Below are 72,089 nucleotides of genomic sequence, written 5' to 3' on the forward strand. Positions count from 1 at the left end.
TTCCTTTCCAGTAAAGAATTGGCTTGGTAGTTTGGTCTGCCCTGTTCCCATGATGCACTGGGCCAGGGACAGACTAATTTGCATGTAGCCAGGTTCTGAACTGGGATGGTGCAGTGAGGTAAAATACGGTGATGGATCAAGCCCTGATCTTTTGACTGGGTAGGAGTGTTCTGCCTAATTCAGATACTCTGTCCATCACCACCCCCCTTTTTGAATCGTTTTGGCCACCACAAGTGTGGAAGGGTATGCTCAGATGTGAGTCCCTTGCTCACTGCACCATCAGGATTCAAGCAAGCCGGGCCGAAGACGGCTGTGATGCCAGAAACCGGTCCCCGGAAGCTTGTTTCCTTTCCAGTAAAGAATTGGCTTGGTAGTTTGGTCTGCCCTGTTCCCATGATGCACTGGGCCAGGGACAGACTAATTTGCATGTAGCCAGGTTCTGAACTGGGATGGTGCAGTGAGCTAAAAAATCGGTGATGGATCAAGCCCTGATATTTTGACTGGGTACGAGTGTTCTGCTTAATTCAGATACTCTGTCCATCACCACCCCCCTTTTTGAATCGTTTTGGCCACCACAAGTGTGGAAGGGTATGCTCAGATGTGAGTCACTTGCTCACTGCACCATCAGGATTCAAGCAAGCCGGGCCGAAGACGGCTGTAATGCCAGAAACCGGTCCCCAGAAGCTTGTTTCCTTTCCAGTAAAGAATTGGCTTGGTAGTTTGGTCTGCCCTGTTCCCATGATGCACTGGGCCAGGGACAGACTAATTTGCATGTAGCCAGGTTCTGAACTGGGATGGTGCAGTGAGCTAAAATACGGTGATGGATCAAGCCCTGATCTTTTGACTGGGTAGGAGTGTTCTGCTTAATTCAGATACTCTGTCCATCACCACCCCCCTTTTTGAATCGTTTTGGCCACCACAAGTGTGGAAGGGTATGCTCAGATGTGAGTCCCTTGCTCACTGCACCATCAGGATTCAAGCAAGCCGGGCCGAAGACGGCTGTAATGCCAGAAACCGGTCCCCGGAAGCTTGTTTCCTTTCCAGTAAAGAATTGGCTTGGTAGTTTGGTCTGCCCTGTTCCCATGATGCACTGGGCCAGGGACAGACTAATTTGCATGTAGCCAGGTTCTGAACTGGGATGGTGCAGTGAACTAAAAAACGGTGATGGATCAAGCCCTGATCTTTTGTCTGGGTAGGAGTGTTCTGCTCAATTCAGATACTCTGTCCATCACCACCCCCCTTTTTGAATCGTGTATGTATGTAGGGCTATTCTGTTCTTCCCCAGGCAGCGGTGATGCCAGTGGTACTTCATGAAGGGCGCACGGTAGTGTGTCAATTATTCTGGCATCTGCTAAAGATGGTGAATTTGGATCCTGGAAGCTAAGTACAAACATATCCCATTCGCACACCTGTGGCAAAGGAGATGGGTCCTGTCCATGGGCTAGGTTGTAGAGTGCTGCATATAGGGCAGTGTTCTCGGAGGCTTGTCTCCATTAAACCTGCTGGTGCCAGATCCAGTACTGCATCTCGGTGTGGTCTATCATGCTTTCCTGCCAGTTGATCTACTTGTAACTTGTCCCCTACTAGGTCATTTAGTAGTGCAGTGCATTTCAATCTGTAACTCTTTAAAACAAAAATGTTTTTAAGATAGTTGACATTCTATCCCTCCGGGCCCCTAATGGTCTTGTTGGCTGTCACATGTGTCTTCTAGGGCTGATGTATCATGTACTGCATGTATCTTGTATGTGGCAATATCCCATATGAGGGTACACAGTCCCCCACAGCCCTGTGTATGTTCTAAAGATCCATCGTGAAACACTTGCTGCTGGACTGGTTTAATTAGGTTTGACAGTACCATGTTCTTCCCTTCGTAAGCTAGCAGTAGGCGTTCACCCCATACCGGTGCAAGGGAAAGGAAGTTTGAAATATTATCTAGACTTTCTGTTTTTAGTTCCCCTTTTATCAGTTGTTGTGGCAGAACACAGCTCTCGGCCTTTTATGCTGCAGTTAGCTGTGTAGGTTCCGCACCCGAGGAGGACTCCTACTGCACATGTTCTTTATTGGTAGGAGTGGCCCTGATTTTCTCTCCTCCATCACTTGTTCTGCTTCTTTAATTTTGGCCCCAGGCTGTGCACTTGCCACAGGAATAGAGGGGAAGACCCCAGTTGCACCCAATTATTTTTTTCTGCATGTTTTTCCAATTGTTTGATCTGCCACCTGTGTCCATTCCCTTGCACGTATTTTCATTACTCTCAATATTCACATCGTCCTCAACTACGAAGATCTGGCCATAATATAGGTGTCATGCAACATGAACCGCAAATCATTGTGTCAGTGTGTGCCATTTGTCTGATAATAAGCATGCACTAAGGCCGTGGCATTTAAACACTTAATTGGCGAGGGAGCCTTTAGGCAGCATAGGCTTACTGCAATGCAGGTCATCTTTACTCATTGTATGGAACTGGAGTAGCAGCTAACAACAAACACAACATTGAAAAAAACATAGATAGACACGCATGAAAAACACATCTCGGCTTCCATGTTCTGAGACCTAAGAAAAACATGGGAGGAAACAGAAACTTATGAACCAAAAATATTATTTAAAATATCATTATATATTTATCCATCCCTGCATCCAGGATCTAAGAACATCATACAACTAGAAATGCTAAGATCAATCCAAATATTTTACACATTCACATTAGCGTGTACGTTCCTTTCCCTTCTCCACTATGAAGAATACATGCTAAATCGACTCCACTATCCTGCATTCCTCTGTCCATGTCTGCTGTCACAGGATGTTATTACACAATGAGGCTTTGCTCATGGCACACAGCCCAGAGTTTTGTGGTAAGCTAGAGGCACCAAAGCAAAACCAGGCTAAAAGGGGAAGTTGAATTCCACTGACACGTCCCACTATAAAAGCATATGCAGCGCACTTTGTAGAAGGCTACTCAGTGGGTTCTACTCCTGTTCTACTCTCACTGCTCCTTTCAGCAAAACCTTAAATTCTTCATCTAGATACCCATCATTTCTCTCTGTCTTGTTTATCACACAGGCTCTGCAGCTGTGTTATCTCCAGTTCCTCGCTTGTCCTGTCTAATAATGTATCAAGAGCGCTTGTCTGGAGAACACTCTAATGCTGTTTGTTCGCCTTATGTTTTCCCCATCCCAATATACCAGGAGATATTAATTCTTGTATTTGCAAATGAAGTACTTGGACATTGAGGCATGTAATACATTTCCTAAACATTCATATTTAGACTATAACCTGCGTGAGGTGAAATATTATTTTATCCGAACCCCAAGAGTACACTTTGCTGAAATTAAAATGAAACAATTCAGAAGGCACATTATACATATTATGCATATTCTTATCTCTTATGCTACCCTTTACCAACACAACTGATCTTCTAGTGTATTGCTCATAGAGGCCATAGAGGAGATACAAACCCTCCTCTGCCCGGTCACATGTAAGGCTCAATCTTGAACCCAGAACCCACGTATGGGGACAATTCCAAAATCTCAAGTTGTACATCAGTTAATTTATCTAAAAGTTCTGCACATTCATTTGCCTCTGTGCTGTCAAGTATTTCTTTAGAACTAGGTTTTTCAATCTCATTCTCTTCCTCTTTATTACTTATAACCTCTACCAATAATACTTTTAACAAATTATACTTACGCCATTCCTTTATTTTACCGACCATCTAAAAAATGATGCTATGCAGTTCAGGGGCCGATATTGTTGGTAGGAGAGAAGTATCAGTTAATCTATAAGGCCACTGGAGGCTATGTGTCACACAGGAGGTAACTCCCACACCTTCTTGTGAACACCAGATATTGATATTGTATAGGGCTTGATGTGCATTTGTCAAGTCATAATGAGCAGTCTTAAACAATTTGTACAATGCAAATACATGCATTAAAAGCTGAAAGTAGCATGTTGAGAGCTCCTTAGCTATTAATAGAGAAATTACATTTACTCCATTCAGTTCTGGCACCTTTACATCTGATTGACGTCTCTTTAATTCCACCAATGTGGTTCCCCTTATGTCTCCCAAATTGTGTGCACTTAAACCAGGAGACAAGAACACATTGGTATTGTTTTTCCTTTTGTTCTCTAAACTATTAGCAGCTAGGGTAATATGTTGGTGGAGCACATTCGCAGATGTCCCTGCCCTTTGTACTCATGTGGCAGCCCACTGTATTTAGTAGCATAATAACTATCCCTGTTGCATTACAAACTGTTCATGCTCTCTAAACACAAGCAGACAATAGGGTGTGGGTAAAACTAGTAGGGAAAACTAGTTCTCCTACTCATATCCCAGGAAATGCGATGGGGAAAAAACAGCACATTCAGGAGTACCTCAGATATTCAATCAGCCAGCGGTATGTTTGTTCTGTTGCAGCAGGGTGTGAGCGCAAACAGTTCAGCATTCAAAAGGGCAATTCATATGCTACTCGATCACCATAAAAGCGTCCAGTAGTGAGAAGTTAGAAAAGAAGCTGGTAGGTGCTAGGTGACCGAGGTCCTTTCAACTGTAAAGGAGAGGACAGGAAAGTATAAATGAGTACAATGTTGTGATCTCCTTCTGATCTTCTCCCAGATCGACAAAAAACTGAGACAAGTCCATACCAGGAAACTACTACCGCTTGGTGGTGTTGATTGACACTGAGGCAAATAGTTTTTCAAATGCTTTGGTAGTGAAACTCACATCTTGGACAGTTACCAAGTGGGATTCTCTCAAACATCAGGTAAAACAACAAAACATCTTGGCAATTTCACTTCTCATAGATGTGGCTAAGGCCTCTAATATTCTATTACACCTATCTTTTATTGACTTTAACACACCCTTGGGCAACTTAGACAGGGCAAGACTAGGGGGGACGCAGACCCAATGAGAAATTACTCACAATCTAGTCAAAATTCTGATACTTCTCCACACAGACACACCACGTATCTAGCACAAAAACTTGAATTATCCTGTGGGGTGAGGGCATCGAGAAGCACCTCTACTCTCCTCCTGAAACCGATCATCCTTAGCAAAAAGATAACTTGTCACTGAGCCTTCTCTGGTGCTGCCCCTAAAATATGGAACTCTCTTCCTCCGGATGTACGCAGACTCTCCCCGATGACGGCTTTCAAACTGGAAGCCAAAAGATTCTTAATGAGCAAATTCTTACCATAAGGGGTGGAGGCACACATAAGGCGACTGTCTCTTGGTTTCTAGCTCCATGGCACAACTAACAGTCACGGATCGTCTCTTCGGCATACTATTATACCTTATATGTGTACCACTGTTTACTGTTTTAGCATTTTTTTCCCAAAATTTCTGTGTATATTTCATTTTGTCCCCTCTTCCAACTTATTGTAAAGCACTCTGATATCCTTCGGGATCTTGTTCGCGCTATATAAAACTTTATAAATAAATAAATCTGTACAGATGAAACTCGGAGCAGTCACACACCTCTCCAGATGAGTACTAACAACCAAAGGCCTGAAGCAGGGGTGCGTGCTTGCTCCAACAGTATTTAATTTATTCTTGGCTCGCTTTCCGCAGGAACTCAACACCAGTAACCCCCATCCCCTTAGGCTGGGAGGAAAACCTTATTGAGCCACCTAAGAGCGGGCGATGGAGTCTTGGTCACCCACACTCCTTAACAAAATGCAGGACTATGCCATGGTGAATAACCTGAAGGCCAAATATGGGATGGCTTGAAAAATGACCATCAACAACATGGAGTCCCTGGCGGTTACTAGACTGTCCCTTCTTTGGAAAGTACACATCCATCACTCAGCTTTTAAGAAATTGGCATGGAAATCGATAAAACAGCTCTCACTTGTGGAGGATAAGGATACCTTTTCAGCTAGAGCCCACACTGACCTTAAACAACTATGGTTCGCTTGCACCTCAAAAATATTTCAATATAAAGACTCATCATCTCATATGAAGAAAGAGATATTTATTATACGTGACACAGGGACAGCTGGCAAAGAACCAAGTGTCCAAAGTGCAGAAGTTCAGTAAATCTTTTATTCAGGCAAACTGCAATTAGGCGTTTCGATAAATGTCCAATAAAATCACAAGTACAAGAGAATTTATTTACAACTTTGAACCAATACATAACATGCCCATTATCAGACTGCACAGGTTACACCATTATTAGATACAGAGCCAATCAAAACATGCTAATAGTGTGTGCCACCTGAATGAAGCAGGCTGGTGGTGTTTGTCATCCCACGTGCCAAAGATTGGAACAGTAGGGTTTTCCAAGTCTAGGCACTGCAGTAACAAATCAGAGGTAGACGTTTTGTCTCATTCTAACCATACTTTGTTGCTGGGCTAGAATACAGTTGCAAGTCACAGGAGATGTCTTTGAGTAAGCCTTGCATCGTGTTACAAAATATTCACTATAGTGTAGTGAAGGCAGGGCCCTGTATGCACACATTGCTATGTTAGCATAAGCTTATTAGACGTTTAAACGCCATTTTGCTGTTTTGCAGCTTTTGCACACGACACTAAGCCCCTTTCAGAATAGTTATTTCTCCTAAGATCCTCTTGAGATGCCAGTCTCACAAAAATAAGGAAAAGGGAAACTTTGATTTTTTGTGTACTTGGACATTAAGGCATGTAATACATTTCCTAAACATTCATATTTAGACTATAACCTGCGTGAGGTGAAATATTATTTTATCCGAACCCCAAGAGTACACCTTGCTGAAATTAAAATGAAACAATTCAGAAGGCACATTATACATATTATGCATATTCTTATCTCTTATGCTACCCTTTACCAACACAACTGATCTTCTAGTGTATTGCTCATAGAGGCCATAGAAGAGATACAAACCCTCCTCTGCCCGGTCACATGTAATGCTCAATCTTGAACCCAGAACCCACGTATGGGGCGATTCCAAAATCTCAAGTTGTACATCAGTTAATTTATCTAAAAATTCTGCACATTCATTTGCTTCTGTGCTGACAAGCATTTCTTTAGAACTAGGTTTTTCAATCTCATTCTCTTCCTCTTTATAACCTATATCCTCTACCAATAATACTTTTAACAAATTATACTTGTACTTACGCCATTCCCTTATTTTACCTACCATCTCAAAAAGGGTGCTATGCAGTTCAGGGGCCGTTATTGTTGGTAGGAGAGAAGTATCAGTTAATCTATAAGGCCACTGGAGGCTATGTGTCACACAGGAGGTAACCTGAAGGCCAACTATGGGATAGCTTGAAAAATGACCATCAACAACATGGAGTCCCTGGCGGTTACTAGACTGTCCCTTCTTTGGAAAGTACACATCCATCACTCAGCTTTTAAGAAATTGGCATGGAAATCGATAAAACAGCTCTCACTTGTGGAGGATAAGGATACCTTTTCAGCTAGAGCCCACACTGACTTTAAACAACTATGGTTCGCTTGCACCTCAAAAATATTTCAATATAAAGACTCATCATCTCATATGAAGAAAGAGATATTTATTATACGTGACACAGAGACAGCTGGCAAAGAACCAAGTGTCCAAAGTGCAGAAGTTCAGTAAATCTTTTATTCCGGCAAACTGCAATTAGGCGTTTCGATAAATGTCCAATAAAATCACAAGTACAAGAGAATTAATTTACAACTTTGGACCAATACATAACATGCCCATTATCAGACTGCACAGGTTACACCATTATTAGATACAGAGCCAATCAAAACATGTGCCACCTGAATGAAACAGGCTGGTTGGTGTTTGTCATACCACGTGTCAAAGATTGGAACAGTAGGGTTTTCCAAGTCTAGGCACTGCAGTAACAAATCAGAGGTAGACGTTTTGTCTCATTCTAACCATACTTTGTTGCTGGGCTAGAATACAGTTGCAAGTCACAGGTAATGTCTTTGAGTAAGCCTTGCATCGTGTTACAAAATATTCACTATAGTGTAGTGAAGGCAGGGCCCTGTGTGCACACATTGCTATGTTAGCATAAGCTTATTAGAAGTTTAAACGCCATTTTGCTGTTTTGCAGCTTTTGCACACGACACTGCATGTAAATGTTGTTGCAAGTTAGACTGCCTGAAAATCTTCACATGAGAAAGGCTTGTTTTCAACATCCCTAGACTTACCTCGTGACCTCAGACTGCACAGTGTGTGTAGAAGCCTCCAAGGTTATCATAACAATGTAAGGTGTTATTCGGGCTGATCGGCCCACGCCGATCAGCCCTGGAAAATACTTTTCCAGAGAGAGAGAGCTTTTGCTGATCCTGATGTGATTCACTTCTGCTGATCTTGGAGGTATGGGGTTCCCTATTCAAGCCTAAGAGACCTTTTATTATTATACAATCAAGTTCCTAGCTGGGGAGGGTGGTACACAAGGCACTATTGGACCTGTTTCCACTATCATTATAATATTATTTCTCCCTTTGTGTTTTATGGAATTGTAACAATGCTGATCGTATTATTTTTAATCATATGCCTGCTTATGTTAGCAACAATACTGCATCTTAGAGCACGTTGTTAAAATAAACATTTTAAACTTTTCTGTTTCTCTATTTTCTCACGTTGTGGACTGGTATGAGAATAACAAACGAAAGAGTGTTCTTGATTGCCACCATTCCTGAGAGTAACCTTAGTTGCATGTTCTGGGTTGTCTAATTGTTGGTAGCTTTGCTACAGGACGGAGATCTAATGAGACACTGATGCTAGTCGGTTAGGGGTTCTAGGTACTGAGGTGAGTTTTTTGGCACACCACTATTCACTGAGGTCCTGGGTCTCTGTGCACAGTTCTGTGTATGAGCAGAATCCTCGCAACAACAGCAGAGTACATTAGTTCACCAAGGGTCAAACATTTTGCTTTGCACGCTTTGTAGGCCTTATCATCATTGAATATCATATAATGATCAAGCGGCAGAGAAATGGATAGGCAAATCTCTCTAGAGAGAATTTTTAGCTGCCAATGCAGTGTTTTCTCACAGAGTATTATGCAAGCAGATTATCTATGCAAGAAATGGCTATAAACAAGATTCCTTAATTCTGCATTGTTAGGGGAAAAAAAATCTTTGTAATAATAATTAAAATAAATAACATAATAAAACCAGTACTACATTTGAACACTTAAAAAATACTTTCCAAAAAAAAGGAAAGTAGAGGCTATACATCTTACAATATTGTCAGAGATTAAAATTACCTAAATAAATTAGTTATATGGAGTGTCTCTCCTCTCAAGGACCTCTCTCAAGACTTACATGAGACGTTCGCAAGATCCTAAATATGTAGAAAAGGTTATTGTTAGTTTTCAATACTCTTTTATACTTTGTTTCAGTCTCTTTCATATAAACAGTAAGGTAAAGTTCCTTCAGTGTTTGTATTACACACAATTAAAAACTCATTAGAAAAGTACGATCTTGCGAGATCCTAGAACCTAGAACTTCTGCCCTCTCGAACGGCAAGTGGAGGATTGTGTGCCTGACTACTGTGAGCCTCTCACGAGAGCTGGCGATTTTGATGAAATAGAAATAAAAGCAATACAGATAGCCCATTCACACCCTTATTCACTATCACATAAAACTAATTAATAACTTTCATATAAAACAATTTGAAATTGATTAAATGAATAAACAATCCTATGAGCGTCTCGCAAGCGTACTGCCTGAGTTGAGACACACCTAGCACGCAAGATTTCATTGGTTGAAAGTAATGCTGTGAATTACTGAAGGGAGTGGTCAGTCTTATATCCTCAATTACAAGCAGCTCTTTGATTTGCAAACAACTAAAGATGCCTCGGACGATCATCTGTTACAACTCTGCGGACTTTCGGCGAAAAGAAAACTTGTCTTTATCTGATAGCAATGAACAACAACCAGCTGAACTAACTGTACCTCCTTAGCCGCAAAATGAATTTATTGCATGGGAATTCTTTGAGATGACACCAGGAGGGAAGAAAGTAGGCCTGGGCGGAGCTCGTGGAGTTTCACTCTGCAGAATTCTGTGGAGGTGCCATAAAATCTGTACCAAAGAAGGCTGAGTATTGTACAGCCACCCCAATTAAGTTCCCTTGGCTGCTGAGGGTCGTTGGGAGCCAATAACCCCTATTGTTGCCACAAGTAAATTTCCTACAGCGGGATTGCTGAGACGTCATCAGACGCCCCTTCCCCTTTGTCAATCACTCTGCAAAGGGGCCTCTTGGCGCACTAGTGGTTGGAAATGAACTTCCTTTGGCTGCTGAGGGTGGTTGTGGGCCAAGAACCCATATTGCTGCCACAAGAAAATCCCCAACAGCGGGAATGATGATATCTTTTGAGGGACTGGCCCCTTTCTCAACCACTCTGCAAAGGGGCTTCCTGGTGCACTTCTGATTTGAGATGAAGTCCCTTTGCCTGTTGAGGGGCATCGGGGGGCAAGAACCCCCAATGGCCACAATTAAGTCCTCCACAGCTGGATTGCTGAGACCTTATCAGAGGCCCACCCCCTTTATCAACAACTCTGTGAAGGGGGTTCCTGGGGCACTACTGGTTGAGGATGTAGTCCCCTTGGCTGCTTAGGGTTGTTGAGGGCCAAGAACCCTTATTATTTCCAGAAGAAAGTCCCCTACCGTGGGATTGCTGAGACATCACCAAAGGCCTGCCCGCCTTTTTTCAACCACTTTGCAAAGGGGCCTTCTGGAACACCACTGCTTAGGTGATGAAGTCCCCTTGGCTGCTGAGGTGCGCGTGGCCAGGAACCCCTATTGTTGCCACAAGTAAGTCCCCCACAGCGGGATTGTTGAGACGTCATGGGAGGCCCCGCACCCTTTCTCAACCACTCTGCAAAGGAGTTTCCTGGCGCACTACTGGTTGAGGGTTGAAATCCCCTTGTCTGCTGAGGTTTGTTTGGGGTCAAATACCCTCATTGTTGACACAAGTAAGTCCCCCACAGCGGGATTGCTGAGACTTTGACGGAGGCCCGCCCTCTTCCTCAACCACTCTGTAAAAGGGCCTGCTGGTGAATTACTGGTTGAGGGATAAAGTCCCCTTGGCTGCTGATGGTCATTGGGGGCCAAGAGCCCCTATTGTTGCCACAGTATGTCGCCTACAACTGGGTTGCTTAGATTGGGGGTGACCGTGCTAGTAAACTACGCTACACATGTGGGTTATGGAGTTTCGATCGAACTCTGCTTTCCAAGGAAAGCGGGAAGTGGCACTTAAGAGCAATGCATCCTCAAGATCGAGCTTGACCAGAGATGCAGAGATATATTGAGCTAGATGTGTTTTCAGGTGTGTCTACATCTGTCCAAGTAGACCAACCAGCACCATCACAAGTTCTGGCAAGTCAGGCTACAATCAACCCAGCCTACTTGAATAAAGCACTTTTTTGTTTTCTTTTCAGGACACTTCATATCCAAGTGTAAAAACCATTGCTTTTGTGAAATCTCCTCACTTCTATTTTCTACAATAAAAGTTGCAAAAAACACACCAAAAAAACAAAACTGTTTCAAAAACTGAAAAAAGGATTGTTTGAGAGCCACTTGTTGTGGAAAAGAAAAAGACAAAAAATTAAGTACAATATGTGTGTAGGGATCATTGGCATTTTTGGGTCTGGCAAGACTCTTTCAAGAGTTTTTTCTTTACAAAAAAGGGAAACATGACACTAATAACTTAGATAATGAAATTATAGTGTAACTCCAAATTGAGTCTTTTTATAATATTTTTCAAAAATGTTAAATTTGTTAGTGTTTTTTTTACTTTTGTACATGTTTTTATGGCTAAAACATGAAATATGGGAAAAAAGTAAAAAACACAACTTTAAACCAAACCGGAAAAATAATGTAGAAAGATAACTGCACTAGGCTGTTCATCAGATTCTGAGGAAGACATTTTTCTATCTAAAAAAAGGGAAACAGAGCAAGCCAAGAAGTTCTACACATGCCAAAATCCTATAGGCAAATAAAGCAAAACGAATGAAAATAAAGACCTCCACATGAACAAATCAAAACCCTTCCTTGGGGTGTGGTTCCTCTCCCATGCCCCTCTTTAGTGTCAGAGAGCCTCCCACAAGAGTATAAAAAATTCTTGCTTTGCATGTTGAAAGGAACATTACATAATCAATGTTTGTTAGTTAATCAACATCTCTAAAGGCTTACTGTGTTCAGAATTACAAGAAAACACTGTGATTTAGTTAAATCCAAATATACGAGTGCACAAGGTTTTCAAAATAGCCAAACAGAAAGTACAGCCAATTCAGACTCCAGGCAGGGAATTGTATTTTTGTGTTAAAAAAATGAATGATGTCAGTGACAAATTCACTTAGCTATAACATTACTTTAGCCTTTATGTAGTGAATATATATAACCCAGTGGGTAGTTATAGTTAGGTAAGTGTTCATTAGGTAATGCAGATTTTGTTTTGCTAATAACTTTGCCCCATTTCTTCATGAGACTTTCCAAAAAGGTGCTACTTTTCGACTAGTTTGCGCATAGGAAATTTCTTGGTGATCCATCAATGGTGGTCGAGAAAAAAGGAGGGTCTCAAAACACAAAACCCCATGCATTTACCATAAATGTGTTTAGGCAGGGCTACAGCACAAACTGCTGAATGGAATTACACCAAGTTTGGCAGGAAGCTAGATCTTGTTCCACAGATTGTGCTTTTTGTGATTTGGTGTAAATCCATTCAGTATTTTGGTTGGGTCTGTGAGTGGCTCGGGAGACCCTTGTGGGAGCTCCAATTTAAAAGTGGAGCATTCTGATTGGCCCAGGGAGCTTTTTTACTTTGGGCCAATGTGCTCCCGTGGTAGTCAGACTCTCATAGGAGCAAACGCTCTCATTGGCTGCCAGCAACATTCGGAAATTGTTACGGATAGCCATCACACAATTCAGGGACTTACTCCCTTGTCCTGAAGTTTTAAATGAAAAAAATATAGAGGACAGGTAGGGATACCCCCCTATCTTTGCTCCAGGTGGGTGACCGAAAGGGACTCACCCAGGGGCCAATAAAAAAATAAAAGTTTTGCCTCAATCCTGTTATTCTCCCAAAAAGGGGAGGTCTTTAAAAGAGCCTGGGGACTCAATCCTGCTGGCCTCCCACTTTTTTAAAAAAAAGTAAGGGGGCATGCAGCCCCTTCCCTGAGTCTTTATTAGCCACAGGGATCCCATCCACTGGGGACAGCTCACGTTCTGTTTCCTGGGGAGTCCTCACCTGGGACACAGCGATTTCCCTTCCCAAACTGGAACAGGCAGGGAAACCTCTGTTTTCTCACACATGGTGGGAGCATTTTTAAATTTCCTCCCAAACACAAACAAACACTAAGGCCCTGATTCACAAAGGTAAAATGGGACAAAAGTCTAGCTTTACGACTTTTAGTACTTACAAAGGGCATTTACTACTAGTAAAGGCCCTTTGTGAATATCAAAAGTCATAAAGTGCAACTCCTGGTATTCACAAAGGGCATTTACAAGTAGTAATGCCTTTTGTGAATGCCAAAAGTTGTAAAGTTAGACTTTTGCCTCAGTTTACCTTTGGGAATCAGGCCCTAAGGTAGCTCCCAGCAGATGGGAGATTTAAAAAATGCTCTAGCCAGCTGGACGCAGACTTGTATTCTGTTTCTCTGCCCACACTGATGCGGGCAGGGAAACAGAACACATATTGCTCCTGCCTGCACGGAGCAGCCATTTTTGCTGCTCCCTTTAGGCGGGAGCAATATCTTGATCTGTTTGAGATGTCATTAGTGATGTCATGAATTATATCATAGAACATGTCATAAGTAATGTAATTTGTGAGGTCATGAGCAGTGCATGGCAGAGGTGCAAGTTATAGTTAGTCTTGTCTCTTAAGTGGATTAAAAACTGGCCTTGTCATATATACTGGTACCTACACAAATATATGCTCATGCTTATTTTTTTTAATTATTAGGACCTGTCTTGTTATCCCATCCATCACCTGCCATAGTAGGGGCTTTTCCTCCTATTAGTGCTCTCAGCTCAGGATTGACACCACAGAGCATGAGGATGGTAGACACTGGGACGTTCTATATTAGCTTGTTTTCCCAGGACACTAAAATCTTTATTATTACTGACACTGAAGTGCTATGTCTTGCCTCACACATCACTCTTTTCAACATGTTCAGTATGTCACTCTATTGTTTCACATATGTTTATTCATTTTGAAACTGCGGCAGAATTTTTAAAATGTAAGCATAGGACTATAAGTCATGTTAGGCCTTGTTTAAGCTAGTCGAATGAGTAGTAAAAGTTTGTTCATAGCATCTTCGTCTTTGACCTACATTGACCTACTCCCCTATGTATGACTCTCTCTCTTCTGGAATACTTTGTCATTCAACAGCCCCTTGTGTAAGCCTTGAAAAAAATCCACTAGGTCATCAGGGGCCCTCTATTCTAATTGTACTGTACAGTACTACATTATTCGTGCCTACCCACATGAGGGAAGTGGGCCACCCTGTCCTGCCAGTTACCTTTGCATGGTGATAAAATGATGCACTCTTCTGGTGATGCACCCAAGTACCTGATGTACACATAGGGGCTGTCGTGTCTGGGAGATTCTAACATTGTCAGAGGAGATCCCTTGGAAAGTTTTAGCGGTCATAAAATGAATTACAGGCAGCATTTTGACATAGGTTGTCATATCCTGAGAGAGACCTGTAGATGAATCAGGCCCCTTCTCCCATCAACAAGCATGTCCAGGATCATCTAATGTAGGAAGCGGTATCTGGAAATAACAGAGTCCCTGGATGTAACAAAGATGTTGATCCTTTGCCTGTAAACCCTGTCTTTCTTCTGTTGTAGAGTGTAGTGGCATAGAGTGCAGTGAGGTGCAATAGAATAGCCTACAGTGAAGTGGTGAAGAGTGAGTGACATTAAATGGTGTGAGGAAGAATGTAATAGTGTACAGTGGAGTAGCGCAGAGTACAGTGCCATAGAGTGGAGCGGTGTACAGTAAAACAACATAGAGTGAAGTGACATAGAGTGGAATATCATAGACTGGAATAGAGTACAGTGGAGTTGCATTTAGTGGAGTGTTATTGACTGGACTAGCATACAGTGCAGTGGGGTAGAGTGGTATAGTATAGAGTGTAGTGGAGTAGAGAGGACTAGCTTACAGTGAAGTGCCATAAAGTGGAATATTATAAGTGTAGAGTGGAGTGGCAGACAGTGGAATGGCATAGATTAGAGTAGTCTACAGTGCAGTGCTGTGCCGTGGAATTAAATATTATTCAGTGGAGTATGGTACAATTGAGTGGCGTACACTTAAGTGCCATACACAGGGGTGTCGGACTGTACAGTACAGTAGAGCGAAATAGCATAGAGTAGAGTGACGCAGAGTGGAGTCGTACACAGTGGAATAGCGTAAAGTAGATTGGAGTGGAGTAGTGTACAGTGGAGTATCATAGACTGGAGTGGCGCACAGTAGATTAGCGTATATTGGAGTGGAATAGTGTATTAGCGTACAGTAGAGTGAAGTAGAGTAGAGTGGCATTGAGAGTAGAATGGGGTGATATGTAGTGGAGTGTAATAGAGTGTAATAGCAGTGTAATAGCATAGCGTGGAGTGGCATAGGGTGGAGTCTGGTATTGAAACAGACATAGCGTGAAAGTGTTTCAACAGATGGAGAAGAAATGTGTCACGAATATACATTATGAAGTGTAATTGGTAATTTTTGGTAACATGTGTTAATAGTGTAAGTAGTTTTAAAGTTTAAATATATTGCACGTTATGCCGCAGTATGTTTGCAGTATACTACAGTACATGTGCATGATAAGGCAGTATGTGATTGGTTGATGGGTGTGTTTATCGAAGAGAACAAGCATTTGCAATGCAGTAGGTCTCGCTTTTGGAAGAGATTGAGTACCTGGCATTAAAATGACAGCGCAGTATATTTATGGGTATTGAAAACCTGCAAGTGGTGTGTAAAAACACACTTTGTACTTATAGTACTTGCTTATGAGAAGCAAGGTTAGCAGTAACTGCACCTCTTTTACTGCCAGCCTTGCTTCTCATAAGCCACGACTATAAGTAACAAGTGGGTATTTACACACTGCTTTCAGGTTTTCGAATCACATAAATAAAAGGCATTGTCATTTACAATGCCAATAGCCCAAACTCTTGCAAATGCAAGATGCTTGTTTTGTTTTTACACATAGAAAGAATAGGAGACTGCATCTACAAGACCTCTACTATTAGTGCTTAAACCAGTGTTTGTGGGGCCAGCAAACAATCTGTATTCTTCACTTATATGCATGATTTATGAGTCTCGATAGCTGTGTGTGGGGGATGGGGGGTCAAGAGAACGTGCTTCAGTGTAAACAAATGACATTTCTAGTGTCCCCTTCATTGCTCTTAGAGCGCAAAACATTCTGTATAAATGCACAACATGCATAACAATCATTGCTCAAAGCAGAACATTCATCCTATGGGTCCTTTTAGGCATGGATACACTATACTGTTCAGCAAAGGTAAGAAGCATTTCTCTTTCAGACCAGCAGAATGGCTGAGTTGACCGTTTGACACTGAAAAGTGGTTGATGGGTAGATCTCAAGCTATTATCCTGCCTTCTATCCGATTACACTTGGCAAATGAATTAGGACACAATTGGGTAATAGTTACACCTGTTATTTGCAGCAGAAATGTCATGTTACATAAATAAGCATTGACAAAGTCAGGACACCTGGTTTTAATATGCTAATGTATGGAAATTCAAGCATTCAAGTGTACATGTGCATGCATTCGTAATGAGGAGCTCACAGAAGGACAGATGGGGAGGTGTAAAAGTTTCTCATGTGTTGAACGCATGCAATCCATTGGAGGTGTTAGCAAAAACATTGAAAAATGCCCTTTTGATTTTTCTAAGTTTCGTGTTGCGCACACACATGAACGTAGCATGTGTGTGCGCAACATATGTGAATTGGTAAATTTCAGGGGGTGCAACAGGGTGTCTTTTTGACACCCTGGCAGCCTTGAAATTGCATTCTCAATTTGCGATTCTCTAACTGAGATTCGCAAATTGAAAATGTCTTCCCATTCATTCTTTATTTCAACATCAAAAATCGGTCATAAAGACGATTTTCGATGTTGAAATAAAGAAAGAATTCAAGAAATTATATTGGACCAATATGTGCTTTGTTCGGTGCACCTCCGTTTGCACAGTGTTTGAATGGTATAAAACCTATTGTGTGGATCTGAATAAATTATTGAGGTTGGTGGTGATGAGTGTATTGAGGGATTGATTTCTATGGAATGGTAATTGGTTGCCTTATGCCCCTGCATAAGATGCAACTAAGACAGATAGGACAAAAAAATTCCTCCAGCAGATTACCTAGACGGATTGTAGGATATTTCTGAAAGGTAATCAGTAATTGCCTAGTGCATAGAACAAACTGAAGCGGCTGTAGGTGCTGCAGCATGTGGATAGGTACTGCTGCCAAAAGTTCACATAGTTATTCACTATGTGTATTTCATGGCAAACAAAAGGTTTAGCTGAACTGACTGCACTCACATACACTATCAGGCACATGCATTAAAGCCTTTTGCGATCGCAAACGGTGCGATTCGCAAAATCGGCCGTGTGCGATCACAAAACTAGCTTTTGCGATGCATCAAGGGTCAAGCCCCTCGCAATTTGAGAATTCGCAATTAATTGCAAGTCCTCAAATTGCGATTGCATTTAAGGAATCACATTTTGCGATTCCTTAAATGCAATGCATGAAAGTAAAAAAATCAGCGATTTCGCTATTTGGGGGAGCAAATTACCATGAAGTTGAACTTCACGGTACTTTGCAAAAACTTTGAAAAATGCACCTTTGTCCATTTTTCAAAGTTTTGTGTTGCGCACACACATGCCCTTCGGGCATGTGTGTGCGCAACATATGTGCATGGATCAATTTCAAGGGTGCAACAGGGTGTCCTTTTGACAATCTGGCACCCTTGAAATTGCATTCTCAATTTGCGATTCTCTAATTGAGATGAGCAAATTGAGAATGTCTTCCCAATCTATCATATGGGCCTTTAGGCCCATAGGAATGAATGGGGAGGTATTCCTTAATTGCGACACGCAATTTGCGAGTCGCAATTAAGAAATGTTTCGAAATCGCTATTTTTAAGCGATTTCTACATGCATAGGTTTTTGCGATTCCTTATTTGTGATTCCTTAAAATGTGCAATTAAGGAATTGCAAAAGCCAACCATGATGCATGTCCCTGTTTGTGGCAGTACACGAAGGAAAAACGGAGCTGAACAAAACTAAACTGGTGATTTTTCAAATATAATCATTTCAACAAACTCTAAAAAAGGGGACGTGGAACAATGACTACAATGGGATTTAGATGAGGGCTTTGAGTAGGCTTGGAGTGGGCCAATGGGGGAAGAATCTAAGGAAGGGAAAGAGAGGGACAACCCTGCAGTTGGGACATTAGAAAGGAGACTTTAAAATGTGAAATCAATTGGAAAGCTCCATTGTGTCTTATTGATACCAGTGCCAGCAGGTCTGCTCTGAAAACATCTTAATTTACTTCCTTTCAACTTGTGGGCGTACCCAATTAATACAGTTGATATTTACAATACTAGGATCCTCCCTCACATTCCTAACCCTTTTTTGATTACCTTAAGTCATATAACTGAGTGATATGCTTTCTTGATAAGTCCTACCTCACCTTCAAATCTTTTGGGAAGAGGTTTATCACATAAATTGAATTGCACTCTTTAATGTACCATTGATGAGGTGTTATTTGATGTTCCTAAAACCAAAGAAAATGAGCTATTGGCAGTTTTTAGAGAATTTGTAGGCTGCGATGCAAAGGCGGAAATGTGCAAACAAAATCTCTTTGTTAATTAATTAGACAAGTGCCTGCAATTGTATGGTTTGAACATGTAAATGATGTTGATTGTGTTATTTCTGCAGAACCTGTTGAGTTTAAAATGAAAATTATGAAGAAGCTACCACACGTTCCACAGTACCTTCTACACTCGGTAGCTGTAGAAGCAAGTTTACCCATCATTGCTGTAAGGGGTCTTGGGAACCCTGCACTTCCAGGCAGCTGGAGAATTGGCTCGTGGGAGAACCCTAAATCCCAGAAGCCTCGGCGGACGTCGGACGTACTCACCACCGTACGTGACGTCCGGAACCGGAGATAATGCGAGGGATCGGAAGGAGACTGCCAATTATTCTTAGATGTCTGGTTTTTAACGCTGGCCTTTCGCAGCGAGCTGCAGAGTTCCCTGGTTGGGTAAGGGTGCCGTTTGGCACCTCTAATTTCTTTTATCCTGATTGAAGTACAAGGAGGGCTTATCTTGTACCTGCTGGAGCACTACTAGTGTCAGTGCTCACTACCAGTATTCCCTAGTTTGGCGAGTCTTTGATATTGGGTCGGTCTTAAGACCTGACTTATGCGGGAAATTGATATTCATTTTTTGTTACTATTAACATTTGCACAGTACTTCACTTTTGGCATTACCACGAGGTGGAGGCTCTCATTACTTCTTCCCTGTTGGCGAATCCAGGACAGTGGCTCATGCAGGGAAGATTCTTATAGCCTACATTTAGTATTGGGCTAGGGATACTAAGAGAGTGAACTCTCTTTTGCTTATGCATTTATGATTACTGGATACCATTATTTGGGTTGTGTGACATCAAAGATCAAAGTTCCGGTTGTGCTTATGAGTTTTATTGCACCTCATGTTCATGACGATTGATGTTTAAAGTATTTTGCACCTTCCGCTTTCACCTCCACAAGGGTGGTCCGAGGCAGTTGATTTTCGTGTGCTTGAGCTTTCAGCCTTCCAACACTTATATCACGGGTAGGTGTTACAGAAAGTGGGTTTCAAAAACTTTAGAGCTTTGTAGGTTAGATCAGTCTGCTAGAGTGGTAACCTCATTTGTTGTCTCTTTATTACAGTATATGATGTCAGGAATTGTGATTACCTGCTCTGCACACTTGTCAGCACAACAGCATTTTCTTTCTTTACAGGTTAGTGGAAGTTTGGGTCCATCTAGTGGTGGGGGGGGGGTAGTGAGGATGTATGACGGAACAACGCTAGTTATTACAACGCGTGCCGTTACATCGCGGTCGTTAAACGACCGCGATGTAACCACGCTATGCCATTACAACGCAAGTCTTTACATCGACTTGCTCTAGATGGCGTTATAACATTAGAAAAGTGTAATTTACTATTCCAACTCCAGTCCACTTAACAGTAGGGAAGGTGTTGGGATAGTAAACTACACTATTTGTAATGTTAGCACGCCATCTAGCGCAAGTCGATGTAAAGACTTGCGTTGTAATGGCATAGCGTGTTACATCGCGGTCGTTGTAACGACCGCGTGGTAACAGCATTGCGGTGTAGTGACCGCGTTGTTAACGATGTTTCCCGGGTAGGGATAGCCCTTTCAATCTGAAGGGGCCAGGCTGATGATCTTTTCTTTTGCATTCACAGGTCTCCCTCCCCGCTGTCCCCGTATTTCCCTTCCTCCGCTTGACCATCCAAAAGTCTGCGTGTCTATATATATCCAGACTTGGGGGTATCGAGAGGTGGACCCCTAAGAGCATTGGTTTGTTCCTGAGGATAGGTTCAGGCACGGGACAGTTGATACTTTATTTAAAAAGGGGGTTTTGGTACCCACAGTTATACTCCTTTCCTCCTGATAAAAAAGACAAGTTAGAAAAATTGTCATCACTTCATGCAGAATTTGAGGGCAATAAATCATGTTGTCAAACTGAGTTTCATAAGGTGCCAGATACTGCTACCATACTGTCATGCATACCCACATCTACTAAATGGTTTACAGTTGTTAATTGATGTTCTTCCATCGTCTCCATTCACACACACAAAGAGAGTAAATTTTCTTCGCATTTCCATTTGGGGGGTAACCAGATGATGTTGTGGTGACTTTCCCAGGGCTTTATAGAATGCTGCTTGCATCTTTTTGCAATCTCCCCAAAAGGACATCAATACCTTAGTCTTTCCCAAAGAGTCTACACTTGCACAGTATGTAGATGATTTGTATCTCGCTTCTGCCACCCGAGGTCCAAGGCCCATGCAAGGTTGAGTTAATATATTTGCTTACTGAATTGGCATAGAAAGGGAACAAACCATTGAGAGAGACTTTACATTTTCTCCTCTCACCCATATTTGATATTTGTATCACGACTACTCCACTAGGGAATGCTATCTGTCAGCTGACTGGATTAAATCCATCAAGAAATTGCCATGCCTAGTTACAGTCTCCCATGTACACAATTACATTGGCTTGCTGGCTACTATGGACAATTAATTTTAGGCTTTGTGTCTTTAGTCTTTGGTCAAATCCCAGCAGAATTATGTTAAGAAAGCCTTTCCGGTGACCCTGCAACAGACTGAGGAAGCAGAGTGGCTATTTATTAAAATGAAATTAACAATAGCCTCTGCCTCTGCTTTGAAGCTGCCAGACTACTACAAACGTTTTACTCTAGAGTGGCATGAACAAAATAGTTGTGCCCTTTGGGTATTTCTGCAAGATCATGGGGACCAAATGAAACCAACTGCATACTATTCCCCCATTCTCGACCCCAAGGCCTCACGCCTCAGGTTATTTGTTGGCTATGGCTGTGGCAGCCTACCTTGCAGAAGCTTCTGGAAATATTGTTCTAGGTTCTACCCTTTTTGGCATTTTGTTGTTGCCCTATTTCCCACCATCAAAACTCTGCATCTATCCCCTGCGCAGTTATCTTGGTATGATATCCTGCTACTTTCTGTATCACATATTACCTCAGTCTGTTGCCCAGCACTGATTCCAGGTTCTCTGATGCTGACTTTACAAAATATTGAACTCATGCCTGTTTACTTGTTGCATAACACTTGATCATATCCCAAACATATCTATCTGATTCCCATAAATATAATAGTGAATTTGTTTATTATGTAGATTTTATAAAATATATTGTTGGGAACCTAGAATATGAGTATGCTGCATGTACTTTGGAAGAGGCTGTGGATTGTCAACACTTGCCTCAGGTTCGCTCTGCTGAAATAGCTAACTTTTTTGCTTGCAAAAATGCATGCATCTTAGCTTCTCAAAGGGCTGTTACTGTATTTATTGATTACAAATATGATTTTGATATGGCTCATGACTCACAAGAATTACTAGGATGCGGTGGGGTTTCCATACTTTTGCTGGGAACCCTATAAACATGGGTGTGTGTATGAAAAACCTGTTATATGCTGTTGGAACAGAAAACTCCTCCACATTGTAATGGACATGCACCTCTGCATTGAGTGTCCTAACTGGACTGATGTCTGGATCCCCAAAACCGATTTTTGTTGTCATAGGCAAACATGGATAATGCATGTGTGCCATGACATAGCTGTGCTGTCACTCGTGTTGTGACAGACCGCTTTCTGGAGGAAGAGAGGGCAGAGAAGTGGGTACTTCAAAAGAAAGCCGACCCCCAACATAAACTTCAAAGGCCAGACTCCAAATCACATTTGGTGTCTGGAAATGGCCTATAAGAAGGGGAGCTTTTAGACCCCGAAATTGTTACCTGTCAAGTAGCCAGTCAGGCTGTGCGAGGAGGAGAAGCTCTGCAAGACTTCTTCCTGTCGCCAAGACCGGGGATCCAGGTCTGTTAGTGTCAGGAAACACACTCTTGCATCAGTCTTTTACTCAAATGGGGATCGCAGAACTCGAGTCTTGGTGAAACCTAGTCGAGTAAACATTTGGTGTTATTATAAGTAAAGAACTTCCCTCCCCAATATGGCCACCGCTATTGCGGTATTTTAGTAAGTAAGAACGCACCCACATTGTCTAGTGGTTGAGGGTAGTGCGCGAGATTCGATCTGCGCACTTCAACAAACTTTTGTTAGAAGCAGCAGCTTGGAACCGTTGCTCCACGTCTATCTCACGACGGGAGTAAACGGAAATTTAGGCATTTGGGCTAGGTCAAGAACTTTACCTGAATCGCTTCTCCGTGTCCATTTACATGACGGGAGAGAGCGGTTAATTATTTGGCAAGTACCGAGAGTGTCGGATACAGTTTCCAGTATTTGAGTGACTAGACACCTCAGCAGAGTTTGCGCACAGAAGTCAGAGGTATCAAGTTTCCAAGAGTGGCAGTGAAGAGAATCGTCAACTCCACAGCGGCTCGTCCTACTGACTGAAGGAGTTACAGCAGAGTTACAGTAAGACTTGCGTTCATGCAGCATTGTTCGAGGCAACTTAAATTCGGCCAGTGAAATCCTCTTTCCTTCGCTTGCGCTTTTCCTGTCTTTCCCTTCCCTCTTTTACCTTACCTTGTTCCTTTTTGCGCGCTTCCCGAAGGATTTATATTTGACCTGAGACTTACCAGTGTACATATTGAGAACCAGTTCTTGGAGTATATGAAGCCCACAGTACAACGCTTCTACAGGAAGTTACCCAGAGAGTGAGCTTCCTTTAGAACCCTACATACTTTAAAAATAGAAGAGTGGCGAATATTCTGGAGACAGCTGGTACCCTACAGCGCAGTCAGGAAAATCTATATAGAAGAATCCAGCAGTATTGCGAGGGTGGTAGCAGTCTACAGAGTGTCTCTTCTCTCAATCCACTTCCCCTTTTCCCCCCTGTTGGTTACGTTGCTTTTAGAAGCGGCGGCACTGGTAGGTGGGGCGATTGGGATTAGCATCCATACTGCCTCTGCGAAGAGTTTGGAGCCTTGACAGTTGGTCTCTCACTTGGGTGAATGGAAATTAAATAAGGAATCCAAGACCACCTGCCCTGGATCCTGGAGCACCAGCATCTGCTGCTTGCCAAGATCAGTGTGCCCTGTGAGGAAGAGGAGAATGTTGGAGGGCGCAAGGTCCAGTGGGGAAGTCTTGTTGAATGGACTAGACAACTGCAGCACTGGATGGGTAGTTACCCTAATGTGAAAGGGAAGTTAGTGGCCCTGGCGTGAAAGAAGAGGGCCACTATGAAACGTACCTTGATCGTCACTGTGCCAAATGGGTCATCGCCCGTTTGAAGTGAGGAACCTGCAACCCACATGCGAGGAGGGGCTGCCGTGATGTTAGCTGTGATCATTGCTGCACTGAATGGGTTATTGCTTGGGTACCGCATTAAATAAAATGATATGCTGAGTTCTCTATAGCCTGTGTGCAGTAGTGAGGTGGTGATTCCGTATGGCATGAAGGGGTGGCTGTGAAGAACCTGCTGTGTTGAGCAGATCGGAGAAAGACAAGCAGATCGGAAACAGTGTAAAGTGGAGAGACAAAGATCCCATATGCCAAAAGCTGTCACCTGGACGAAACAAGAAATGTGACCTGGTTGGAATCACCACTGGAGGAGAAAGGCCACCGTGGGGACCCCTGTTGACCTGCACCAGGACAGAGTATCAGCCTTAGGGCCTACAAAGTACATCCCCCCCACACACAGAGGCACACACAGTGGGGCAAACCAAAGAACGTGTCCAGCTCGGAGGAGTCACAACGGACATCCAGTCTCTGTGACTCCTGTGCTGCATGCAGTGAACCCACCTAAACCTTACACTACCATTCCAGCAGCCGCTGAGTCGCTTTGATCTGGTAATGCTCGTAACTGCTTTAGGGACGGTCAGCCCTGGCAGAACGTGCTTGCTAGATAGTACTACAGTGCTGGAACACTTCTGATCCTAAGACAAAGTCGGAGTGAAACTCTCGAGAATTGGGCTACTAGTGATCTCAGGGGGACTTTGAAAGTTGTTTGTGGATATTGTATTTCCCATTGTGCTATTAGTGGTAAAATATAATACTTCTGCTTTCATAAAAGTGAGTATTTGGCTGGACAATAATTTATAACTATTGCTGCACATATTTTGAGTTGTGAGCCTGTGTTCACACTCTGCATCAATGTACCCCTTCCCCCAAGGGAGCCTATGCTTTTTTTTATTTTAAAAGTTTTATATAGCACTGGCTAGACCCAGAGGTATCAGAGCGCTTTACATGAGAAGATAATATAAAGCAAACATGGCATACCAGTAGATAAAAAGATAATGAAGCAAAATGTGAAATATGCAAATCTAAATAGATATACACTTGCAAGAGCTATACCTTCAAGTAATTAGATAGATGATGTTCTGGAAATGGACAAATATTATTGGACAAATATAACATGGTGATTGATGATCAGGTGCAGGTTACAGGTTAGGAACCCCAATAATAATTGGGCAAAACATGGCATACAACTAGATAAAAGATAATGAAAACAACACGCAAAGTTTATAAAATCAAATAGATAAACAGGGGCAAGAGCTATACATATCCAGTAATTAGGTAGATGATGTTCAGGAAATGGACAAATATTACTGGACTAATAATACATGGTGAATTGGAGATCAGGTGCAGGTCACAGGTTAGGATCCCCAGTAATAATTGAGGAGATGGATTTTGAGGTATTTTTTGAAGCTGAAATAGGAGGGGTTATAGCGTAGGTTTATTGGAAGGGCATTCCAGATGATGGGGGCATAACCAGAGAAGGAGTGTGATTGTGTGGATTTCTTTTTATGCAGTGGTGGGATTAGGAGGAGGGTGTTGGTGCTTCTCAGAGGTTGTGTGGTGCCCACAATGAGGAGTTTCTTTGATAGGTACTGTGGAGTGTTTTGGTGGAGGACTTTATGAGTAATGGAGGCAGTTTTGTAAGCAGATCTGCCTTCAATAGGTAGCAATTTAGGAGATTTGAGAGCTGGGGATATATGATTGAAGCGTTTGCAATCTGTGATGAGCCTGGCTGCAATGTTGAGCACAGCTTTGATTGGCGCAAGGTGGACCTTGGGGATTCCGTTGAGGATGGCGTTACCATAATCAATACGTGAAAGAACAAGTGACTGAACTACAAGTTTAAAGTCATCGGCAGGTATAAAGGGTTTGATTTTCTTGAGGTGACAGAGAGTGAAAAGGGCTCCTTTAGCAGAGTTTTTGATGTGGGCGTTAAGGGTTAGGGTGTTGTCGATAGAAATACCGAGAGATTTGATGGAGGTGGACAGGGTGAGTGAGCAGTTGAGTGCGTTAAGGTCAGAGATCCAGGATTGAAAGGGAAGAGGATTATTTTTAGGGGAGAAGAGAATGATTTCAGTTTTATTAGGGTTAAGTTTCAGATGATTGGAATGGAACCAGGTTTGGATCTTGGTGAGGGTGTTGTTCAGGTGTAAGATGTCAGCATGAGTATTAATCTTGTAATAGATTTGGGCGTCATTGGCGTAGAGGTGGCAGTTGATGCCTGCTTGTTTAAGAATGAGGGTGAGGGGTTCCATAACGAGGTTAAAGAGGGAGGACCATGCTAATACTAGGAGTCAAGTGCTAAAGGATTGCTTGGCCCTGTTGCTCAGAGTCCATAGTAGATTGAGCTCCAGGACATCAGAAGTAAAAGCTTCAGTCCCTAGGGTTGGACCCAGTAACCCCTGCTTGCCCTGGGGCCCTCCAAATATGGTTCTGCAGATGCTGTCGTTTTACAATGTACAATTTACATTGTGAAATGTACAGCTCGCCAATCCACTCAAGGTGAAGTGCACTGCGGTAGAACATTAATTTGTGAGGTAGCTAAAAGAGTTGTTTAATTGTCAAATCACTATATACATTGTGAAAACTGATGATTTTCCTGTTTCCACACTTAAGGATTTGTCTATGTTACAGGAGCAAGAATCAGAAAATGAAAAAGAAGGACCCCGTCAGAGTGTGGGGGGATGGAACAGGGAGACTGGTACCCTGAAATATATACTCCCCAACCTTCCACGTTTGTATCATGGCTATGCCTATCCTGAAAGAGATACTTTGATATACAATGTCAGTACAAAAGGGGGTGGTGATGGACGGAGCATCTGAATCAATCAAACACTCACACCCAGTCAAAAGATCTGGGTTTAATCCATCACCGTTCTTTAGCCCACTCTGCCACCCCAGTTCAGACATGGCTATTTGCAAATCAGTCTGACCCTGTGCCTCATGGGAACAGTCCAGCCTGAACTGCCAAGCCATGTCTTCCCTGGACCGGAAACAAGCTTCCGAGGACCGGTTTCTGGCATTCCAGCCGTCTTCAGCCCGGCTTGCTTGAATCCAGTGGCAAAGTGAGCAAGGGACTCACGTCTGAGCATACCCTGCCACACTTATGGCGGCCAAAAGCGGTACAAAAGGGGGTGGTGATGGACGGAGCATCTGAATCAATCAAACACTCACACCCAGTCAAAAGATCTGGGTTTAATCCATCACCGTTCTTTAGCCCACTCTGCCACCCCAGTTCAGACATGGCTATATGCAAATCAGTCTGACCCTGTGCCTCATGGGAACAGTCCAGCCTGAACTGCCAAGCCATGTCTTCCCTGGACCGGAAACAAGCTTCCGAGGACCGGTTTCTGGCATTCCAGCCGTCTTCAACCCGGCTTGCTTGAATCCAGTGGCAAAGTGAGCAAGGGACTCACGTCTGAGCATACCCTGCCACACTTATGGCGGCCAAAAGCGGTACAAAAGGGGGTGGGATTCAAGCTGGGGTGGCAGAGTGGGCTAAAGAACGGTGATGGATCAAACCCAGATCTTTTGACTGGGTGTGAGTGTTTGATTGGTTCAAATGCTCCGTCCATCACCACCCCCTTTTGTATTGATTTACAATGTGGCAACCCATTCTTGTTTCTGTCAATCGCTTAACAGATTTGTCATACTTGCACCACTTCCAGGGTCACAATATTGTGAAAGTATTTAAGCAATCCCTTCTGCCCACCAACCTCCTTTTGGCCCCCTTGTCCATCTGCAGAGGGCCTTTTTTCAGATTCCAAAGTGCTGCAAATATTCATATGCTTGTAATTGTATGTATGTTTTCAGGCTCCATAGAAGCATTTCCATGCTCTTCTAATACGCTGACAAATAGGCTGCTTAGGGATTTTATACCTAGGTTCGGGATCCCTATAGGTCATGGGGCGGTCATTGGCAACGCCATGACTGCCCCGACAACCACCAAGACCTCCGCCCCCACGACAACCATCTGCACCAACCAAGGACCTCAAGAACTTCCGGCCCATCTCCCTGCTCCCATTCCCGGCGAAGGTCATTGAGAAGACTGTCAACAAACAACTAACCTGCTACCTCAAGGAGAACAGCATCCTGGACCATTCCCAGTCCGGGTTCCGCAGCAACCACAGCACCGAAACTGCCCTGATCGCCACCACCGATGACATCTGGACCCTGCTAGACAATGGAGAAACAGCTGCCCTCATCCTCCTGGACCTGTCAGCCGCCTTCGACATGGTCTGCCACTGCACACTATGAACACGCCTCCACGACGCCCGGATCCAAGAAAAGGCCCTGGACTAGACCACCTCCTTCCTCTCCGGCAGAACACAGAGTGCCTGCCTTCCCCCCTTCCGCTCCGTAGCCACCGAGATCATCTGCAGCATACCCAAGGGCTCATCCCTCAGCCCAACGCTGTTCAACATCTACATGGCACCACTCGTCCACAACGCTCGACTGCATGACCTCAACATCATCTCCTATGCTGACGACACCCAGCTGATCCTCTCCATCACCAAAGACCCCCCACACCGCCAAAACCAACCTCACGAAGGAATGAAGGCCGTTGCTGAATGGATGAGGAACAGTTGACTGAAGCTGAACTCGGAGAAGACGGAGGACCTCATCCTCGGACCCACCCCTCCCGCCTGGGATGACTCCTGGTGGCCGAAAACACTGGGAACAGCCCCAACACCTACCGACCATGCACGCAACCTAGGGGTCATCCCCGACTCCACCCTCTCCATGACTAAGCAGGTCAATGCTGTCTCTTCCTCCTGCTTCAACACCCTCTGCATGCTCCGCAGGTTCTACAAGTGGATCCCCACAGAAACGAGAAGAACGGTCACCCAAGCCCTCGTCAGCAGCAGATTGGACTACGGAAACGCCCTCTACGCAGAAGACTCAGGAAAACTCCAGAAACGGCTGCAACACATCCAGAACGCCTCTGCACGCCTGATCCTTGACATCCCCCACCACAGCCACATCACACCCCACCTGAGAGACCTGTACTTGCTCCCCATCAACAAGAGGATAACCTTTAAGCTCCTCACCCATGCACATACGGCACTCCACAACACCGGACCAGCGTACCTCAACGGACAACTCAACTTCCACACCCCCACCCGCCAGCTCTGTTCCGCCGACCTCGCCCTCGCCATAGTCCCCCGCATCCGAAGAGCGACCTCCGGCGGCAAATCATTCTCCCACCTCGCCGCCAAGACGTGGAACACCCTCCCCACCCACCTATGGCAGACCCAAGACCTTCTGACCTTCAGAAGACAACTCAAGACCTGGCTTTTCGAGCAGTAGCAGCATTCCCCATCCCCAGCGCCTTGAGACCCTCATGGATAAGTAATGTGCTTTACAAATGGTATGATTGATTGATTGATTGATATGGTTATCTAGTGATTGAGGAACCCACTTAATTTCTATTGAAGTGTAGAAAGAGTGCAAGAGCCCGAAGTAACAAATCAGGATTTCAATTGTGTATATCAATCCCTAGTCCTCTGATAAGGTGAAGTGTTACAATCTAGAACGAATTGGAAAAGATTTGTGTCAAAACTCACCTTAAGTGGCCCAATGCCCCACCCCTGGCACTTTGGTCAATCAAAGCCATACCTTGTAGGAGTACCAAACTGAGTCCTTAAGAAATTATCATCGACTTCCCGTCGTACTCTCTTCGAATCCTCATGTTTCTATAGACGCTCTTGATTCGCACCTGAAGTTTAATGCAATCCTGCTGACAACTGATGTGCTATCTCTGCTGTTTATGCACCCAGGTGTGAGCAGCTCTGCCTGATTGCCCGACTGAATGCTACTATGACTCACAACTTGGTGAGTGGATCCTCAGCTGGGTTCACCAACGAAAGTCTGCATTACAGCCCCAGTGGAAGAGTTCCTACTATATGCTACTCAATACGATTTCTATTGTGACTGCCGGGTAAACAACCTTTACAACGAAACTTTTACAACGCACTACCATTACAACGCGGTCATTACAACGCAAACCATTACAACGCATTGCGCTGGGGGGCGCTCTAGGATAGGGAATAAGTTTAATTTACTATCCAACACCTTCCCTAGTGTCCACGGGGACTGGAGTTGGAATAGTAAATTAAACTATTCACTATCCAACACCCAAAAGCACTATGCGTTGTAATGGATTGCGATGTAAAAACCGCGTTGTAAAGGCAGGCGTTGTAATAGCCTACGTTGTAACGTCATACATCCGACTGCCGAGGTATTGCTTTCCACATTCAGTCTTCCCACTGTAAAAGGACAACAGAGTCTGGACTTTGGCTCCTCCCCACCTGCTATGCCCTCTGCCTTCCACGTCCGGCTCGGCTTCACTGAACCAGAGCGTAACAAGAGGGGTCCCAGCTTCTGTGCCTTTCCAGCCACGGCAACTCCAGCATTTTGTCCCTCCTTATCACAGTCTGTATGTGGTAGTTGGTGTCTCCTACTATCAAATCACGTAATGGGTCTGGCTATCAATGTTTACAACAAGTCTCATGGTTTGTTGCACAATTTGGTACATCCTTAAAATATCGAGCAGCAGCTGTCTGGAAATAGACCACACTAAGCCCATTGCCTATCTGCAAAAACCAACACTCTTTTCACTAGGAAACTGTATGTTTGCAGCTGGTGGAACAGCACCACCAAGACTTTCACCTTTCCCATTGATGGATCTGCATCCGACTTCCCTCTGACATCCAAAGGGAGGGGGAGGGGTGCCCTTGATTGCCACATCCTTTGGCAAAGTGGAACAATGTATTGAATCACATATTCATGATTTACCTGCTGAGTGTGGCAACATCACTGATCTACTTCCTTTTATTGTAGCGGATTTTCGATTTCCCAATCACAGGCTGGTACCTCAGGTCATTCTTACCTACTTAGCCCAAACGACGTACTGTGAAAAAAGTAAAGGAAGCTGCTATGTAGGGCAGAGTAGGAGTTTCTCCTACGCTCAAGCTCCGCCCACAGTATTTGTCTACTTTTGACAGTCATCTCGTGTTTTGTATTTATAAAACAAACAGCAAGCCCAACCTGGAACATACTACGTGGGTCGTTGTAGGACCTGTGCGTGGCTGCCCACCAACTAGTTTGGATCACGTCACCCCACCTGTGTGCTCCCTTCAATGAACACATAAATAAACATACGTGAAATAGCACTCATTTAGCACAATAAGTTAACAAGTGTGCTAACAATAATATACCTATTACCATTTCAAGAGAAGCACTTGTGAGTTCCCCCCACTGATAGTTCTCGGAATAGTCATGTATTTCTCCTGACATGTTTGCAGTAAATTACGTTCAATCTAAATTATTTTCATGTTCTGGACAGATTCTCATAGAGACATCACTTCAGCCTTGTTATTTTAGAGCATGCTTTGTCAGTTGCCATATCTTCACAATGATCACATTAAGGAAGTCAAAATAAACACAGAGAGGCCGAACAAAGCCCACATTTCAGGATGCTTAAGCATTGCCATGTTTGAGTTTTGGAATGTTTTTCATCAGTCACAGAACAGGAATCCCAATGGTTACACTGAACATGCATTTTTTATGTGAAGCGTGGGGATGACAGATGAGGGTCTGCTGAGCTCTGTGTAAAATGAATGACATATTTTCATAGCTTTACTTTTCCTCTATTTTACAACAGGGACACTTTATCCTAAAGGCCGATGGTTAGGTCAATTTGAATTGGAGTCATGGAAGTACTTTGGCAAGTGTCATTCTTTCAATCAATTCTTATGACACTCTGCCAAGCCATGCCACTCGAGGTGTCACCCTAAGCAAAGCCAATAGTTTTGACGTTTTTAAGTTGAATATGATCCAGCGATCAGAGATCAATAATTCCTACACTAACAAAGGCCCATTTACCTTACCGGACTAATCCCTTCACGCTGGGTTCTGTGTGATGCAAGTTTATACCTAACCTACCAAATACACAATGGAACCTGCATTTCTCCTTACAATACATATATATTTGTGGCGACGAACCTTGGGGAGTTGAATAGTTGATAGCAATAATATACACTTATCAATACTACTAAACAATAAAAGAATCAATGTGTAATTTATAATGTTTTTCGAAAAATAATGACAAATAAATGCTCATCAAGTACCGTTATACAATTCAAATCATAGATTATCACGAAGAACATGTATTAGCAATGATTAGAAACAAACTCATGTCAAATAAACAATGCATTGAAAGAGTGGATAGGGGTAGAGAGAAAAGTTTCAGAGACAAAATACATTTGCAAATGATTATGCAAATTCAGGATAGTATCTATACTACCCCAAGTAAGAATCAGGGAAATATACCCTCTGGCCAAAGGGCAGTAAGGCTCCTCAAGAAGAGTCAAGTGGCAAAGATTAAGTCAGTAATCAGAAAACAGGTAGGCCTCTATCTGGAAACAGCAAACCGACGACAGCGGCGATCTCCCGCTACCTAAACACCAGCCCACCAAATCACACTCACCATGGACTTTCAATTATACCCTAAAACCTAAATGTCCAACCCACATTTGTTTCAATATAAGAGCAAACTCCGTCTCTCATTGGCTAAGGATGGGGGTGTACTGTCACACCACTCTCACCATGACCATCCTATTCAATGTCCTTTTGTCTTAAACTTTCAGCATTACGACAGATTCTTCCCAGGAAACAACTTTGAACACAATCGTAGCACACATTCCCTGCAGCACGTTTCATGTACCAAGTCTTTGGGCTTCCATTCTTTGCCTCTGCCATCTCGAGAAGGAAGTTGTTCGCTTTCACTGATTATTTTATTTACTCCCCAGGCAGTCACACAAGGACACGCAGAACATTTGCGCTCTCTCTTCTCTCTCGAAACCCTCCGTTGCTCATTTTATTTTTCCACCAATTATTAACCCCTGACTGGCATGCAGAAGAGTAGGCCCCATGCTTGCTTTTTTTACAGAAAACAAACACATTACATTATTATTTTCATGAAATGTAATTTCATTGCACACCAACTCAGCGTTGCACTAACCCATACACAACCCTCGTTATTTTCTTAGCGAACGTTATTAACGTGCACAAAGCAGCATTAGTCTTTTTATCAAAGCACTTGTGCCTAGTTTTCATGCATTAGTACACGCATGCACAAAAGCATTTCCCCTTATTTTAGCTGTCTTTATTAAAATTTCACAGGACTCTGTTAATAAATGTTACTGGGGGTTTAATCCGAGCAGGTTTTATTTTCACAAACCCCTACCCCATCAAATGCAAATGTACACATGCATAAGTGTGCATGTGAGGATGCTTGTGTTTGAATGCATTAGCACTTTGAAGCCAGACCTATTGCCATTGGTAATGCTTGCCCCTCATCCTGCAGGCAGCCAAGCACAATAATGGAAATACAGCATTGGAGACCAATCCGATGTGACCAAGACACATTGCACTGATGATTCCCTGGAGTGAAAGAGCTCTGTGTGATGTACAGGCAATGTGACATAATGTGCATCTCTGGTGGTCATGGTGGTGTGGGATGAGACCCTCACCCAAATGCAGGAATCAAAGGCTTGCTGATGATGGTGGCAGCCAGTGGTGGAAAAAAAAGGAGTGCTCTCAATGGTACAGTGAAGGGCTTCCAGATGGTAGATGTCAGGGTGGAAGACAGGACAGGGTGGTCTATGTTCTAAACTCTACATCTCCGTAACTTGAAGATATATATAGATCCTCAGGATAAATAGAAGTGGAGTTTAGAATTAAATTAAACGATTCTTAGCTATATATTCTTACCTTCATGATATTGTATTAGTCTGTATTCTGGCTACAACAATACTCCAGCAGGACGATATTTACATTTCGATATTTTAGAACACCAACCACTTCAACGTATAAGATGTAGTTATTAACAACAATGTTTGGAAAAGGTTTAATAAAATGACTCGACTTGACAAATGAACTAAGAACCACAGCACCAAGTGCCCTGTGGCACAAAGGAGATACTAAACAATATAAATCTCCACAATATGCATGAACTATCATTCAAATAGCTGCTTAACTATGTTTTGGAATCTAATTAATTTTGTTTTCACAACTAAATATGCCAGTTTCTCAAAATACATTGGTTTCTGTCAAATATACCCTTTCCATTTTGGGATAACAGATTAAAATAAAATCTTGTATTTTGTCACAAACAAAATCAATGATTGCCTCAAAAATAGGATTTCAGCTTGTGTTTCTACAAGTACCAATACATCACAGAGATTCTGTTGCACCTGCCAGGTTTTACTATCATATGCCAGGGAAGCCTTCCATGAAGATGTCTACATGATGCCAATTTGTCTACCAGGATGTCAGGGCCACAACTGTGCCATTGCTGCCGACCATAATGCTCAGCACCCACCCATTGTTCAGCTATGAAGATTATTCCCAAAATTGCCATGATTTTGTGATTGGTGGTCACAATTTATTCCAAGCATACGCACAGTATGGCAAGAATAGCTGCTATTATGCCATGATTCATCCAAGAGTGCCTAGCAAGTGTCAATATTTACCATCATTAGTCTAGTGCTAACATTATGTCAGAAATAGACATAGTTTGCCAGAACTGAACCCCTTATATTCAGGCACCCAATATATTTGGTGTTTCCTGACACAAAAAATGCCTTTCACGAAGCGACAGTGTCTTTAAAAAAGGGACACAATGCCAGACACATACACAACATACACTTAAATGCATACGTGTGCAGTACATAGAAATATTTAAATAAATACACATATATGCCATTTTTTTATACTTCAGTCAAATTCAAAAACACTTTTGATGGATAGCGAACAGTGTTAATACCGTTAATATTTTTTTGCTCCTCAGCTGGACCTGTCTAAAAAATATTCAAAGCAATTTACATTGTATATAGTAAATAACGTTAGGATTTAGGATGCAAATGAGACAAATGTTGAAATAAGCCATGAAGGTTTATTAAAGGATTCAGATCATTGCAAAAAGCACAATTAAATGGTTAGAAGTCAGTCCATTGGCCATTTTATTCAAATATTAGCTTGATTTTCAGAATAACAAGTTGGAAAATATATAACCAGAACCACATACAGTTCAGCCCTAAGAAATTAATCAAGTTATAAATCAGTGGTCAGACCGACTTTGTCCCACCCCCTGAATATCAGGGGAGAGCTAGCTCAGCACTCGTAAGAATGGGATTCTTTTATAATGTAAAGTAGAAGGAAACTCTTCAATACTATTATACTAATAATATTAGTATCACATGAATTGGACCAATCAGGTAAAAGGAAGAATGTTATGGTTTGTAAAATCACATTATTCAGGACTCATTCCACAAAAACACATAACGCTGTTTCCATCCCTGGTACTCTTCAGGTAACTCAAATATTAGTACAAATATTTCCTTTTTATACAAAGACAAGGTCTCATTAGAATTACAAAGTGGTCCCAATAATTGAGGCCTTGACATAATGTAGTCTTAATTGTGCTACAGAGGCCTAAAGAAAGAATCATCATTTTGTTGGGAAAGTTACATCAAATCTCAAACATTGTTTACAAAGTGTCTTGTGTATGATTCATCTCTGTGCAGAGATAGACAAAAACAAATGATCACCACACACTACAAGGCAGGCTACAAGCAGCACCAACCATTTTAAAATCGAGGTCTATTATGTTGGCAAATGTTAAAATTAATGCAACTGGCTTCACATATATGTTATTTATTGTCAAATTAATGTTTAAGAACCCTTTCTCAGTCACCCCACTCCCACTGTCAGAAACTAACAAGTTAATTACCTGTCTACTCTCCCAATCCCAGCCTTTACTCTTTTTTGGGTACAGGATTGCTAACCTGTGTTTCTCACATTCTTCTACTGTGTCTTTGACTGTCTCACATTTTAGAAACTCCTGTCTGGCTAATGCTGACATTTCTTTCCCCGCCTTTCACACACATTTTATGACAGATAGAGTGGAACTTTCAAAGTGACCATACTCCATGTGACTTTACTAAATTGCGAATGGAGACAGATGGTCATGTTGCAGGTATTGCACGCTGTCACAGTGTGAGTTTGTATATAAGCATGTCGCACTGCCAATTGTTTCACTGGAGATTACTCCAAGCATGTGGAGATGTGTAGCATTGCCTTCTTCAATATGGCTAGATTTACACACTGTGCTACGCTGTGCTTAACCGCATGCGTGCGGCGGTTATTTTTGCGCTGTGCGGCTTTTTTCTAAAAGCCGCGTTACATGACGGGCTGAGCTCGTCATGAGCATGCGAGCGGCGCAACTCATGACGAGCTCAGCTCGTCATGAGCATGGAAGGGGTTAATGGAGCTGCTTTCAGCATACTGTTGAGCTAACAGTAGCTCCGGAGCTACCCATTTCATACCCCTGATAAATTGAATATAATACTCATCCCTTTCACCTGCACTGTTCAACCTGTTCATGGAACCACTCACAGAACTTCTCAGCTCCTTGAATATCCACTATCACATGTACGCAGATGACACTCAACTCTAAATAAGATCCACTCGCTTGAGGACATCAAATGACTCAATGCAATGCTTCTAAAAACGCAGACCTGGCTGACCAAAAACCATTTGAAACTAAAAACCCTCAAAACTGAATTCCTCTTAATAGCCCCTCCCAACCAATTGACCACCATCCTCGATTGGATGTACCACCTAACATCACTCAAAGGTCAACCTCTCATCATCGACTCAGCAAAATCCCTGGGAGTGACCCTGGACAAAAATCTAAATATGCAGAAACACATCCGCGCCTCTACAAAAGGAGCACATTTTCAGATGAACACCCTGAGAAGACTGAAACCCTCCCGCCCAGCTAATGACTTCAAACAGGCAGTTCAAGCTTTAGTTATCCCTAGAGTTGAATACAGGAGTGTCACTCTCTGCATCCTTCCCAGATCGACGATGGCCTCCCTAAGAGCCTCAATCAACGCAGCTGCTAGACTCATCACAGGCTCCAAAGGAAACAGTCACATCTCCCCTGGCCTTCGAGCCCTCAACTGGCTAACTTTGGAGGCTAGAATTCACCTGAAAATTGCTTGTATGACACAGGAGGCATTACATCACAAAACTCTGAGTTACTTAGCTCAAATATTGGTGCTCTCTTATGGGAATAGATTTACCAGAAGCTCCAATAATCTTCTACTAAAACCTCAACAATTTGTCTAGAAGAAAACATAGAGCCGGTCCTTCGCAGGAATGGCTCGCAGAATTTGGAATGCGTTGCCCCCAGAAAAAAGAAATAATCCTTCTACTGCTTCCTTCAATAAAGAAGTGAAAGCTATTCTCATGGCTAAATATACCTGAACTATTTATACTTACCTGTAATATATCTGCTAGTTTGTATCAGTTACCTATTTGTATGAGACTCCCCTACATTTTTCTATGCTTTTTTTTTGTTACCTACATCTACCCTGTAAAGCGCTCTGATACCCGTAAGGGTCTTGTTCGTGCTATACAAAACCTTTAAAATAAAACAAATAAATAAATAAAATAAAATACGTTCACCATAAATGGTATATGTGCCTTTACATGGCACATCTAACATGCATAGGCAAAAACCAATTAGTCTTGCCTTTTTTAAAGCATTGAGATGAGGAAGTGGGAGTAGGTGGTGTGAAGATGGGGTTAAGTGTTGTCTTGCAGCACTAGAGCACTTTAGGGGCTTCACATGTTTCCGATCTGCGTGCAGGAGTCCTGCTACTCTCCAAACTCCTGTTTCGTCAACTTTAATATTGATTTCTACTGTTGGCTACACGGATGTGTTAACTATGAATGTAAATAAGGCACTTTTTTGTTTCCCATAAAAATTCTGCTAACCTAATTTTCAGTAAAATTATGTACCGGCATTTCAGAGGTGTATTATCATCATGTGTGCTGCTTCCAGGATTGGTATGCAGAGCAACCCTGATCCTCCCTCAACAAACTTGTAGTTCTCTCATATCTCGAGACAGGGTAAGAATTGTTTTTATGATGGTGAAGTCCCCAGTGCCTCCACCATTGAACACCTCTGACATGACCACCCATCCACCAGAGGGGCATCAAGTAATAGTGATGGTCATCCTGCCCTCTTAAGGCGGAACGTCCACCACTAGTTTTCCCTACCTGTGACTGCCATGCCATGCGGTGCATAGTAGTCTTGTACAGATAAATTGCCCAATGACCCCCACATGTAGGGAGAACACTGAAATTTATTTTTTAGGGCTCGCCTGCTGATGCGCTTCTGCGCATAGCTGGCGAAGCTCTGTTGTGGCTTATCCAGAGTTTAACCACCACTGGCGATTCCATGCAGTGCATGTGCTTTTTAAGTCATTGCGCAAGCGCAAGCCCTAAAAAGCTAGTGCACAATGCCACCAGCCGCCTGCCTGCCTGCCTCGCATTACCACATCAAAGGCAGCCCTCACAGCGCATTTCTCACCCCCTAATAATTCACGGCCGGCTGGCCGTACTTTTAAGTTTCACTTAGCGGCCGTGTCTCCTTTTAAGACTTGTTTAACTTGTTTCTTTGTGGTATGCTTCAGGCTTGTTTACATTGTCTACCCCCAGCTGCTGCTCAATTTCTGTTCTCTTCCCTAATGCATCGCTCGCTCTAATCTTGTAGCCTCAACCCCTCCACTAAGTTTTGTTTCCTCTCTCTGCCTCGCTCTCCTTGAGTTTCGTTTTTTCAGCTTTCTAAACTCATTGGGATGGGCACTGTTTATTAATGGTCTAAGACATTCCTCCCTGTTATCCGCCTCCAGGCCCCCCCCTCATCCTGCACCCATCCTAGCTCTTCGGCCAGCTTCCAGGGTTACAGTGAACGGGCTCAAACTCTCTCACCATTAACCCTTTAATTCCACTTTAAACGTTCCCTTTCGGACTGCAGGTTTCACCCGAGGGCTAGAGCAGGAACATTGCAATTATGTGTGTATTCCTGTTTTAAAAATGTTTTGCTACGTACAGTGGTAAAAACGCTTTTAGTTTTCAGGGACACTTTTGAAGTGTTGGAGGAACGCTCCATCTCTGTCCTTTGTGCCAGATCCAACTTCCCCTCCCCAAGTACATCTCTTAACCGCTTAGTCTGTAACATAAGGGCCAGGAAAGGGAACTTTCTACTGCTGAACGTAGAGTGCATGTCATTAGGGAGGCGTTTTCAAGGTATGCATTCAGCAGTGATGTAAAAGCTGTCCTTGAAACCAAAAACCTTGAGAATCCTTTTTTCATGCGCCAAATAGAAATGAATGTACCCCCTTTTCAATGGTTAGTTAGCAATGATACCTTTATCGCTGTTCCATCAGATAATGTTTTGTCTTCTGAATTCCAAAAGCTGCATCTTGTTAAATATATGCCTTAGTGACTTAAATCTGGCCTGTTGTAAAATTGAGAATTTGTGAGACCAGTACCGCTGAATATTTTCCTATTAACTGGACACTGACTGTACGTATTTAATATCTGTGGCGCTTATAAAAGGCTGAGGCTGCCCATGTCGTTTACAGAAATTGCTACCCGCACTTCACTGCCAACAAAAGCTACGTTCCAATATAATATTTTTCCCTCCTCCTACGTTCTGAGAAAAGTCTCCAAACATCTGGCAGACAAAAATGGAAATGGTAGAAACAAAGCTCAGCCTTGGTGCAAACAGCTGCATACAACAGAATATGAAACTCAAGAATTGAAGCTCTAAAATGTGACCGCAAGAGTGGCTAGGTAAGATTACAGGGACACCACCACATCACTCAGGGACACCACCATACAGCTCCACCGATGCACCCACCACACAGCTCCACCGATGCACCCACCACACAGCTCCACCGAGGCACCCACCTTACAGCTCCACCGATGCACCCACCACACAGCTCCACCGATGCACCCACCACACAGCTCCACCAAGGCACCCACCACACAGCTCTACAGATGCACCCACCACACAGCTCAACAGATGCACCCACCACACAGATCCACCTACAAAGCTCCACAGATGCACCCACCACACAGCTCCACCGATGCACCCACCACCCAGCTGTACCGATACACCCAGCACACAGCTCCAACGACACAGCTCCAGCGATGCACCCACCACACAGCTCCACTGATGCACCCACCACACAGCTCCTCCGATGCACCCACCACACAGCTCCACCGATGCTCCAACTAAGCTCCACCAATGCACCCACCACACAGCTCCACCAATGCACCCACTAAGCTCCACCGATGCACCCACCACACAGCTTCATCGATGCACCCACCACACAGCTCCACCAATGCACCCACCACACAGCTCCACCAATGCACCCACCACACAGCTCCACCTACACAGCTCCACCAATGCACCCACCACACAGCTCCACCGATGCACCCACCACACAGCTCCACCGAGGCACCCACCACACAGCTCCACCCAACGACCCACCACACAGCTCCACCGATGCACCCACCACACAGCTCTACCGATGCAGCCACCACACAGCTCCACTGACACAACTCCACCGATGCACCTACCACCCAGCTCCACCGATGCACCCACCACCCACCTCCACCGACACAGCTCCACCGATGCACCCACCACACAGCTCCACCGATGCACCCACCACACAGCTCTACCGAGGCACCCACCATACAGCTCCACCAAGGCACCCACCACCCAGCTCCACCGATGCACCCACCACACAGCTCCACCGAAGCACCCACCATACAGCTCCACCAAGGCACCCACCACATAGCTCCACCGATGCACCCACCACACAGCTCCACCGAGGCACCCACCACACAGCTCCACCGATGCACCCACCACCAGCTCCACAGATGCACCCACCACACAGCTCCACCGAAGCACCCACCACACAGCTCCACCGATGCACCCACCACACAGCTCTACAGATGCACCCACCACCCAGCTCCACCGATGCACCCACCACACAGCTCCGCCGAGGCACCCACCACACAGCTCCACCGATGCACCCACCACCCAGCTCCACCGACACAGCTCCACCGATGCACCCAGCACACAGCTCCACCGATGCACCCACCACACAGCTCCACCGAGGCACCCACCATACAGCTCCACCGATGCACCCACCACACAGCTCCACCGATGCACCCACCACACAGCTCCACCGAGGCACCCACCACCCAGCTCCACCGATGCACCCACCACCCAGCTCCACCGACACAGCTCCACCGATGCACCCACCACACAGCTCCACCGAGGCACCCACCATACAGCTCCACCAAGGCACCCACCACACAGCTCCACCGATGCACCCACCACACAGCTGCACCGAGGCACCCACCACACAGCTCCACAGATGCACCCACCACACAGCTCCACAGATGCACCCACCACACAGCTCCACCGAAGCACCCACCACACAGCTCCACCGATGCACCCACCACACAGCTCCACAGATGCACCCACCACCCAGCTCCACCGATGCACCCACCACACAGCTCCGCCGAGGCACCTACCACACAGCTCCACCGATGCGCCCACCACCCAGCTCCACCGACACAGCTCCACCGATGCACCCACCACATAGCTCCACCGATGCACCCACCACCCAGCTCCACCGAGGCACCCGCCATACAGCTCCACCGATGCACCCACCACACAGCTCCACCGATGCACCCACCACACAGCTCCACCGAGGCACCCACCACCCAGCTCCACCGATGCACCCACCACCCAGCTCCACCGACACAGCTCCACCGATGCACCCACCACACAGCTCCACCGATGCACCCACCACACAGCTCCACTGAGGCACCGACCATACAGCTCCACCAAGGCACCCACCACACAGCTCCACCGATGCACCCACCACACAGCTCCACCGAGGCACCCACCACACAGCTCCACAGATGCACCCACCACACAGCTCCACAGATACACCCACCACACAGCTCCACCGAAGCACCCACCATACAGCTCCACCGATGCACCCACCACACAGCTCCACAGATGCACCCACCACCCAGCTCCATCGATGCACCAACCACACAGCTCCACCGAGGCACCCACCACACAGCTCCACCGATGCCCCCACCACACAGCTCCACCGATGCTCTAACTAAGCTCCACCAATGCACCCAACACACAGCTCCAGCAATGCACCCACTAAGCTCCACCGATGCACACACCACTCAGCGCAACCACAGCATCACTCAGCGCAACCACAGCATCACTCAGCACCACCACAGCATCACTCAGCGCAACAACAGCATCACTCAGCGCAACCACAGCATCACTCAGCGCAACCACAGCATCACTGGTTCAAATATGTTCTTTCAATGTTTCAAGCTGTTTTCAAGTTTTTTTGCTTTATTACAAATCACAAAAAGATGTTAATATTTCACTTCTGTTCTTGGATTTTCGTCACAATAAAAAACACTGAACATAATCTTCACAAAAGTTATTTACAAAAGTTTAAGCTATTGCCATTACAAATTAAATAAATTATTTAAGTATTAATAATTTTAAAAAATTAAAAGCCATTGTTATTTGTAATATCAATACATCTAAGTCACGTAAATACAAAACATGTTGCATTACAAATGCTATAGGTGTTTGCAAAAGTTATAACTATTGGCATTGTAAATGACAAAGCTATTCATTTAGCTATTTTAAAAAATAACACATAAATAAAAAAAAAATGTATAAGACCAATAGCTCAAACTTTCCTAATGCGAGCCCTATTGCATTTCCAATGCTTGTTTCATTTTTCAAGTATAAACTTCTATTGTGGAAGTTTATTCTTTTAAAAAAAAAACTTTTTTGAGTGGGTGCATCAAAGATGACTACCACTCGCACAACCACTGGTCCTATTTTAAATGACTCCCTAGACCGCCAACACTTTGCTGGGGTAAGCCGTGCCGGTTTGGAGCGAAGAGGCATCGCTGGGGACTCAATATCCCATCAGCCCTGGCATCTACGTCACATCGCTCTTAAGCGTAACGCCGCCTTCTGTCTCGAGTAGACTGCCAACACTTTGCTGTGGTGAACCATACCAGTTTGGAGCAGAGAGGCATAGCTGGGGACTCAATTTCCCATCAGCCCTAGCACCCACGTCACAATGCTCTTAAGCGCAATGCCGCCCTTGGTCACGACTGCCAACACTTTGCTGGGGTGAGATGTGCCAGTTGGGAGTGGAGAGGCATCGATGGGGACTACATTTTCCATCAACCACTCACACCTACATCACAGCGTTCTTAAGCGCAATGCTGCCCCGTGGCACGGGACATGGGCGGGGATGCGCATTGGCCACGCCGGGGGAATCCCAGGCCAAGGGCAGGCATGTCCACTCCCGGAAGAGGCTGGGCTGGGCCCCCCGTCTAACTCACTCTCCCATAACTCTCTTAGTCAAGGTCTGGACCAGGACCTACAGATGGGGAAAATGAAGTCCAACCATCAATGGAGGTGAACCATCAAATACTTTAGACGCTTTCCTCACCAGGGCTACTGATGCCCTGAATAAGGAGTTTCAGATTGTTGAATGAAGACTATCGATGGGTGACCCAGCAGCATCTGACCACCCAACTGATTGCACTACTATAGAGCCCCTGATTCTACATGTAGAAGACCCCTCTACCTCCTCCCCATCCCTAATTCAGCCGCTACTTGCTCGAAACGCCTAATTTTCTGAGTTGAAGCTACAACCCACTCACCTCCTGCCCATTCTGAGCCACCTTCAAAGAGGAAAAAAGGGGGAGGAAGACCAACTGTTAAGCCAACCTTCACTGCTCACCAAGAAGGCAAAATTGCATCCGCACCCATGAATGGACGCTCTGTTTTAAATTTCGAACAGCTCATTCACTGTGTTACTTCAAACCCTCTCAAACATCCAATAGACAAAAAAATATGAGCAAACCAACCGGGTTAGGGCAATGGAGATGCCCTTTCACCCTGATATCACTGTGACACTCCAGTGCTGCTGCTACTACCCGAGTAGTATGGGACCTGAAAGAGGGGCCACAGGACAGTTTGACTGCTGGGGGACCCAAAAGCCACTCAAAACCCCACACTGCACAAGTCATCCATTCCCTCCTCACTCTTCCTGATACATATCGCAACTGCAGAGGGCACCCAGTCCCCCCTCACTACCTACTATGGCACGCACCAGACAACATGATCTTGAACTGATAAATGGGGCCCAAGCATCTCATGACTCAAGACTATATCTTCCCCCTGCTGCCTCCCCCTATGTGATAGGTTTGGCAAAAATTCCCAAAATAGCTGCTGCACAGAAAGAAACTACGGACCAGCTCATCACCAAGGCATCTCACTGGAACAGCAAATATGGGGTGCGTGGGAGTGCCTTCCTTGCATTCTAATGTCAAGAAAGGTGTCTTGGGTAGGGAACTCCACAAAATCTATTCAAGGGGAAAGTGTGGTCGTCAATTTTAACTCGTATCACCTGGTCCAGCATCTGTTTGGGAGCCTACCCGAAACTCCAACACAGCGAACTTGACTTTTTTTTACAAACCAGCTAGACCTTCTATTAGGGTCCAAGCTCCACTGATTCTGCACAGTAAAAACTATCATGAGCCCCCTTATTTTTCCCTAAGCCAACCCTTTCCTCCCTTCCCCATTAATAATCGTTTTAGTGCCGTAACAGATATGGATGGGTACGATTCAAGTTGGGGGAATAGGAGCATCCCTAATTCTGTTCAAAGTCCTAGAGAACTAGGGCCTAGTCCTTCTATATTTCCCACAGCTATTTCTAATTACACACTCAACCCTAGAGATCAAGTCAAACTAATCTCCTGGAATATTGCTGGATTAAGATCTAAAGTGTCTAATCTAGTTGGTTAGCAATTGTCACTAAATACGATCTGATCCGTTTCCAGGAAATATGGGAAATGGGCCAAATCAATCTAGATGGCTACTATTCTTTTCATTCCCCTGCTCACCCCTCCACTTTGGGCCGTGCCGAGGGGGGGGGGGGGGGATTTTAACTCTGCTAAATATACCCTAAAATTAGCAGTCCTATCATTTTTTAATGATTCTCCTTACAATCAATTTCTTTCTATAAAAGGACAGAGTGGCGACACAATTCTCCGTATTGATTTTTATAACAACAATTTTTTTGCCAATATAAAACAGGTTGCTGATATGCTGGAAAATGACACCCTTAAACAGCCTTCAAAATGTCTATGGGTGGGCGACTTTAACACACACTGCTGTGCCTTTTCAAACAAAACAAAGTGCAGTATGTAATTAACCAGGTGACCCAAACCCTCACTTTGTGCATGATTCTCATGGTAATGCCCTGAATATATATTTTTTTAATGACTTGGTAAGTATGAATCTCGCAGGCCCCAGTTCTGGATCCCTACAAAACACATTTGGATTGATCTGTCAGGGTTTGACCCTAGATTATTTACTGATCACTTTGTTTTTCAAAAAGCTTTTTTTTTTAACATTGAAATTATGTCATACAGCTTCAGTGATCATGACGCCATAACTGGTGATTTAGAATGGGGAGGAGCCCATTTAGAGCAGGCAAGGCAGACTAAACCCATGATAGCAAGGAAAAACAGGATAATCCTAAAATGGAGCTGGTGGACAACACAAAAAATCGCCACAGCCGTGGTCGGCAATAGATTTAATGAAATCATGGCCTGTCTGGCAGCGGACGCTAACCCTTCACTGGAAAAAATGGTCTGTGACCAGATACTACTAGAGGTCAACCAGGCATTAACCAAGGTAATATCAACTTCTAGTACACCAGGCTCTAAATGGTTTGACCAGTCATGCACCAAGTCTTTATCAACCCTACATCAGGCTCTCAGATCCATACCTAGAGTTGCAGCACTAGTTAAGATTCTGTGACTTTGTTATTTAGAGACAAGAAAGCAGAGAATCAAAACTCTTAAGGAAGAAGCTTGGGAGCATTTAGCAGCTCTCTCGAATAATGGCAGGGATTTCTGAAGAGTTATTAATGCCCCATCCCTCAAAGTTTCGGAAGATCCGAGCATAGCCTGTCATGTGAATGAGGATTCCTGGATCGTACATTTCTCTTCCATTTTTAATACACATGTCGAGGGATTGGCCAGCCGGCAGATACCTTGTACCTCTCCTACTAAATCCCCTTTATCTTTTAATTTACACAAAAAGGACAGGCCCTTTCACAGTCCTCCACTAACAGAGCTCCTGACCTGGATAGCACACCAATAGATCTTTTTCAGGAGCACCCATATCTATGGGGACCAGTGCTGACCAATGTTTTTAACGTAATTGCCACAGTGGGCCCACCGGACTCTTGAAAGATGTCAATCTTAATTCTAATCCATAAGAAAGGAGACAAATCTGAGCCCAAAATGTATAGGCCTATCTCTATACTGGACAGTACCGCTAAACTGATGGGTCGTGTCTTATTAAACAGGTTAGAGAAATGGGCTACCCACAACAATGTCCTGATCTCGGTGCAATACAGGTTTAAAAAGGGGAGCGGCACTCAGGACCAATGCCTCAATTTAAGCTTATTAATGGCCAAGTATGCCCAGGTACGCAGGGAAAGTTATACTTTTCATTCATGGATCTATCATCTGCATTCGACTGCGTAGCACATCACCATTTGTGGAGAGTAATGGTAGAAATGGGTATGGACAAGGTGATAATTATCTTTATTAGACAGCTCTACTCATCAGCTTTGGCAAGTGTTTGATACGGAAAACAGGGAGAGTGCTCTTGGTTGGTGCACAGTCAAAATATCGATTCCAAATTATCGACCAACATTAATATCGAGTTAAAAATATCGAAGGTGAAGAATATTGAGGTCAAGAATATCGTTTGACAGAATATCGACCCTAAGGTAAGTAATATGTTTTTTTTTTTAAATCGATGTAAGTAATATCTTAGTTAGTAATATCTATATCAATTATATCGATGTTACTAGTTTCGATGTTACTAATATCGATATTTGTTTGTTGTTATGTATTTTATTATGTATTTTATCTGTATGTGTTATATGTTTTTTGTTAAGTTTTTTATTTGTTTTAAATTATATGTGTACTATTTTTATATAATAAAAATGTTATATTTAATTTTATTTTGTGTTTTAGTACTGGAGTGGGTTTATGGGTTTATAGGGGAATAGGGTGGGAAGTAATTTAATTATAGTAAATTAATTATTAAATTGTAGTAATTGTAAATTAATTTTAATTCATTTTTGCGTTTAAGTTCTGTAGCGGGTTGTGGGTTTATAGGGGAATTTGGTGGGAAGTAATTTAATTGTAATTAAGGAATAATTTATTTTTAATTGATATTGATAATTATTTTATTTATAATTAAATATGAATTGGTAATTAAATATTTTAATTGCTAATTAATTTTTTTAACTGGTAATTAAGGTTTGTTATTGGTAATTAAATTTTTTAATTGGTAAATAATTGTTTTAATTGGTAATTAATTTCTTTTAATTGGTAATTGAAATTTTTATTTGTTAATTACTTTTTATTAATTGGAAATTCATTTTATTAATTGGTAAATAATGTTTCATTACAAAAAATATTTTTGTTTTTTATTTTTTAATTGTTAATCAATTTTTAATTATTAATATTAGATTTTTAAAAAAAAATATTTTAGTGTTCAATATTTATTATTTGGTCATTTATATTTTTTAAATAATATTTATTGGTATTTATTGTTAATTTATTGTTAATTAATTATTCAATTGTTATTATGTTTTTAGTAATTATTAATGGGAATTTGCAAAAGATGTAGAGTTATTTAAAAATGTAATTTTTAATTATTTTATTTTCAACAATTATTTATAAGTATGTTATATTTACCTTCTACGCTATCCAACGCTTTCCCTACTGTTGCACTCTTTGGAGTTGGAATAGTAATTTTTACCCCTATGCTATCCAACGTTTTCCCTACTGTTGCACTCTCTGGAGTTGGAGTAGTAATTTTTACCCCTATGCTATCCAACGTTTTCCCTACTGTTGCACTCTCTGGAGTGGGAATAGTAATTTTTACACTCAATCAATCAATCAATCAATCAATCATGCCATTTGTATAGCGCACTACTCACCCGGGAGGGTCTCAAGGCGCTTGGGGGGAGGGGTATGCTACTGCTCGAACAGCCAGGTCTTGAGTTGTTTCCTGAAGGCGAGATGGTCCTGGGTCAGCTGAAGGTGGATGGGGAGGGAGTTCCAAGTCTTGGCAGCCAGGTAAGAGAAGGATCTTCCTCCGGCGGTGGCTCTTCGGATGCGTGGTACGGCTGCGAGGGCGAGGCTGGTGGTCCGTAGCTGGCGGGTGGGCGTGTAGAAGGTCAGGCGGTCGTTGAGGTACTTGGGGCCCAGGTCGTGGAGAGACTTTTGTGCGTGGGTGAGGAGCCGGAACGTGATCCTCTTGTCGACGGGGAGCCAGTGCAGGTTCCTCAGGTGGCTGGAGATGTGGCTGCGTCGGGGGACATCCAGGATGAGTCGGGCGGAGGCGTTCCACCTACGCTATCCAACGCTTTCCCTACTGTTGCACTCTCTGGAGTTGGAATAGTCATTTTTACCCCTACGCTATCCAATGCTTTCCCTACTGTTGCACTCTCTGGAGTTGGAATAGCAATTTTTACCCCTACGCTATTCAACGCTTTCCCTACTGTTGCACTCTCTGGAGTTGGAATAGAAATTTTTACCCCTACGCTATCCAATGTTTTCCCTACTGTTGCACTTACTGGAGTGGAAATAGTAATTTTTACCCTCCCACTATTTAACACTTTCCCTACTGTTGTACTCTCTGGAGTTGGAATAGTAATTTTTACCCCTACGCTACCCAACGCTTTCCCTACTGTTGCACTCTCTGGAGTAGGAACAGTAATTTTTACCCCTACGCTATTCAACGCTTTCCCTACTGTTGCACTCTCTGGAGTTGGAATAGAAATGTTTACCCCTACGCTATCTAATGTTTTCCCTACTGTTGCACTCACTGGAGTGGAAATAGTAATTTTTACCCACCCACTATACAACACTTTCCCTACTGTTTTACTCTCTGGAGTTGGAATAGTAATTTTTACCCCTACGCTATCCAACGCTTTCCCTACTGTTGCACTTTCTGGAGTTGAATAGTAATTTTTACCCCTACGCTATCCAACGCTTTCCCTACTGATGCACTCGCTGGAGTTGGAATAGTAATTTTTACCTCTACGATATCCAACGTTTTCCCTACTGTTGCACTCTCTGGAGTGGGAATAGTAATTTCTGCCCCTACGCTATCCAACACTTTCCCTACTGTTTGGAGTGGGAATAGTAATTTCTGCCCCTACGCTATCCAACACTTTCCCTACTGTTGCACTCTCTGGAGTTGGAATAGTAATTTTTACCCCTACGCTATCCAATGCTTTCCCTCCTGTTGCACTCTCTGGAGTTGGAATAGTCATTTTTACCCCTACGCTATCCAACGTTTTCCCTACTGTTGCACTCTCTGGAGTTGGAATAGTAATTTTTACCCCTATGCTATCCAATGTTTTCTCTACTGTTGCACTCTCTGGAGTTGGAATAGTAATTTTTTACCTCTACGCTTATACAACGGTTTCTCTACTATTGTGCTCCCTGGAGTGGGAATGGTAATTTTAAGTTCTATGCTATCCAACATTTTTATTAATGAATTTTTTGTACCGATGGATTTTGAATAGTATTTTTTATTTATTTAGTTATTTAATTTTTTGCATAAATTTAGATAATGTAGTATATAATTAAGTTTTGAAATATTAAAGGTATATTAATTTTTTTTAATGTATTAAACATAATTCTTTACTTTTTATTTATGTTTATGTTTTATGTTTGTAAATGTATTTGTAATTTATAATATTTTGTATTAATGTATAAATTATTAAAATAATTATTACAACTTATTGTTAAGTGCCTATATATTTTATATTTTCTGTATATGTTTAATTAATGTATTATTATTATATATGTATTATTTATTAATTTTAAACATTATTAGATATTTGTAACTATGTTTATTTTATTTATTAGTGTTATTTACTTTATTTTACATTCATATTTTTACAGAAAACCCCCCGATATTTGTAACATTGATATCTTTAACATCTATATATTTCTTTCTATATTTTTGTACTTACCTTGTTGTAGATAGGATGTTGATATTCTTGCCTTCGATATTTCTGCATCGATATTCCTGTAGCTCGATATTTTCAACGTCGATATTTAGTCAGTGATTCCTCCTGGTTGTTCCTAATCAAGAGCAGAGTGTGCCACGGTTGTGTTTATGCCCCAATCCTTTTTTCCATCTATTCAAATGGGGTGGAACAACCCCTGCTGAACTCCACATGGGACGTTCCTACAATTAATAATGTGCGCACCCAATTCTGCTTTATGCAGACGACGCAGTACTGATTGCCCGCACTGGTCGACCCTTACAGCAATTACTGGAAATCTATGTAAGTTACATGAGTAGCCTAGATCTAAAAACAAACAAGGCTAAATCTTTCATTTAAATAACTGGGCTTAGAGAAAGAAGGTTTCCACATTTTTATGTCGCAAGACGTAGAATAGCTCACACAGACACCTTCTCTTATCTCGGAATAACTTTTGATAGGCAACTATCCGGGACTAACATGATCACAAATAGGGGTTTAGCTCTGGAAAAGAGTATAATTTCACTCAACGCTTTTATAAAGAAATTGGGTGCAAAGGCCCTTGATATTGTCAAAAAAGTTTATTTCACCAAATCAATATCAGTAGCAAACTACTGGGCAGGTATCTGGGGTTTCACTAATTCCCATAATCTCCAGACTATTCAGGATTTCTTTTGGAAAAAAAACGTGTTGGTCTCTCAGCAAGCTGCTCTAATTTCATATCCCATGCAGAATTGGATGTCCCTTATGTTAATGCTATAATCGGGTTGGCACCAACACTCTTATGGCATTCGATTTGGAGAAGAGAATCAGTGAAACATACACAGTGGCTAATAGAAGATTGCCTCTCCCTGGAACACGCCTACTGGTTTCCGTGGCTAACATACATCAAAAACAGTTTTACCTCTCTTGGCTTAGGGCATTTATTCACATTCCCATCAAACTGCAGCACAGTTTCAAAAAAAGAGATGAAAACACTATTCTTCAAACAAAGAGCATCTGAGCAATTCTATTCGACCTACTCAAAAGTGTCCATTAAATTATACCTAGAGGGCCCAATTGATCTGGAAGGCGCAGCCCCATATCTATCTTTTTTGACTAACCCACATTACTGATTTATCCTAGTGAGGTTTCTACTGAATTTTTTACCTTGTATGTTTTCCTAACCAGCATGCATCTAATCTATCCTTGACCTCCCTCCTTGCCCATGTGATGGTTTTGCCTCCCAATCAAATTTACACATTGTTTTCTTCTATAAATGTTATAAGGATCATCGCAGTAGATTTATTTGGCTGCTCATGCGTAAATTCCATTTTATCCAATGTCGCCCATGAAAGGATTTTTTACAATCATTGCCTTATCAATTAGCATGTTATTCTGTGGCTTCATTTTTACTTCTTTCATGGAAGACAAGGTGGCTGGTTAACCCTGCTCTATGAATTGTGCATTTGTATCTTGTTCTTAATCTAATGTTTTAATACGCTCATTTCATATTACCGCTAATATTTGCACTATGAAATCTGCATTTTTAATGCGTATTTTACATTGTGTATCTTGTTATTTTATGATCGTATCAAATAAAGTGATTTGAATGACTGACTCCTTATTTATACAAAATATGTGATTATGTCTAAATGAAAATTCCAGATAATGTCAAACCAGAGATTTTAATTCAGAGGCAGATGCAGAAAGTACTAGGAGCAGCCCATGCAGGTAAGAGCAGTGGGGCAGGGTAGGGGGGATTGGACAGAAATCAATAATTAATTTTCTCTTGTCATCGTCTGACAAATCCCCCACCCGCACCACCACCCTACAGCCCCCCTGCCCTTACCAACACGGCCACTCCTGTAAAGTACTAGCATTTAGTGGAGTTCAGCAGAGCAATTTAGGGGAATAAAAATGGTTAAAAAACATGATTGATACATAAATAAAAAATATCCACACATCACATTAGCACATACAAATAATTCCTAATAGTGCATATGTCCATTAAGGCTAAAAATTCATTCTTTTTTTTATTATGTTGACAAAGATCACATTCAACATTTTGGATATTTCTTCCTAGCAAGGTGTACATACTGTTGGACCTGGCCCTTTTTGCAGGGTTATACCCAAACTTTTTGCTTCTTCCTTCTACTTTTTTCCTGACCTGTTGTTGGTTTTAGGACTCAGGGCACTTTACCACTGCTAATCAGTGCTAAAGTGCACATGCTCTCTGTGTAAATTGTGAACATGATTGGTTATCCATGATTAGCATATTTGACTTACTGCTCAGTTTCTAGTAAAGTGCACTAAGTGTGCCAGGCCTAGTAAATCAAATGCTACTAGTGGGCTTGCAGCACTGATTGTGCCACCCACATGAGTAGCTCTGAAAAGGTAACTGAGACTTGCCATTGCAGCGTCTGTGTGTAGTTGTTACCTGCCATGTCGACTTGGCAAGTGCATCCACTTGCCAGGCTCTAACCTTCCTTTTTCTACATGTTAGTCACTCCTAAGGTAGGTCCAAGGTACCCCTGTGGGCAGGGATGGAGTGTTAGGACATGTACTGGTGTGTGTGACATGTCCTGATAGTGAGATACTGCCAAGTTTCACTATTGGAAGGCTACTCTTCCCCAGTGGATAAAATGGTAGATTATTTATAACATCTTAAAAATATAATTTCCTATTGGGAGAAGATAGAAAAATGAAGTTTAGGTTCTCTGAACTCAGAATTTAATAACACATTTTTTTTTAGTAAAGATGGTTTTTAAGTTGTTTGTTTGAAAATGCAACTTTTAGAAAGTATGAATTTTCTTGTTTAGTCATTCTGTGTTCCTCTGCCTGTTTGTGTATTGACTGTCTGGTTTTGAAGTGATGGGGCTGGGAAGGTGCATTCTCTCAGACAGCAACCGTGAGGGGGGGTTGATGTGTGTCCTGCCTTTCCTGAATGAGTCAAGACTGGGATTAAAAGACCTGGGCTACATTCAGAGTAGGGGTAGGAGTTCTCACTAGCACCTGAATAGGCTAGGTCTGCATTTAGAGTAGTGGGAGGAGATTTCCCTGGCACCTAAATAGGGCCTGTCTGCCTTACACATTGCTATCCCCACCTCCTTCTGGGCAGCTGCACAAGAGAGGACAGAACTGGTTTGGATTGGGCTCAGAGTCCCTTGCACAAAGAGAACAAAGACATTTTGGGAAATAAGTATTAGACCTAAAACCGCTGAACTTTAGACTACTTCTGGAATCTAGAGAAACCTTTGCCAAGGAGAAGAGCTGGAGAAACTGAGGAGAAGTACTGCCCTTGCTGTGTGTCTGGGGTTGGCCTGCAGTTGCTGTTTTCTGCCAAGGAAAGGAGAAGAGCCTTGCTGTGTGCTGTGTCCCCTGCTTGAGGAAAGTCTCAGAGGGCTTGAGTCTAGCTTGCCTCCTGTTTTGAAGTCTCAGTAACACAAAGACTTCACCCCCAGCTCCCCTGAACTTCCTTGCTGGGAGTTCTGGCCTGCCAGGAGTGCCTGTGACTGTGTGGGGCCTCTGGAGGTTGTTTCTGGTGCTTGGAGCTGGAAAGCAACGCAACAACAAGAAAATCAACACATTGCTCTTCTTGTGACAGTTTTCTGACGCAACGCCGTGGTGCAAGAATAATCTCCCTGCATCCCCGGGCCACTACTGAAACCGATGCAGCGCCTGTCGCCGCTGCAAGAATTAACAAATTGAGGGTTTGCAGCGGAAGAAACCGATGCAGCGCCCCTCGCCGCCACTACATCATTCGCCGCCACATCCCGGATTTCCACGCATCGTCCCTGTGCAGCTAGTTTTCCCTGATGCATCACCCGCACATCGGAGTCGTCTCAGAATCGACGCATAGCTTCCCCCTACAGACCGGACTTGACACACCACTCCCCTGTGTCCAGAAGGACTGTTGCATCGCTCCCACAAAGGTCTCAGGAATAGATGCATCTCTTTGTTTTTCAACGCTTCCCATCTCTGCAGCTGTTTGGCTTGATGAATTTTGGCGCAACAGTAGGTACTTTGCAAGTAATCACACATCCATAGTTTTCTATGGGCTCAGTTGCTAAACAATTTTTTAAGTCATTGTTCTTAATACTTGTATGTTGGCTTTTAGTCGTTTGGATCTTGTTAAGTTTAGATAAAGATACTTTATTTTCCTAAACCGGCGTGGGGTCCATTTGTGGTGTTATCACTGTGTTACTATGAGTGTTGGTACACATACTTTAGACATTGCCTTTGGGATAAGCCTGTCTGCGTGTGCTAAGCTACAAAGGGGGTGAGCATGGGTTATCTAAAGTGTGTATCCCCTTGACCCTGACTGGAAGCAAAGGTCCCTATTTGGACAAAGGTACCTACCTTTGCCAACTAGAGATCCCCATTTCTAACACATACCTTGTCAGATCCAGTAAACCTACCATTCTCATTTCTGAAATATATGTGTATTAATCCCAGAGTGAGCTATTGCTAATAGACCACTTATCACAGTAAAAAATGTAAGTATTGCACCGCAGATAATTTACATATAACTCCAGCATAATAATAGCAGTATCAAGGTTGATCGCCTCTTCCTTAATTACCTATATTCTGCACATAAAAAGTAAGTTATGAACATTCAAACAACATATATATCCAATTAGAAGTTGCAGGATGACAATGAGGGCAATTGAAATGTGTCTTAACTTCAATTTTATGTAAAAGTGTTGATGCTTGTATTAAATTCAAAGAAAGTGTTGTAGTGCTGCAACTTGAATTAGGCAAGATTGATATTTGGGATAAAGTGCCCCCTGTTGTGAATTATAAGGATTTGGGAAGTCACCAAGGAATTCAGCGAACACACAGAGGAATAAGGCCAAAGGCTGACTCTACAAGGTCAAGGAACTCCAAGGTGGCAGAAGGTATTTTATTCCATATAATGCATGGTCACACCATCACACTCCTAACAAACTGCCTAAATCCTTTGTGGCTTGCTCCTTCAAATGAAAGAGATAGTATGGGTTGCAGACACAAATAATAAAAGTGAAATCTGTGGTGCCAAAAATAGTTAGCATTTTGTTCCAAAAGATATTAGAAGCAGTCTAATGTAATACAGGTTAAAATATTGTAGTTCAAAGTGCACAGAAACATGAAGAGATTCTATAGTTCATGCAATAATCGACAGAATGAATAAAGTAAACATTTTGCCAAACATATCTCCTTTCTGCTGATCTTTGTTCAGCAGAAACCTACCACTGCCAAGTCTCGGCGGTGGTAGGTTCCTGCGTGGGAGTGCTCAGGCAACTCCGGAAGCTGGTACCCATTCTGTCTGCCTCTACATTGCAATCCATAGTCTCCGCCACTGTCATCTCTGGGCTGGACTATGGTAACGCTCTGTATCTAGGCCTCCCACAGAAACTCCTGAGAAAACTGCAGGTTGTGCAGAAGGATGCGGCCTGGTTGATCTATTCCCTGCCTAGGAGCTCTCATGCGACCCCCCTTCTTTTGAAACTGCACTGGCTGCCTATTAAATTTAGAGTGCAGTTCAAATGTCATTGCATAGCTCACAAAGCCATTTTTGGAAAGGCTCCTAATTATATCAAAGAGCGCTTGAGGAAGTACATTCCGGGTAGAGCTCTGCGCTCTGGCAAAGCCTGCAGATTGGTCCAACCTAGATTTAAGCTCAAATCTAAAGGTGGCAGAGCTCTGTCGGTACTCCTTCCGCAAATCTGGAACGAGCTGCCTGCAACCTTGCAGGGAGACTCGGTATTACTTTCTTTCAGAAAGAATCTAAAGACTCATTTGTTTAAAAAGATAACATCAATACCCTAATGAGGTTTGATTGCGGAATGGCGTCTTGGACTGCAGCAGGTTATGTACTTTTTCTGTGAAAGCGCTTAGAGACCAGTGGTGATTTGGGTTATACAAAAACATTGTAACATAACATAACATTTAATCAAAAAAGAGACCAGAAGAAGGATAAGCCAGTTCTTGTTTCCATTGTTGAAACTGAAGCTGTAATTCTTCTCTGTGACCTGCTTTTCACCTTTGCTGCTGGCTCAGGCATTATGACACCCCCAACACAACCGTAATAACTATTAGAGTTGAGCAGCAGCTAATCATTTAGGGCCAGATGTAGGTGGGCAAATGGCAGGCGCTAACGCTGACATTCGCAGAATTTCAGCGATCGTGATCGCTATTTGGCTGCGAGCAATGTAGGTGAGTTTAAACCTACTAGCAAAAAAGGAATCGCAAAATGGCAATTCCTTATTTTGCTCTTGCATTTAAGGAATCGCAAATTGCGATTCCTTAAATGCAATGTAAGTTGCACAAAAGAAAGTACACTTTAGCCTTAAGGAATCGCTAATTATCACCAACTTCAAGTTGGTGGTAATTAGTGATTTCCTTTAAAAAAGCACATTTTTGCTTTTTTTAAAGTGCCATGTGACACACATTCATGCCCTTAGGGCATGTATGTTCGCCACATGTGCAGACATGCACAATTCAGTGGTGCAACAGGGTGTCTTTTTGACACCCTGGCACCCTTGAAATAAAACCGTCTATTTGCGATTCTTTAATAGCGAATCACAAATAGTTAATATCTTCCCATTCATTCCTACGGGCCTCCTAGCCCATCGGAATGAATGGGTCGGTATTCCTTATTGGCGAATCTCAATTTGCGATTCGTTATTAAGGAATATTAAGGAATCGCTAATATTTTATAGATTCCTACCTACATTCAATTTTGCGAGTCCTTAATTGAGAATCGGTAAAATTCTCTATTAAGGATTCGCAAATTTGATTTTACCTACATCTGGTCCTTAATTATTACAGGTAACTAGAGACACCACAACTCATCTGTAATTAGGACTGGGTTATTTTTACATAGGGATTGCGGGCTTCCATATATAATAGGTATATATACACAGTGGTGCATCATGGTCAGTATGATTGGTGGGGTTTGAGCATAAGATTTCCCATCAATCACCATGTCATTGGTAAAATAAAACATTATACAAAAGCATAGTATGTTTGTAGATTTCTAGCTGATGGCATTTTCTTCATGCAAGTGGACACCTGCTGCTATGGCTGTTATTTTATTAGTCTTAGAAAGGTATTTTATAATGACAAAGCTGGTATCCCCGTCTTTCATTGGGGTAGTCAGGATCTATGACAATGTTGCGTTTTAATTGTCGTCTGGCCAAAATATTATATTGAGTATATCAACTATCTCAAAAACATGAAGAAAGTTCATTTAACGAAAAACAGTTATATTTGCATTCTTAACTCCACATCGATTTATCTTGAATATAAAGATACATTTGACTATGTGTACCTTCACAATATACCTAATTCAGTATAGTAGACACAAAATGTTGGCTGGTATAGTTTGTCTAGCTACTGTGATATACATCTATCACACATTCTATAATCCTACAAGGTGCGGTAAGTATTAATCAAAACCATTACTACCTCAAGACTATTTATTTTTTTATTAGAAGTCGCTCTCATTATAGAAAAGGTTGGAGTCCCCTACAACAGAGGTACTTAATTACACAAATGAACATATTCTGATCCGAACAAACAAACTCCAGTTAAGTTGGGACTTCAAAAGAGATGCGAGTCCATCTTGTTAATAGGACCAGGTTAGGAACACTGGCAACAGCCTCACCATCCACGTAGGCAAATGAGACCATGGCCTCTTCAGTTCTACCCCAAGTCTTTGGAGCAAGATTGCTTTCATGAGGTAATAAAAACACTTCCTTTATATTTTTTTGCAGGCAAATAGTTTTACATCATAGCCACAGGATGTGATGTGTTCCTTTCTAGTGCCCTTGCAATGTTTGATCTGTGGCATGTTGCTGAGAAGGAGAATTTGAAGAATCCTTGCATCCTAGGGGTATTGACATTCCAACCTATCCCACTCTATTTACACTATTGTCCTAATTTTGCTTTATTGTGTTATAAATCCCATCTGGAATATGCATTATGTCAACCAATCTCCCAGAGCATCTTGCAAAAGCAAAGATTACTCTAGTACTTTCTCAGAAGACGGAACCTTTTTCGTATTACACTCACAGAAACAAAATCATCACTCTGAGAGAAGAAAAGCATTCCAAAGAAATCAAGACCAAATTATTCATAAATTCCTGCCAAATGTAAGAGAGTCCAAGCAACTCAGTGCCCTTTTCAAATAAATGGGATCTTTGAACTTGCTCTGTACCACACACAATCAGTGTATTTCCAGCAAATTCAGTGACTGTTCTTTCTGTAGTCATCACCCGGTAGTTAAACATCTCCCTCTCACTCTGTCAGGGTTGTCCCCAAAGCAAATTTTAATGTGTAAAAAAAATTTTCCCCCACACACCCCAGGTGATGACAATCCTGGCATTGCCACATTTGTATGATATTATGTTATGTTATATTATATTATATTATATTATATTATATTATATTATATTATATTTTATTATATTATATCAGAGACACCAAAGCTGCAAACAAGCTACCTAACATAAAGCAGGCACACCCAGTCTATATAGGTCGCAAATAACTGGTTTGTTAACAAGTATAGTTTTTTTATAAAAACATATGGTCGGATTTTCAAACCTCACGCCAAAGTCTCAAATAAGCTATGCAACTGATGATCTACAGGCCTGTTTACCTCTACCAGCAAGTCTGTTTTTCCATTTCATTTTGGCAACAAGTGGGTGAGCTATGTGGAGTGTTTTCTTGCAATGAAACACGTATTACAAAGAACCTGCCACTGAGGCCTCAAACTAACTTTGCTGCCACACATAAATATATTACTCTCATCACAATCACCAGAAGAAAAAACACAGTTCAGTATGAGAGAGGTAACATAGATTCTATACAATTACGTTTGGAAGTGATCAGTTTATAACATAATTTTTCACCAATGAAAAGTAGCAAATCAATGTCTTATTCACACAATCTAGTAAAATTGTAATAAATTGCAATGTTTATTAGTAGTGACAGATGGAGTGAAAAGACTGCTTATCCAGTGGTTACAGATCAACTGGGACATTAGCCTGGTGTCTTTTTTTCCGGTGAGCAAGCGCAAAAGGTGATGATTGCTTCTTGTGGTTCCTTCAGAGCATACATTAACTTGGGATGCCAACATCGCTGGAGGGGGACTACAATCCCCAGAGAGCCCTGTGTTGCCAGGAGTAGGGGCTATTTTCCGCTAAGTGCTACAAAGCATGCTCAAACTCTGCACCCCATGCAATGCCTATATCGCTGCAGGGGGGACCAAAACCCCCAGTGTGCCCAGTGTTTCCAGGAGGTGGGACTACTTTCTGCTAAGTGCTACAAAGCAAGCTCCAACTCCATGCCCCGTGGGATGCCTACATCACTGGAGGGGGGATAACAACCCCCAAGGTGCCCTGTGTTGTCATTTGGAGTGCTACTTTCTGCTAAGTGCTACAAAGAATGTTCGAACTCCGCACCCCGTGGGACGCCTACATTGCTGGAGAGGGGACCACAACTGACAGAGTACCCTGTGTTGCTAGGAGGAGGAGCTACTTTCTGCTAAGCACTACAAAGCGCGCTCGAACTCTGTGCCTCATTGAATGGCACAGGATGTGCCAGGGCTTGACCTAGGTGAAGACCGGGCCAAGTACGGGCTCATCTGCTCCCGTTAGACACTGGAAGAACTTGGGCTGGGCCATCCCCTTGGTTCCCAGACAAAGATACTCTTGACTTTTGATGTGCCCACCAGGCTGAGATTACCCCATAACCTTTGGCCTGCACTGCTTTTGCAAAACTTGTTTTATTTATTTGAAAGATTGATGTCAGTGGTTGCAAAGTGGCAGCTCATGTTATCTTGTTTTTATTGAATGTGGATGTGTTAGACTATCTGACGTTTTATGGTAGTGGTCAATGACTAACTAATTTGGGTTAATCTGCAGCACATGTTCTTAATTGTCTTTAGTCCTGTTGTCACGAACTTAGCACGATATTACACTGTCTCTAATGCTGCTGACAATCCCTTGTATTTTTAGAGAAAGCCAGGGGGGTAACACTCTATTATAATATTGGGGAAGAGGAAAGCAGCAGGCAATCATGCTCAGACAGGGAAGGCTAGGAAGCAGGCAGACATGTAACACCAAATTGTGCCCTATACTAAATAGATGTTTTACTAGAGGAATGAAGGGCTTATTAAAAACAAATGAAAAGAAAAAAAGTCCAACAAAAAATAAAGGAGGATGGGGGATATCAAGTCCTACCTGACAAAATCACATGGGAAAGAGAGTGGGTGATAAAATAGTTAGAGCCAGACTGCACCAAGACAGCCTGAAGGTCCCATGTAGCGAACTAGTAAGTCCAGAGATCTAAGGGTTTTCCTGGAAGAAAGAGAAAGCGCCCATGATGTGATAAAAATGGAATGTGTGACTTGATCACAACCCTGGGGGAACTGGAGAAAGATTTGCCATCTGACTTCTCTTCACATTCTGACTACCCATTAGACAAACAAACTCAAAATCACATGCAAAAAGTAAAAGGGGGGTAGGTTGTGACACAGTTTAACTACTTGAAAACCTAAAGTACAGGACTTAAAAAATGCCATAACTTCATTCTCATTCTCACAACTCCTTACAGGAAAAGTAGAGAAGTTGGGCATGGTACTCAAGTCCCTAATCAAGGAAGGGCAGATTAGAACTTCTAACTGCCCTGAGAATTAACTCCCAGTCCATATTGATTCAAGCAACTGAGTCCTTTTACAGCCAATGGATCTTAGAGCAGCAGAGCAGTGAGACAGCGGGATGGGGCTACTGCATTGAGAAGGGCCAAAGCTAAACAAACTCGTGGCAAACATGTAGGAAAGTGGAATATTATGTGATATGGTTATCTTTTTTGTTGCTCACCTTCTTCCCCTGCTGGGAAGTCTGTGACCCCCTGTGCTGGGCACCCCCACCATGAGTCTTTTAGAACACCCTGGTTTTGAACCATTTCCCAGCTATTTTACCCAGCTCTCTGGGAGAAGGCAACTCAGAATTCACCAAAAGTAATGCAATATCTCTGTGGTACAATTAGTTCAAATGTGCTCCTTCATAATTAAATAATACAGCCCGTCATAAGTGGCCCCCTCATTGCCTTTGATCCATCCATATAATGGTTTGACTGGAAAGTCCCCAAAGTCCACCCATGTCTGGTTTTGACATTTATTGGTGTCTCTGAACTGTACTCTGTGCTCTTCTATAATGAGTCTAAATCCTTTTATCAAGTTCTCCTTCATATGCTGATAAGACTCAGCTTCCTCCTCCTTAAGGGTGAGAAGTCTATCTCTGCCCTTCACTGAGAATAACTCCCAAACTAAAGAGCCCTACTACTCGAGTGCTATCCTCCTCATTCTATGGGCTTGTTTTGAAGGCTGCAAACCCTTTGTCAATATCATCACCACCATTAAACTTAGGGACAATCCCTTTGGGGATCAAAGGGTCAAATGATTCTTCCTTGTCCCTGGTATTATTATTGCTGTTACCGTCTTTGGGCCAAAGGCCAAACTTAAGCCTTCTGTCTTCAGGGGCTGCTCTCCTCTGCTCAAGTTCAAGCTTTTTCACCTCCAGGGAGATTTGGTCAAGCAAATCCTCAAGGAGGCCTACCACCCTACCAGAGGAGTGGGTGTATTAGGATGACTTCTGTCACTTACCACTGGTGAGTGAGGTCTGGGGTGAAATGTAGAGCTATGGCCTTCACCATCCGCCCTATCATAATCAATTTGTGCATCAGCAGCATTATCTTCAGGATAATATTCTGAGGCATGGCCCTCATTCTCTTTCATCTCTTTCTCATAGGGGCTGAGGTGCCTCTCCAGGTCCTCCTTTTTAGCTGTCACCGTGCAACTAATACCCCCTGTTTCACACAACTGCCTCAGATCAATTATCCGCATTGCTGGGAGGACTGTCAGGTCAAGATTCTGGCCAGCACTTTGTGACTAACTTTTACATAGTAATTCGGACCTTCTTAAAAGTTTTTATAAAGTTTAGAACTTTCCTAACTTACTAAGAACCACATGTACTAACATTTGAAATTGTGAGTTCCTAATTGTGAATCCATGCATATCGCAATTAGAAAAAAGCAATTTCAAATGCATAAAACTCTTTAGAGTTTCATTTGTGATTCCCTGTGAGTCATAAATAGATATACCTCATTAAAGATCATGAGGTTTGTTGCAATTTGTGACTTAATGGAAATCGCTAAAAAAACACGGATGGTGGTCTACTGAGTACAGCAGACCATCATGTCTGCGTTTGCTTTTAACCCCTTGCATGAGCGACAGCCTCTGGCCTTCTGACGTCACAGTGGGAGTGTACGGAAAACCACGGGGGGGCATCCGAACCCCGCCCACTCATTATTTCACCAGCACAGCAGCGGATTTCGCGCCGCGGTGAACGAGTTAAATAAAGGAAAATGGGAGGCATTTCAAAAAGAAAAATTAAATGTTTCAGTTTCATTTTCTAAGAGTAGGCAGCGGTCCATGGGATCACTGCCTGCTCTTAAAAAATATTTTCGGATGCATTCAGTTAGCGCCGAGACGCCTGCGGGTATTTGATGCGCTCTATAAATGTCAAAAATAAAATAAATAAATAAATAAAATAATTCACAAAGGGAAGGGATCCCTGGAGGACCCCTTCCTATTTGCAAATGTGTAACGACCATTTTTCCAATGGCAATAAAATGCGAATGTTTTGCAACCGCATTCTGATCTCAAACCATCAGTACATACCCCTGCGATTTGGTATTAGGGAGGGACACCTTTAACATGCCCCTTCCTAATATGAACTCGCAAAATCAAAATTGCAATTTAGTAACAAGCAACTGGCTTGCAATTTTGACTTTGTACATCCCAAAATGCATTTTTCCTGTCACAAACAGCCCAATTCTTCAAATCTGCCCACTTGCGACAGGGAAATAGCTTCATACGTGTGGCCCAAGGTCTTTTAATATGTATTAAATGGAAAGGGGTTCTACAAAGGGCCCTAACAATCAAATTAGAAAAATCTAAAATATTTAGAAAAAATTATTTTCGATGTTAAAGTCAATTATGTGGATTTCTTGTGCACAATCACTTATGACCAAGTGGCACTGTGAAACAGGTTTAGGGTCCGCCGTTGCCACCAATGTAAGAAAGGAAAGTGGAATATTATATGGTATGGCTGGGTAGCCTTACCATGTAACATTATCACAATACCCCAAAGATGGTGCTTGGATTCACACTAATAAATTCTAAGTTCAGTCCTGGTAGAGTGGCAAAGAGCAGGCATGGACGGTCAGTAATTGACATGACTCGAGTGAAATCTGGCACCAACTTGTAGATATAAAGTGAATGTTTATCTTAATTTAGACAGCAAAATGAACGAAATAGCATACATATAACCGAAGTTGTAGATTTTTTAAGCAATATTATATCAGTGCTGTAAAATACATAGACAAAATAACTTTGTGGTCAATGTCCACTAGTCCACTTGACATTCGGTCTTGACCTATGGAGTCCGGGTGCGGAGTTGTTCTGGCTGTCCTTGGTACTGAACATAGACGTGAGTGGTGCTGTTTTTACTGCTTACACAATGCTGCAAGAGACAAAATGCAAAAACACAAAAAAGTACACAGCTGCTGACATCGGATGATGATTGCGTTGTCTTCTCTGTAGTTGCGCCGTTGAGTGTGGGGGTGGGTTACCAGATTGGTGACCAACAAGCCTTGGCAGCGGTAAACACAAGAAAAAGCTTCTGGAACTTCACTGGGTCTGATGGAGTAACGTAGCAGCCTGAATCTTTGGGGGAGGTGAGACTACAACTCCCACAAACTACTGGACCACCTGGATTTGAGCGATCCCTCAGAGGGCACGATGGCCAGTGATTCTTTAACTTTGTTGAGTGTTTTTACTTGCAGTTTGCAGGGGACTAGCGCTACTAGTCCGGAGTAGACTGAGGGTGCTTCTGGCTTCCTCAAGGGTCCCTCTCTTTTGGAGCTTCAAGTTTTGGCCTAGAATGAGGGTTGCTCACTCAGTTCTAAGCCTGTTGCCTTATGGACAAAGTATTACTCTTTTACTTTGTGCTGGTGGGCAAAGTCCTGTTGTCAGCGACACAGGTCTTCCTTTTGGTTCTTCTTTGAAGTACGTTGTTCATTTATGAGGTTCTGGTGTTAGAGGGATCCCTTAAATCCTACGTTTAGAGGACTAAGTGGTGTGGGAGTGAATAGCCAATATGCAGCTAGTCCCTGCAGCTAGTCCCTGAAGCTAGTCTGCCCTTGACAGGCCACACCCGGTGGTGTAGGTCACCTTTTCTGCCCAGAACCCACTATTTCTGCTCTCCAAAAGATGTCAGGGTTCAAATGTAGGTGAATAGATTAGGCTGCCCACCCTAGAGGTGTGGCCAGCCCTCCTGGAGGTTTGAACCTCCTGCATAACTAATTTCCCACCTTGCACAGGTACAAGTGTGCCTGGGGCATGGGGAGGGCTGTTTCTTCCTCAGGGGTACAGCCCAGATGCATATCAGAGGTGGCATAGCCTTTGAAACTCACTGTTCTGATATGCCAATTCACTAGCCATCTGGAGAGGAGGAAGGTGTGATCTCCTTCATGCCCAGCTTTTTTTCTGACCCCTGGGAGAAATCACACTGCCCGGGAGGAGGGCAGAATCCTGTCTTGGCCGAAGCAAGTGTGGGAAAGCCCAGGCTGGTCAGGCAGAGCATAATACATCTTGGGTTAACCAGAGGGCAACCTTTAAGGTGCACTCTGGGTGCATGCCATGTCACCCAGGGCACAAGAATTGTGTCAAAGGTGAGAAGGTAAATTGTTTGATACCAAACATAACTTATTTTAGTGGTACCATAACGGAGCTGCAAATCTCGAGGGTACCTGGTTGGCAGCTCATGTTATCCTACAGACTGCTAACACATATAGTAGGTCGCAATGGGGAACACCACTATAGGGGCATATAGGCTTGCACGTATATGTCCACATCTTTAATGTAATGCACCCTGCCTCCTGGGCTGAGGAAACCTTCCTTGGTGGTGCCTTCTATACATTACAAAAGGGGGTGGTGATGGACGGAGCATCTGAACCAATCAAACACTCACACCCAGTCAACAGATCTTGGTTTAATCCGTCACCGTTCTCTAGCCCACTCTGCCACCCCAGTTTAGACATGGCCATATGCAAATCAGTCTGACCCTGTGCCTCATGGGAACAGTCCAGCCCGAACTGCCAAGCCATGCCTTCCCTAGACTGGAAGCAAGCTTCTGAGGACCGGTTTCTGGCATTTCAGCCATCTTCAGCCCGGCTTGCTTGAATCCAGTGGCAAAGTGAGCAAGGGACTCACGTCTGAGCATACCCTGCATACATCTGGGTTTAATCCATCACGATTCAAGCAAGCCGGGCTGAAGATGGCTGAAATGCCAGACACCGGCCCTCGGAAGCTTGTTTCCGGTCCAGGGAAGGCATGGCGTGGCAGTTCGGGCTGGACTGTTCCCATGAGGCACAGGGTCAGACTGATTTGCATATGGCCATGTCTGAACTGGGGTGGCAGAGTGGGCTAAAGAACGGTGATGGATTAAGCCCAGATCTGTTGACTGGGTGTGAGTGTTTGATTGGTTCAGATACTCCGTCCATCACCACCCCCTTTTGTACCACTTTGTTCACCATAAGTTGGCAGGGTATGCTCAGACGTGAGTACCTTGCTCACTTTGCCACTGGATTGAAGCAAGCGGGACTGAAGACGGCTGAAATGCCAGAAACCGGTCCTCGGAAGCTTGTTTCCGGTCCAGGGAAGGCATGGCTTGGCAGTTCGGGCTGGACTGTTCCCATGAGGCACAGGCTCGGACTGATTTGCATATGGCCATGTCTGAACTGGGGTGGCAGAGTGGGCTAAAGAACAGTGATGGATTAAACCCAGATCTGGCGACTGGGTGTGAGTGTTTGATTGCTTCAGATGCTCCGTCCAGCACCACCCCCTTTTGTACCACTTTCTATACATTAATGGCAGTGTAGGTGACTGTGCTGCACAAGTTGAGGGCACAGTCGAGTTTGAGCCGTTTGCACTGCTCCTGCAGTCGCGATGGCAGGCCTGCTGTCAGGAGGTTGCACTGGTTTCTCAGGGTGGCAAGAGACTGTGCTGCATTCCCGGGGACCCCTTTACCACCAATGCCCTGGGTACACCTGGTACCATTACTAGGGACTTATAAGGGGATAAAGCATTTGCGAATTTGAAATTACCAAGCGAAATATAACAGTTTTAGCAGGGGGCATAGGCACTGGGTCTGAGTAGTAGACTCTAGTGCACTATCAGAGTCATAACCATCAGAATTTGGGGCAAAAAGTGGGGATGGCCATTAAAAAAGAGTCACTTTCCTACAGAATGCATTGTAAGAGATAACAACTTCTCAAATCTCCGGAATTCAGGGACACCCCTGGCTAGAAGGAAGGGTGCAAATACTGCCCCTAAGCTGGACATGTAGATCTTGAACCCGCTAATTCTGCAGAGAATGATTGACTCTTATCATCCCTTTGTCCATAGACATAGGATAACTAGCAAGCAGCTGAGTAGAGCAATCTTTGTGACAAATGTCCATTAACTCCCATCCATAGCATACGAAACAGTGAATTATTAGCAAACAAAACTAGCCATTGGTTTTGGCATATCGGTAATTGCAGATCAGCGATCCGGGAGGAGATTGTCGTGGTAAAATGCTATGCCAATAAGCACAGCAGAACTGATTGTATTGGCATAAGATTTTCGAGCAATGAATGTATTGATGGCTTAATTCCCAATCAGCTTAGATTAGCAACGTCCAATGGTTCACTCATTCACCTAAAACTCCACCTACCTGCTGAATTTTCACCAGAAGGGGCTAGCACTTTCAGTCTGATGCCCACTGAAGTGCAAATCAATCATGTACAGAGACCATGCTCCTTGGGGGCCTCATATATAGATTACCTTCAGCTGGCCCAGCCTAGAGGAAGGGGAAAAACTGTTAGAGAGAACACGTGACTAATATGGTCAATTCACAAATTCTCTTCCCAGCTGCTTTCCACTGTCTAAACTATGGTGTCCCGGAGGAAGGGTTGGGTGAACAAGTTAAACTATTCTATTGTGACTCGGCTGGCACTGATACAAAACTCACTGACTTAGAATGGGGCATGTATTGATACGTTTCACAGTGTCCTAGTCCAGGAAACATGAGGTAAAGCAACCAGTGTATAGATAAGGGTACTTAACATTCCATAACAATGCCTCCCTTGCTAGCTCAGGGTGAACCTCAGGGCTAACTTATCTGGGTAAAGTCAATGATTTCCTGTAAGGTCAAAGTCTTAGATTCTGAGTCTAGGGATATTCTGGATATTAGGCTGTATCTGTATAGACACAATGTAGTGATAAACATATGCGTACGCACAGTACCAGATAACCTAGAATCACAAACCTTACGCGCTCTTTAAACACTTCTCGAGCCAATACAGAACATCCGGCTGGTGGTCATAGCAGGGGCCTGTAACACAAACTTTGAACCCTTTGAGCCCTTATCATCTCTACTGACAACAGTATATAAGGAGTGGGGAATTCCTGAGTTCCTGGATGGACCAGTGAAAAAAAAAAAAAAAGTGGCTAGCCAACTTTTTCATTTGTCCTTGGAATCGGGCATGAGAGCCACCATGGGGCAAACAAAATCAAACCACCCTGCCAAACCAACCTTCAAAAGGGGCAGGTCTATAAGTTATATAGACTACATATTCCTGTACCTAAGACTGTGACACTTTCTGGGCGATGTAGAGGCAATATTCCACCCAGAGAGTGACCTCAATGCTCTTGTACTACATCTTTCTGCTGACGTCATTTCTATACCCAATGACCATGACATCAATATTTGTGTAGCACCAGAGACTGTCACAAACACCTTTAGAAACGTGAAGTAGGCCAATATAGTAAACCATGACCAAGCTGTATGTAACATTTACCAAGTCTTTGTGGTTTTCTTTGACTTGTACACTCAAACTTTTCCTGGCAGGTCAAACATTGTTCAAACCCACTTAAACTTTTTCATTACTTTAAAATTAATTTTTTGAAATTGTATCAGGAAGATGAAAAACAGGAATGTATCCTACCCATGGTTCACAAATGAATGCAGAGAGGCAAAATTGGGTTTGATCCGAGCTGTAAAAAAGGGCAACAAACTTGGAAAAGTTAATGCTACAAAAGCCTACAGGTCAACTCTGAGGGCTTATATGAAAAATTGTGAAGAGTCACAGTGGGTTGAATTAACAGACATTCTGCAAAGGAAGGAGACACAAACATTTTGGAGAACCATTGCCTTTGGAGTCTCACCCAACCGACTCATTTGTTCCAGCTGAACAATGGATAGCCCATTTCACTAGTCTCTTTAAACAAAAGGGCTATTTGGTAGTCTAGCCCATTTGGTGGCAATGAGCACACTTTAAACTAGCATGGAACCCAATTTCCCAAATTTTAATACCTCACATGCATATTCTCCCTCAAGGAAACTGAGCTAGCTCTTCAACTAATGAAACTGGAAAAGCACCAGGCTCCATAGCCTATCAGGTGACTTGTTTATCTCTGAGCCTGCTGGATGTATTCCTTACATGAACATCTTTAGCAATGTTATAGCTGGCAGAGAGGCTCTTCCTAAAACCTGGCATGGGGCCATTATTGTCCCCATTCATAAGAAGGGGGCAAAAGACAATCTGTGAAACTATAGACAAATTAGCCTTATTGACAACACCCAAATAATGTTCTCCAAGCAAGTTCTCTCCGGACTTCAGTGTTATATGAAAGATCATCAGATCCTGTTGGACTTTCAAGTTGGATTCTATGGGAATGTAAGCACCATTGACCAGGTCCCTGGCTCTCAGTCATTGGCTGGAAATATATTAACCTACGGAAAGACATCTGTATGTGGTCTTCAAGGATTTCAGGACCGCATTTGAATAAGTACCTAGGGATCGCCTATGGGAAGTGCTCACATATTATGCAATCCCAGAGGATCATCTACACATTCTGATTATATTGCACACTGACACTTACACTCACATGAGATGGAACAGTCAATGGGGTTTGACCAACAGGATCCCCATAAAATACAAGGTTACACAAGGGTGTGTATTAGCCTTCACATTTTATGTCTGTATATGAATGGTGTGGTAGGGGGGTGAACAGCTGTCAGCATGACGCACAAAAACTAACAAATGTCTGCACACTGTTGCTGCTGTTTGCTGATGCTACTCTACGTTCTAGGCCTATTCTAAATTCAAAATTTGATAGTTCTTTTTTGCAGCATGAGCACTACCAGAAACATTTGCACATTTTTTATGAGCAGGGAACTTAAAATAAATGCCAAAAATCTAAGTTCATGGCCCTATAACCCTATTGCTCATTTAAAAACAAAATGGTGGTGGACAGGTTATCAACTGAGAGGATTAAGAGCTTTGACTACTTGAGAGTCAAGCTCTCTTTTAATTTATCCTAGAAGCCCCAACTTGATAAAAGGAAAACTATTCTGCAGCATAGTTCAGCAGCCACCCTGAAAAAGTTAAAAAAAAACATCAAGCAGACCTGTCTCCCCGGTCCTTAATGTTTATAGAGCTGCTGTCTTGGGTGGGGACATGTATAGGGCAGAATTATGGGGCTACAGGGATATTAGTCAGATAACCTGTTTGGAAAATAAATTTCTAAGATCTTTATTTAATCATACAAATAATATCCCCTTGCTTCCATTAAGATGGGACATGAACATCAAAAGAATTGATCACATTGCCCGCACTAAGAATATTATACCACTGGGTTAGAATATCAGCAACGCCATAGCTGGACCCCTATAGAACAGCCCTGAAGTAGTTAATCACAAAGGATACAAATTGCTCTTCACCTTTGTAAAAGGCTGTAAAAAATATCTGTGGTAAGCTAAAAATAGAAGATGTATGGAAAGAACCAGCAAATTGGAGAAGAAATGTTGTTACTCAGATGAAGAGAGCATATTGAGATTACAACCTTTCAATAGTGTGGCGTGAACCACGGCCGAATGGTATGGTCAGCAAGCTTCTTTCCCACAAAAGCGCTCCCAAGTTTGAACATTTTTTGGACAGGATCCTCCCCTCAACAGCCAGAATCCTGTACATTTGTATTAGAACAGGAATGTTACCCCTAAATATGCTCTTAGCTTAATGGGACAGGAGTGAAGGTGCTAAAGGCAAAGGCACCTCTTGCCCCTGAACTCCGGAAAGAGTAAATCACTTTTTATTTATTTGCCCCAGGTGCAAACTACCACATTCTAAGTGGATTATTCCCTTTGACATGCCTCTGTGACTATCATGAGCAGAATTAATTACACGTCTTTGTAAACTTTTCGGAATTATTAACTTATTTCCTCTTAACAGTACACCTGCGGAAGCAATCGCTGATTCCCAATGTATATTCTTAAATGCTAGAATTTCACATATTTTTATATTTACTTGAAATCGTGTTAAAGTGTTAATTAATCTCCAATTATTTTCAAGGATAATTCTCTTTACTTCTCCAAGTGTTTCATCTTTATTGGTCATTTCAACTAACTCCCTTTCTGAATAATTCCTGGTACTGTAAATCTGATCATGAAACATATATATTCCTCTGCTTCCAAATGTTCTTTTGTTTGTGTTTCAACAGGGTGTCGAGACAGTAAATCTGCTGGGTTGAATTCTTTTCCAGGCTTGTAAATAATCATAATCCATTAAATGTATTCTCCATCTCTCAATTGGTGGTGGCATTTTAAATTTTGTATTCCCATAAATTAGTGCTTGATGATCTGTTATTATCACAAAGGGTTTGCCAAATATGAAATCATGATAATATTCACAATCCCATACAACTGCCAGACTTTCTTTTTCAGGTTGCAATTATTTTCTCCCCACATCAGTTAAAATTTTTCTAGCATGTGAAATTACATATTGAGGAGTTTCTGTCACAGGTTTATGCTCCATCAATATTGCACCAAGCGCTACCGGACTGGCATCAACAACAAGTTCCGTGCACAGCTGTGGATCTAAATAGTTTAAATTAACTGCAGTTGATATTTCTTGTTTTATTTGCTTGAATGCTTGTACACAGTTCAGATCCCATTTGAACGTTTTTCCTTTCTTTGTTAGTTCTCTAAGTGGAACACTTATGGTAGCATAGTCTTTCATATATCATGAACAATAACTTGCAATCCCCAAAAATGAAAGAAGTTCTGATACATCTTTAGTAACAACTATTAAGTTTAAACATGACACTTTTTTTTTGTTTTTTGTTTTTTGGGGGCGCTAGAGGGTGCACAGCGGAATGGATGCCTCTTGAGACAGCTCCTCCAGCCAGTATCAACTAACGGGAAAACATAGCGGAAAGCTGGCATCCCCACGAACGAAAACGGTCTGAAACGAAATCGGAAACTGTGGGGAAGGTGCTGAGATACAAGAATTGCCGAACTGAACGCTGGTGTTCCCGAAATCGGCATTTGAGACCGGAACGACTGAGGTCTGACCCCTACTAAAATGGCGGCCCCGCATATATAACGGGACAGGAGATCGGCCACGCTACCCACCCGAGAAGAGAAACAGGACGAGCTGTCAAAAGTCAGTATTGGGTGGCGCTGTGCGGACCTGGAGGCGCGTGTGGGCTGTGTGCCTTGTGCTGTGTGACTTTGGCGACCTCAGGTGTAGATAAACACCGCAGATTGGTGAAGTTTGGGTGTCACTGGGGAAACGCATAAATTAATCGGCGGCTCTGCCCGTGAGGTATCGACGGAGACCCCACACTACCGGAGCGCTGATGTCCCTCTGCACACAGGAGTACCTTATAGGCACGAAACAGACCATAGTGACATACAGTACCCCAGTGCCTGTATGTAACTGGAAGAGCGCGCTTACTGGGTTCCGGCTGCACTGTGCCGAGGTGGGTCCTGGAAGCGCAAGATGGCGGCGCCCATATTCTGGTGAGAACCGCGGCGGAGGAGCGACCGGCACCTGAGTGTTGTGCAAGGCAGTGAAGGCGGCTGGCGAGGTACCACTGTGGGGGTCTGTGCGG

Source organism: Lissotriton helveticus, chromosome 8 (assembly GCF_964261635.1).
Source record: "Lissotriton helveticus chromosome 8, aLisHel1.1, whole genome shotgun sequence".
Classification (NCBI taxonomy): Eukaryota; Metazoa; Chordata; class Amphibia; order Caudata; family Salamandridae; genus Lissotriton; species Lissotriton helveticus.